At 33.3% G+C, this 72,089-nt stretch overlaps 1 protein-coding gene across 3 annotated transcripts; it reads right to left on the bottom strand.

The window, feature by feature from the left end:
* Nucleotides 1–12,927: 12,927 nt before the first annotated feature.
* On the bottom strand, nt 12,928–67,080 carry NDFIP1 (Nedd4 family interacting protein 1). 3 transcript variants are annotated; one of them, XM_051978627.1, is made up of 9 exons: nt 66,721–67,080; nt 42,068–42,155; nt 39,559–39,687; nt 38,409–38,539; nt 27,567–27,654; nt 26,009–26,133; nt 24,458–24,524; nt 22,641–22,746; nt 12,928–13,947 (listed from the first exon to the last, which is right to left on the bottom strand). In XM_051978627.1, the coding sequence occupies exons 1-8, from the start codon at nt 66,763–66,765 to the stop codon at nt 22,643–22,645; spliced, it is 777 nt and encodes a 258-aa protein (XP_051834587.1). In that variant the 5' UTR covers nt 66,766–67,080; the 3' UTR covers nt 12,928–13,947; nt 22,641–22,642. The 3 variants fall into 3 exon arrangements, with proteins under 3 accessions (XP_051834587.1, XP_051834588.1, XP_051834589.1); XM_051978628.1 differs by lacking the exon at nt 66,721–67,080 and adding an exon at nt 66,061–66,177; XM_051978629.1 differs by lacking the exon at nt 39,559–39,687 and having other exon boundaries at nt 66,721–67,076.
* Nucleotides 67,081–72,089: the final 5,009 nt, after the last annotated feature.

Below are 72,089 nucleotides of genomic sequence, written 5' to 3'. Positions count from 1 at the left end.
TTAGAAAGATTTTTAGGAAGGAGACCAGACCTGAAGAGATTATTTGTTTCTCCAATACCCCAGACAACAGAATTGCAGCAAAAGTGAATAAAAACAGATAGCAACAGAAGGACAACAAAGAGCAGAAAAGGACTTGTCTCTAGATGTACTTGAGATGAATGCAGAAATCTGGTAGAGGTACTAGTGAAGAGGCAGACAGAGAGAATTATTATTATTATTTTTTTTTTTTTGGTATCACTACATTACAACATGAGATAGTATGTGAAAGGTGGGAAGGGGGGAGGGGGCAAGAAAATAAAAAAGAATGATGTTCTGGGGTCAAATCAAGGAATAGCAATGAGAAGAAGATAACCTCTGTGGTCCCAGAAAGAGAAAAGCTTATAGGTAAGTAGATGAGAAGGAAGATGGAAAGACTGAAAAATAGAAGGAAGGAGATGTTATTATGGAGGTGGGAGGAAGTTACAAAGATGAATGCTCCTATAGGTGAATGGATGAAGTTTTCTCAGTGTTGAGACTAGGCCTAAATCACATGATCCCTATTCCCAGTCTTGTGCCCTGGGTTGCAAGGACTCACCTGGTTTCTAAAGATCAAACCCTCAAGAAGTCACACTCACAAGAAGTGATGTGACCCACAGGAAGCAGACAAATTGGTCAATGAAAAGGCTTGGGTTTTCCCATTTAGCCAGATGTTCTGCCTCCTGCTGGCCAGCTTCCATGAGCGCATGGCAGGAGTTGGGATGGCTCCCAGGTGTGACTGAACCTCTCCCTACAGGGACTAAATAAATATTTTCTTTTTGTACCTGAAGATATCTCTGATTAATTAATTTGGGAAAAGGGGTCTATCTAGCACCCATCCCACACAGGCAAAGGTGGATGAAAGCTTGAAAAGTCTAGTTGCCTTAGGAGAAGGGAATCTTGGAAGCCATGAGAGTAACTTTCATTTAGAAAATAAGAATACATTGACACAGGAATGAGATTGTTGTAGGAAAAAAAATAAAATGATTAACAAGAGGATATAGTTAAGGGAGGGGTGGCCTATGATGGTTGTGTCCTTTCTAACACCTGCAATACCTGGCATTTTTCTGAAAATGAGGCAAATGGAAAAGCAAAATCCTTGGGATAAGCCCTAGTAAGCAGTGGCAGAAAGTACTTAAAGGGCAGAGGCTAGAATAGAAACCATTAGCTAATCTGATTGAAAAAAGACAACAGAATCAAATCAATAAGATAACCATTATAAATCAATAAAATAGCAAAGCTGAAATTATAGCAAAACCAAAATAAAAAATACAAAGAATAAATAGAAGATATTATGCAGTTATATGCTAACAAAACTGAGGACATAAAAGAAACAGGAATAACTTCAAAAACATCAAATAACCAAACTATGAGAAGCCCAGATTGGTGGTTGTCCTGCATTCTCAAAGAAGAAACAAAATGACATCATTATGCTGGAGTCAAGGAACAGTGGTTCAGACTGTGGCTAATCAAACCAAAATGAGCTTGGAAAGCTCTACCACAGGTCAGACACAATAGCCTATATGGTCATTTGGAGAGATGTCTCTAAATTTGCACATTTCATGTTTCCTTTGAGCTACTACAATCTTGCTTTGCTCACAGAGCACAGCACTTTCTTTAACGTGAATATATCATGCTAGGTAGTTCAGATTCCAAAATTCTTCAGAAGGACCTTGAGTGTCTTTGTATCACTTCTTCTGACCTCCATGTGAGAACTTGTCTTGTATGAGTTCTCCACAAAATAGTCATTTAGGTAAATGTACACGTGATCAGACCATCAGAGTTGTACTCTCTAAGTAGAGTTCGAATGCTTGGCTATTCAACGTGAACCAAAACCTCAGTGTCCAATGTTTTATCTTGCCAAGTGATCTTCAGTCTTCCTAAAACGATTCAAATGCAAGCGATTCAGTTTTCTGGCGTGGTGTTGGTTTCCCCAGGCATACAACCATGAGACCAACGCAATAGTTCTGTAGAGCATCAGGTTTGTTAGCAGTCTAATACCTCTTCACTTCTACACTTTCCTTTGAGATTTCCCAAACACTCAACTAGCTTTGCTAATATACTTATCAACTTATCATATGGAAAGTATATGCCAAGGAAGTGAACTTACCCAGAGCATTCAAAATCTCTCCATTTACCAATGGTTCCAGGCTGACACTTGAAGAACATGTGTTTTCTTGGTGTTAATTGTTATGCAAAAATTAGCACAAGGGACAAAGAATCAATCTATATTCTAACATGTCTCAGCCCCAGGGGCTGCATTGAGTGTAGAATCATCTGCAAACAAAAAGCCATGCACCAATTCTTCCTCCACTTTAGTCTTGACTTGTAGCCTTTTCAAGTTAGGAATTTACCATCAGTGTGTTACCTGATGTTGATGTCATTTTCAACCTTATTGAAGATGTCTAACTGCTGAAAACAACATGCTAAAAAGCTTGGAGCAATACATAATCCTACTTTACTCCACTAGTGACTGGGAAAGCTCAAGAACATTACATTATCCAGAACCCTTGCAAGTATGCCGTCACGAAACTGACATACAATACTGATGAACTTCTCAGGGAAAACAAATTCTGCCATGATTTTCCACAAGTCCTCAAGACTGACAGTATCAAAGGCCCTTGGTCAGATTGATGAACATTGTGTATAAAAGTCTGTTCTCCTCCTGGCATTTCAGAAGACTAGATAAGAGATCTTTAAAAACCCAATTTCAGGAAGGGAAATAGATCTAACTTTAAAGAAACTATCAAAGGGGGAACTCCTGGACCTGATGGAGTCAGGAGAGAATTCCATCAAACCTGAAAGAACAGTTAGTATACACACTTCACAAATTATTCTCAAAAACTGAGAAAGAACCTTCCCAGAATTCTTTTATGGGACAAACATAGTTCAAGATCAAAATGAGGGCAAGATAAATTTTTTTTTAAGACTATAGATCAATATCCTTAAAGAACATTAAACCAAAAATTTTAAACATCTTATCTAACAGATTACAGCAATTTTTTCAAGAAATTATTCATTATGATTAAGTAGGTTTTATTCCAGGGATATAAGATGTTTCAACATTAGGGAGGAAAAAAATCAGCATAATCAAAACATCCAAAACCACATGATCATCTCAACAGACGCAGAAAAAAGCTTTGACAAAGTACAACACTTATTAATATTAAAATCCCTACAAAGTATAGACATACTCAGATCTGTTTTTTAATGTCATGAAAAGCATTTATCTAAAACCAATAGCAAGCATCATATACAATAGGGATACACTAGGATCTTTTCCAGTAAATATGGGAGTCAAGCACAGCTATCCATTCTCCCTGCTCTTATTTTACATAATTCTGGAAATGCTAGCAATAGTAATAAAACAAGAGAAAATAAGGAAAGGAATAAAGGTAAGTAAACAGGAGATGAAATTATCCTTTTGTTGATGATATGATTTACTTGGAAAATCCTAGGGAGTCAGCAAAAACATTGAGACAATTAATGGATTCAGCAGGCTACAAAATAAATCTTCAAACATCAATAGGATCTCTATATAATAATAACAAAACATAAGAAGCAATAAAAGAAAGGAATATCACATTGCAAATAACTACAAAATGCATAAAATATCTGGAAACTAGCCTCTCCAAAGTACAGAAAAGACTTGTATAGATTAAATTACAGAGTGCTCCTTAAAGAATTAAAAAAAACCTAAATAGAGGAATATTTGGAGCTTACGACTAAGCCATGTCAATATAATAAAAATGAGAGTACTAGCAAAAAAAAAAAAAAAAAGGGAGGGGAGGGGATGCTTTACAGAACTTGAAAAAAAAAAAGTTCATTTGGAAAAACACTTTAGAATATCAATGGAAATGATGAAAAAAAGTAAAGATGAAGGGGAAAATAGACCTTCCAGATTCAAACTATATAAAGAAACAGTTACCAAAGCTAACTGTTATTGGTTAAAGAATACAGAGACAAAGAAATGGAATAGACTAAACAAAGGAGATTCAAAACAATAAAATTCAAAAACCCAGAATTTAATAAAATAGAAAACAAAATTTACTTAAAGAAAAACTTCCTGATAAAAATTGATAGGAAAACTGGAAAGTAATATGGCAGAAATTAGATTCCAACCAACATCTTATACCATACTCCACAATACATTCTAAAATACAGCATTAATATTAAAAGTAATACTATTAAAAAAAACTAGAAGAGGAACAGATCATGTGTTTCTCACAGCTGAGACATTCCTTAAACAAATAATAGAGGCAATTATGAAAGATAAAATGGATAAATTTTATAATTTCATACTGAAAAGCTTTAGCAGAGACAGCATTAATGCATCTAGTATAAGAATGAGTGGCAAGGGGAAAAAACTTTTTATCAAATTCCTCTGACATGTTTGGTATCCAAGATGATAGATAGATAGATAGGTAGATAGAAGATAAATACATTATGTATATATACCTATGTGTTATATAGTGTATATATACACATACATTATATGTATATGTGTATATATGTGTGTGTGTATATGAATATATACATATACATACTAATAGCTATTCCCCAAAATATAGTCAAAGGATATGAACAGTTCTCAAAAGAGAAACTAAAATGCAACCACATGAAAAAAATGCTTCAAATTACTAACAAGTGAAATGCAAATCAAAATAACTCATGTTTTACCTCATAAAAATAACCAAAAATGGCAATGGTCATTATTGGAGGCGTAAGAAGATAAGTATCCTAATGCATTGCTGGTGGTGATGTGAAATTATGCAATCATTTTGAAAAGCAATTTGGAATTTTTCCAACTTAATATCTTATTTTTTTTTCAATTACATGCAAAAATAGTTTCCAACATTTCATTTTTGTAAGATTTTGAGTTCCAAATTTTTCTCCCTGTTTTCTCCCTTTTCCCCTGCCCAAGAGAGCAAGCAATCCAATATAGGCTATATATGTATAATCATGTTAAACATATTTCCATTAGTCATGTTGTGAAAAGAGAATCAGAATAAAAAGATAAAACCACAAGAAAGAAAAAACAAAAAAATGAAAATAGTGTGCTTCACTCCGCATTCAGACACCATAGTTCTTTCTCTGAATGTGGATGGCATTTTCCATACATGTCTTTTTTTTCATACATGTCTTTCAAAATTATCTTGGAACACTATTGCTAAGATCTAAATCTATCATAGTTGATCATTACACAATGTTGCTGTTATCATGTACAATGTTCTCCTGGTTCTGCTCACTTCACTCAGAATCAGTTCATATAAGTCTTTCAAAATTTTTCTGAAATCTGCCTGCTCATCATTTCATATAGCACAATAGTATTCCATTACATTCATATACCACAACTTGTTCAACCATTTCCCAATTAATGAGCATTCCCTAAATTTCAATTCTTTACCACAAAAATGGTTGCTATAAATATTTGTGTGTGTGTGCATGTGTGTGTGTGTGTGTGTGTCCTTTTCCCCTTTTTATGATTTCTTTGTGATACAAACCTAGTAGTGGTAATGCTGAATGAAAGGATATGCAGTTTGGGCATAGTTCCAAGCAATTTGGAATTCTGCAAAGAAAGTGTGTCCATACATTTTGAACCAGAGATTCCCTTAAACTTCAAGGAAATCATCAATAAAAAAAAAGTTCTTAAATGCCTAAATATTTATAGTAACACTTTTTGATATCTAAAAATTATAAACAAAGTAGATGTCCATCAACTGGGGCATGACTACACAAACTGTTGCACATAAATGTAATGGAATATTACTGTGCTGGAAAAAACAATCTATTAAATGACCAAATAAGACAAAGAGATATAAGAAGACACTCCCAACCTACTACTTCATGTAGACTGGGGGGAGGGGGGGGAGAGTGTCCATATTAGGCATTGTAGATGTTTTTAGGCTTTCTCAATGTATTAGTTGTGTTGATTGTTTTTTTCTTTCTTTTTGTAAAAAAAAAAATTTGTCATATAAGATGGTTTTTAGGGAAAGATACATGGGATACTATGGTGATGGAAGAAACAGAAAACATCAACAAAAATTATTTTTAAAATTATAATTGGGAAATGTTTGACAAAATAACTTTTTTAAAAATGGGTGTAGTTTGTAGTGGTTTCCCACCTAGGGATCCTTATATATGGTTCATTGTCCCTCTTCCACTTTTAATTGAGTTTGATTGTTGCTGTTTAGTCATTTCAGTTGGGTCTGACGCTTTGTAATACCATTTGGGATTTTCTTGGCAGACACTAGAGTGGTTTGCCATTTCCTTCTCAGTTAATTTTATGGATGAGGAAACTGAGGCAAACAGGATTAAATGACTTGCCTAGAGTTAGTTAATATGTGTCTGAGGTGTATTTGAACTCAGGTCTTCCTGACTCCACATCCAACACTACCTAATTGCCTCAACTTTGATTCCACTGGTATAATGTGCAGTGCCCTACACTTGGAAGGCAGCAGAGATTTTCATTCAAATCCTATTTCACTTAATAGTTGTGGGACAAAAGGCAAATTGCATAACCTTTAAGCACCTGATAACTCATCCTCACATGACATAAAAGCAAAGCCCGTTACCATTCTAGTAAGTTTTCTCTAGATTTTCTCCATTTTATTGTCTTTTTTTGAACTTTAGCACACAGGTCTGAAGAGAATACTCCAGATATGATCTGACCATGGCCAAGTAAAAAAGAACTATTACCTCCCTATTTTCAGAAATAATGCCTCTTATAATCCAACCCCCAAACACTTATTAGACTTTTGTGTTGCCAAAAAACACTGCCTCCCATTACATTTACAATTCACTAAAATAATCTTTTTTTTTTTTTTGAAATTGATCATGTCTCTCTCATTCTTACCTGTAAGGCTGATTTGACCCCAAAATGACTTTACATTTATTGTCTTTGTCTTCTTGGATTCATCCCAGGGCTCTCATTTGCTGGGAAACTTTTTGGATGCTGTCATTTAGTTTATAAGCTATTTTTTCTAGCTTTGTGACATCTGCAAATTTGATGACATGCCTTCATATCAATGATAAAAATATTAAAAAGCATAGATCCTTTGAGCACTCCTCTTTAGACTTCCTGTCAACATGACATTGAAACATTAAGGACTATTTTTGTGAGTGTAGCCATTTGACCAGTTCCAAATCTAATTTTTATAATCCAGTCCATATTTCCCCTCATCTTTTCTATAAGAATAGGATGACAGTTTTTTTATCAGATGCTAAAAACCTAGACCTATTAATTTAGGTCTGAAAAAAGAAAGTAAGTTTGACTTAGCATGCTCTTTTCCTGCTGAAGCCATACTTGCTCATTATAGTCACAATTTCCTTGTATAGATGATCAATAACAATCTTTTTAAACAATCTAGTCTAGAATTTCCCCAGGAATCAACATCGTTTTTACTGGCCTATAGTTTAGACATATACTCACACGCACACGTATAGTTTGTAAACTATTATATATGTATATATGTATATAGTATACACACATACAAACCTTTCTGCTTTATAAAAAATTCTGACATTTGTCCTTTTTCCCAGCTTTGCCATACCTGTCCCATTCTCTAGGATCTTTCAAATATTGTTAAATAATTAGAAATTTTATATAACACTTAAAGGTTTACAAAGTGATGTAGCTATCTATACATATATAGATATGGATATAGATAAATATCATTTGACCCTTACAACTTTGTAAAGTAGGTTCTATTATGACATCCACTTTATAGATTAAAAAAAAAATTGAGGCTGAGAGAGGTTAGGTGACATCCAATATTACACAAGTGAATGTGTCCGAGTCTGGATCCAGGTCTTCCTGACTCCAGGTCCAATGTTCTACCTACTGCACCCCCTAGCTGCCAAATTTTTACATTTAGCTATCACATCTGCCATCTTTCAGGACTGAGGAATAACGAGATCACTTTGTGGGATGAGGGAGTAAGGCAAGTTCCGTGTTTTTTTTTTTTTTTTTTTTTTGGGGGGGGGGAAGGCTTCCTCGGGGTAGCACTCTTTATGTTAAATGTCTTCAAGTGTTGGTGATGAAGTCTTTATCTTTATCTACTTTCCATTTTTCTTTGTTTAGATGTCTGGAGCTATTAGAAATGTCTACTGCTTTCTTAATTTTGTTTCATTTCAAATGTTAATGTTTAGCTTTACTCTAATCAGTTAATGATCTAACTCAATTAGACAGCCAATTCTAAAATGAGTCCCACATCGTTAAAGAAACATTTCCCCTCTGCTAAGACAGTTTTATGTTTTGTGTGAAGCTTAGTGCTGCTCACAATGTTTGGCACCATCCAACACTTTTCTTAAAATTAATCATGTGATATAGGTGGAATGCTTTGAAATCTATAAACCTTTGGCTTTGTCCATTTTAAACCGTATTTTCCACATATTTTTTGGTCATCCTCTTTATGCTCATCTTTATACTAAAATCAACAGGAACCATAAGTTGCTTGGTGTGGAGCAGGGGTTCTCGATGTTTTGTGTCACAGACCCCTTTGCCTGTCAGATGAAAGCTATAGACTTTCCAGAATTATTTTCAAATGCATAAAATACATAGGAATACACAGGAATGTTGAGGAAACAAATTATATTGAAATACTTACAAAAGGATGTTTGGACAAAAGGTTAAAAATACCTAGCTTGAGGAATATCAAAATTCTTCACAGAATATATCTATTTTTTCATCTGTTGCAACACATGTTGGCAGATAAGCAGCAACTTTCTTTAAGGGGGTCCCCTCGTTTGTATTAATCCAACTTTGAGTTTGTACAGGAAAGCAAGATGACCAAATGCCCTATAAAATATTTCTTGTCCTTAGATGTACAAGGAAACTAAGTTCCCTGCTTGTGAGCCATTGTCCTGATCACTTGTAATTTGTCTTTGGTTTCATTATAGAATGTATATAGATGTAGTTCAGTTTCTCATAACATGTCATTAAAAAAGAAGTTGTTGCATTTAGACTTAACAATTAAATTTATGTTTGCAGACAGTCTTTTAACTATGTTAATTCTAGCTGCCTCCTTTTTTGCCATTTTACTAAATCTCACTGTGGAAGCAGAAGTGGCACACAGGACCAAGTACCATTTTGTATTTTAATTTGCATCATTAATTACCATGGGCAAATAATTCATTATCCAGTGACCAACTTTACTGGTAATGAGAAGCCATTAAATGTTTATAAAAGAGAAAAGAAGTTTAAGGGTATTTAAAAATGATAGATTGACTATTTCAATCAACTCACCCAGCTTGACTTAAATTAGACTGATCCTGAGACCCCCTAGGATCTTAGACAATTTTCTATATAGTAGGGCACATCTTCACAATTACCTGAGAGGTGTGGAAAATACAAGCATATAAAGCCTTGCCTACAATGAGTTATCTCCCATGTTAACAGTACTAAGACTCCTTGTGTTGAGACAAGACTAAAAGGAATAGTCACTCCTAGACAAGTGAGGCTGTAGATATCCTTTTGAGGCTGACATACTTATTATGTTGATTCCTTCAAACACCATGCGGCTCATTCACTCAAGAAAATGGCCTAGATAAGAAATAGACTAATTGATCAATGGAATAGGTTAGGTTCATAGGACAAAATAATCAATGACTATAGCAATCTAGTATTTGACAAATCCAAAGACCTCAGCTTTTGGGATAAGAATTCGCTACTTGACAAAAACTGCTGGGAAAACTGGAAATTAGTATGGCAGAAACTAGGCACTGACCCACACTTAACACCATACACCAAGATAAGATCAAAATGGGTTCATGATTTAGGCATAAAGAATGAGATTATAAATAAATTAGAAGAACATAGTTTACCACTCAGACTTGTGGAGGAGTAAGGAATTTGTGTCCAAAGAACTAGAGATCATCATTCATCACAAAATAGAAAATTTTGATTATATCAAATTAAAAGTTGTACAAACAAAACTAATGCAGACAAGATTAGAAGAGAAGCCTCCTCTAATTAGTTTTGTTTTTACAACTAAGAAACTGTTTGTACAACTAAATAAACTGGGAAAACATTTTTACAGTTAGATTCTGATAAAGGTCTCATTTCCAAAATAAATAAGAGAATTGACTCTAATTTATAAGAAATCAAGCCATTCTCCAATTGATAAATGGTCAAAGGATATGAACAGACAATTTTTGGATAATGAAGTTAAAACTATTCTACTCATATGAAAAAATGCTCCACATCATTATTGATCAGAAAAATGCAAATTAAGACAACTGAGATATCATTACACAACTCTCAGACTTGTTGGTGGAATTGTAAACAGATCCAACCATTCTGGAGAGCAATTTGGAACTATGCTCAAAAAGTGATCAAACTGTGCATACCCTTAGATCCAGCAGTGCTACTACCGGGCTTATACCCCAAAGAGATCTTAAAGAAGGGAAAGGGATCCGTATGTGCCAAAATGTTTGTGGCAGCCCTTTTTGTAGTGGCTAGAAACTGGAACCTGAATGGATGCCCATCAATTGGAAAATGGCTGAGTAAATTGTGGTATATGAATGTTATGGAATATTATTGTTCTGTAAGAAAGGATGAATACAGAGAGGTTTGGAGAGACTTACATGAACTGATGCTGAGTGAAATGAGCAAGACCAGGAGAGCATTATATACTTCAACAACAATACTATATGAAGGTCAATTCTGATGGAAGTGGCTCTCTCCAACAATGAGAAGATCCAAATCAGTTCCAATTGATCAGTAATGAACATAACCAGCTACACCCAGCGAAAGAACACTGGGAAATGAGTGTGAATCACAACATAGCATTTGCACTCTTTCTGTCATTGTTTGCTTGCTTTTTGTTTTTCTTCCCAGGTTATTTTTACCTTCTTTATAAATCCGATTTTTCTTGTGCAACAAGATAACTGTATAAATATGTATACATATATTTGATTTAACATATTTTACTATGTTTAACATATATTGGATTGCTTGCCATCTAGGGGAGGAGGTGGGGAGAAGGGGGAGATTGGACAAGATTTTGCAAGAGTTAATGTTGAAAAATTATCCTTACATGTTTTGAAAAGAAAAAGCTTTAATTAAAAAAAAAAAAAAGGAAAAAAAAGATGGATATTTGCTCTTCTGGGAAATTTGGAGTTAGCCTCCAAATCACATTGCTTTAACAAATGTCATCAATATTCTTTTGTTTTGTTTTTTCAGAAACAAAATCATATATAAAAATTAGTAGTCACAAGTAGATTTGCAAATATATTTTTTATATTTACCCACATGAACCATAATAGAACTTTTCTTAGAAATATTTTAAGTTAAAATGATTACTGATATTATTCAAGGCCAGTACAGCAAGTGATTTGTCATTCTGTACTAATTCTTGAAGAATGCCAGGTCTGGGCCATGAAGGTCAAGGGAAAAGTCAGTTTTAAACACATGAGTTGATGTAGGGTTTTTCTGTATCCCTTTTAGGATCCATTTCTGCTGTAACTCACACCAAATCTTCAATACCCTGGACAAGTGTATCTTTTCTGTTGTACTTGAATATGACTGTCCTGAAACCAGCCAAGTTTTGACTTTTGATTTTTTTCTCTTTTCATATAGCCTTGGATTATACTTATATATAACTATTAAATGTATAAAACAATAAGGCACACAGAATCAGATAATATGAGAACCAAGAATAATCCTTTCTGATTTACTCAGGGACAGCCACATATTGAAAAACAAAAGAAAAGCAAACAAAATTTTAAGTATTAGCATATTTATCACCTAAATCCTTAAATATCTGACTTTTTCATTTATGGTGAGCTTTTAAATTCTTAAAACCTTCTTTTCCCCTCCATGATTTGGTGTTCCCTTTCCTAGTTCCTGTCACAAAAGATGATCATAGAGCATAGTACTTTGCAAAACAGTATGAAGCTAATTCTATATGATAATTACATATGAGATACAAAAACCTTCTGAAGTTGTGATGAATAGTAGACTGTTACTTTACTCCAATAGTCCCACCTGCTTTTGAAAGACCAAAAGCACAAATTTACTATCTATGAACCCAAACAAATTAACTGCTAATGATTTGGTTTCCCCTTTAAGGAAAAAAAAAGAGGCTATCTTACCTAAAAAGGAAACTAAAAATTGCAAAATAATTATCTGAATCCATATGTAATAGGTGAAATGTGGTACATCTCTCTCTCTCTTTGACACACACACACACACACAGAGTTTCTCTCTCTTTATCTTTTTCTTTCTCTCTAAACTATTTAGGAAGAAAGGAATGGTTGAAACTACCATCTAGAACTAAACACTTTTAAAGACCATCCAACTGTGGGCTTCTATTTGATAGTCTTATTGCTCAACAAATGAATAGAAATTAGGAATGTAAAATAATTCAATTCTCTGAATACACAAGATCAAATAAAATATAAGTACCTAGAGAATAAACACAGAGGAATCTTCTACTATGTTTGAGTTTATATGATTTAGCATTCTGTTTTGTCCTATAAGATACATTAAACAGTTCTCCCTTTTATGTATATGCATATATTTATTCTAATTACTATGACTTAAAGAGATTTCTGAAAATCTATTTAGGAATTTCATGAATACCTGACATGAAAACAACTGTTTATCTACATAATCTAATGTAGAATAAGGGAAAAAATGCTTAAAGGGTTGTTCATAAAATCTCCTTTCAAAACAAAACTTCTGAAAAGAAATACTATACACAATCAGTAAGTTGGTTAAGAAAGTTAAATGATGGTCCTTTAAATCATGAATAAAACTAAGTATCATGATGTTTCTGCAAAATTTGTAATGTTTCCTGAAATATATTAGATGTTTTAGCAAAGTATTAGAAACCAGGTACCTCAGCAATCATCGACTACGTACCAAAAGTTTATATTCTAAATTAAACACTAGTCTACAGAAAAAAATTGCTACATAAGTAACATTTATTAATGTTCTGCTGTATTTACAGTTTTAACATAGCAAAACTCAAATTTGAATTACCACTCGGCAGAAAGCACATCAGTTCTACACTTACATTGCATCATAATTTCTGCTAACACATTATAAAAGCAAGTAATACAGTTTATTAGGGATCATCTCAAAAGTCCCAAAGCCAAAACTCTTTTTTTCCAATCTTCTAGTCTCTATTTTCAGAGACAATGAAGTAAAATAAAAGGAACCTGTTTTATGAGAGATGTAAAGAATTATACTTATTAATTTTGTAATCTTTGTCCTTGATATTATAACAATACTATATGTAGTGAAAGTGTTTACGAAATCCCAAAAGTACTGAGTACAAAAGAAAAGAGTACTGTAAAATTTAGATTATAGACTAATACTTGTATTACTTTGCAAAAAAGAAAACTCATTCCTGACTAAACCTTAAGTTAATTTTGTACTACAATTTTGTTTCCAGGTGTACACAAAACACAATTTAAGATTTATAGATTTATTTTTAACAGTGTATACGTATCATGTGCAGAAATGTAATCTTAACAGTTTTCTAAACTTCTGAGAATTATCCCTTCAAAATGGCCAGCATTATACATATCTTACACTGAAATATTTAATTCCAAATTCACTTTAAGATGGAGAATTAAATAAAGCAATACTGCCCCCTACTGACTATAGGGACATAGCTCATGCTATATTTTAAATGACTACAAACAATATAAGGCATTATTAGTACATCACAGACTTGATTGCAATAGCTTTTTCAAACATTAACCACTAATGATTCAATGATTACAGAATTATGCGTTAACTATTAAAATTTTACACCTAGAAACAAATAAAGAGAAATGATCTTCAACAGTACTTTATTTATTTTTTAAAGCAGGTGATTATTTCTTCTGTGTTTTGAGTCTTGATTCACTTCCTGCAGATGTCCTGTTGCTTCTTGAGAGAGAATTCATAAATGCAGGAAGGCATTTGCCAGAAAACATCTGTCAGAAAAGGATATTGAATATTGAAACTATAGTTAGATTGTTATTTTAGCCAAGAGAAGGATGTAGTACACAAAAGAATGCAGGATGTTTATAGACATACAAAATGTACCTTAACATTGTTATAGGATTATTATACACTGATGTCAACAGTTAAATATTTTTTATTAAATTAGATAATTTCAAATTTTAATAGTCTCCAGAAGTGAGATTTGTAGAAAGACATGCATGCTTTCTCTAAGGCTTTTTTCCTAAAGTTTGTGACAGGAAGTACTATGTAGCCAAGAGTGCCAAACTTAAAAATCTAGAGAAACACAGGTTTAATTCAAGAGCTAATTATTTACAGCAAGTCACTTAAACTTTCTAAGCCTCAGTTGTCTCATTTGTAAAATAAGAATAATTGTTAAGCTACCTATTTTACAGTGTAGTTATGAAAATCAGATGAGATGATGTAATAAAACAGTTCTAAAGTGGTAATATCAGATATTTATCATGTTGTTATTCTCACCTTTTCTATGAAGTTCAGAAAGAAATCTATTATTACTATTGTTACTACGGATTGCTCCTGTCTTCACAATGTCACATACAAGAGGATCACAAAAAAACCCATTAATCTATCCCACATTTGCATCCAATAAAAAAATGAACATCCTTGGAACTTTTTAAGCAGAAACTATATAAACCTTTGGTAGTTGTCCTAATAGGGATTCCCTTTTGTCTACGAGGTGTACCAGACTGCTACTGAAGTTCCTTTCGATTCACAAATTATAATGACTCTAAATATTTTAGTATATTTCTGGAAATTACACTTAGTTTTTTTAATCTCACATATACAACTTAGGGAATATCATGACCTTTCTGGCCCAATTCTGCACTAGCATAAATCTGTGGTTCTCAAGGTTTTATTTTTCTTGGTTGTTTTTTTGGCCTCAAGACAAAATTCTATACTTTGTCATAAGGAATCCTGGCACAGTGGGAGAAAGTCAGGAGACTTAAGAATGCAAATACCAAATTAAGTTTTATACAACTGGCATACCTAGTGAAACATCTCTAAAGAAATAAGTTATCAAATGAACAAATAAAGTCTAAGTGAATTCCAGATACTTGGGAAGAGGCTAGACATAGAATAGCATATATATGTGTGTGTGTGTGTGTGTGTGTGTGTGTGTGTGTGTGTGTATAACTGTGCCAACTATCACCACCACACAGGACATTGGTATAGGACTATTTTTTCTTTGTTCAGACCACTCTCAAAGTTACTAAAAATTATCTTATACTCCTTTTCTACATGTATTATACAGCATTGTAACATATAACCTACAAAATCATCTTAAGATTATTTTATAAATGGGGCAAAAATGCCAGGAAAAATTAAATCTCTCCCTTCCCTCCACTTACTGGTCTTTAAAGACAAGAGCTGCAGGCAGCATGGTGTATGAAAAGAATGCTGCATTTGGAGTCAAATGACCAGAGTTAAATGTTTAGCTCTGCCTCACTCTAGTTGTATGACATTAGGCAAATCACTCATTCTCTCCCCCAGACTCCATCTGTAAGGTTAGAAGAGATGATCTCTAAGGTTTCCCTTTTCCCATTCTAAATGAAGTGAATCATAAAAGGCTAACTTTAGTTAAGATGAAGACATTTAAGCACAACAGAAAAGAAACTGTATGGTTTTTAGGAAAATTAATAAGTACAAAAAACATGCAGACAGAAAAATGATAAGTAGTGTAAATGTAGACTGCCAAAAAAATTTTTTTATTCCTATTGCTGTTTAAAATAAATTAATATTTATTAATTTGCATTACAATATATAAACTATAAGTACTACTTTGTCACAACATTAATGTTCACTAAAGTATGTGATATAGTCCAGATAACAATATTAGTCTTTTACTCAAAGGTTCATAGTAGTAATTCAGCTTAGGTAACTTAGCTTATTTATATTATTATTATTATATTATAATATCTTAAAGTCAGGATAGGCACACAGTAAACATCAAAGAAAATTGAGAGAGCTTGTCAAAGAGTGACTTCAACTAATATTCTGTAAGATCAGCCTTTTGTGTCATTAATTTCCTCTCTAGGACTTCTGTCTCATTGAAGAAAAACTTTATTGTGTTGGCTAATATAAAAGAGTTGATTGAGTGTTACCTTGAGAAATAAGCATGTAGCTTTTAATACATAAGGCTGACTTTACAGAATATTAATATCATATTAAATCTGTAGATCAGAAAGATCATTGTGGAATGAAAGGATTTCTAAAACTTTGATATACAGGCCATAAGACGACATATATGGTTAGATTTCTTAACTTTCAGTAGAAAAAAATAATTTTTGAGGCACTGTGTTAAATTTAATATTTTCAGCAAAGCTTAAATAGAAATTTCTAACTTTTCTGTTTTAAAGTTACATGTCATTCAAACCTAAAATAAAGGGGAAAAAAGACAAAAGCATATATTCATGCTTAGAATAGGAAAAGGGAGGAAAGTGTTCATGCCTTCATTTTAGCGAGCAATGGAACAAAGCCATGATTCTGTTCATCAAGAGGCATCTGGCCAATTCCTAGCAGTTATTTTTCTAACCATGATATATTCTGATTCATTATATTCATTATACTCAGGGACCATAAACATAAGTAACAAACCATCTCTCTTAGTATATGATGTAATTAAATCAATGGTTTTAAACAGATTGATTGTATGTTTCATATACACATACAGTCTCAAAAGCATTAAAAAAGCTTTAATTATATTAATTATATTTCACAAAATTACATAGGGACTTTTGAAATCCATGTGAACAGATATTAGTAAATTAGTCCTGTGTCAAGGGGACTTACACTTTTCAAAGTAAATCCCAGTGCTACTTTGGACCTATTATCATACTACACTGATTTCACTAAAGAATGAGATATTTTGTATAAAAATATTTCTAATTGAAGATCATCCCCTTTAAATTCCAACACTAATTGTTTTATATGGAAATATTTCTAAAAATCATAACACTTTTTTTTGCCTTCTTAAGTAGAGTATACTGAACATATTTTAACTTTGTTTTAATTAGTCATCATTATGAACAATACCTACAGGGATTATTTACTCTGTTACATAGCCTCAGATTGCTCTACCTAAGTTCTTGTGTCTTTTTTTTTTTTTAATATTGAGGTGGCAGAAAGAATAATGGATTTGGAATCAGAGTCTGTGTTCAAATCCCCCAACTAATCAAACTGTGCATACTCTTTGATCCAGCAGTGTTTCTACTGGGCTTATACCCCAAAGAGATACTAAAGAAGGGAAAGGGACCTGTATGTGCCAAAATGTTTGTGGCAGCCCTGTTTGTAGTGGCTAGAAGCTGGAAAATGAATAGATGCCCATCAATTGGAGAATGGTTGAGTAAATTGTAGTATATGAATGTTATGGAATATTATTGTTCTGTAAGGAATGACCAGCAGGATGAATACAGAGAGGACTGGCGAGACTTACATGAACTGATGCTAAGTGAAATGAACAGAACCAGGAGATCATTATATACCTCAATAACGATACTGTTTGAGGATATATTCCGATGGAAGTGGATCTCTTCAATAAAGAGAGCTAATTCAATTTCAATTGCTCAAGGATGGACAGAAGCAGCTCCACCCAAAGAGAGAACACTGGGAAATGAATATAAACTGCTTGCATTTTTGTTTTTCTTCCGAGTTATTTCTACCTTCTGAATCCAATTCTCCCTGTGCAACAAGAGAACTGTTTGGTTCTGCACACATATATTGTATCTAGGATATACTGTAACCTATTTAACATGTAAAGGACTGCTTGCCATCTGGGGAAGGGGAAAAATCGGAACAGAAGTGAATGCAAGGGATAATGCTGTAAAAAATTACTCTGGCATGGGTTCTGTCAATAAAAAGTTAAAAAAAAAAATCCCCAACTGTCTGACACTTGAGAAGTCACTTGACCTCTCTGGGTGTGTTTCCTCATGTCAAATTAGGGGACTGGACCAGATGGTCTAAAGTTGACTTTCCAACTCAATTCTATAACCCTGGGATTTTACCATCCCTTTTCTTGATTTGCTGAGCTAAAAAATCAATAACAAGTTTGTTAAGAGTAATAATTAAGTGAAGGTCTTCCCTAATAGTGCACCTGATGAACTTTATTGCAGAATCTTTGTGACATCAATTTTAGTAGCTTTTTCAGGTTACTTCTTAGTCTCAATTATGTTCCTGAAAATTTAAAGTTGGCAAATTATGTAATATTTATAGAAAACTTAAGAGTAATCAGCTAAATCCTAGTCCATGAGTAGGATCCATGCTCTTAAGATTGCCAGTGACATCCATGTGAGAATTAACTAGCCAAAGCTACAAAGCATAATACTGGACCTCCTTTATTCAATTAATCAACAAGCATTCACTATATACCTATTTTGTATCAAACAAAGCTTATTCTTTTGCTCTAGAAAAATTATTTTAATAAACAATATCTACCTTTGTTTTCTTTTCAAGAATGTATTTTCTGCTACAAATAAAGTAAATATAAGAAATAGGAAGGCTTTCCTAGGGAATTTTCTATAACAATTATGTCTTCATAGTCACAGTTAATTAAGAATTACAGAAAATAAAAAATCCTGCTAGTTTAACATTTGTTGATTATAAAAAAAATTTGATTCAATGGAACAAAATATAGTTCAGAAAGAAAAGGAAATCACTACCTACCTAACAAAATGTCCCTTTATGGAGTTATATGATAAATGTAAATTAAGAGATAACCTTGCTCAATGAGACTATAAGAATGAACATGAAGCAAGAATTTAAAAAGACATGTGTTTGCTCTGAATCACATATACAAATAGAATATCCCCACAGATTATAAAATTCTCTAGTTATTCCTATTGAAAATGGCATTGTGCTTAGTGTATACTTCAGAACCCTTAAATACTACAAAATCTCATTCAAAAAGCTCCAAAAACCTTCAAAGTGATTGTTCTAGCAATCTAACACAATAAAAACCAAGTGATGAAGGCATATACTGCTCAGATTTTAACACTTAGATAGATAGCGTTCTACTGGGTTGGTCCATAAGGACAAGCACTGCTGGAAGAGGCTGGGATAGGTCCAGATCTTAATAGATGAGGCAGGATATCACATTTTGGGAAAAACATACAATTGGTTCAATGATCCCAAGTTGTTCCCTGACAACATCACACACAGCAATATTAATATATTCTGTGACTACACATCATGGGACACCACAATCTCAAAGAATCTCAAGAAATCCAAAAAAACAATGGAATACTTTATAGTTGATGTAAACAGAATGAAATCATTTCCAGTGATAAGATATATGTGACAGCACAAATGCATCCTTAAAGAAGTGAATTATCCAAAGAGTAAGTAGGTTGGTCATGTGTAGAGAGAGACAGGAAAAAGATATTCCAAGTACAGCACTCGTGTGTACAAATATTAAAACAATCAGATGAAAGCCTACAATACCTTGGCTAGATCTCTTTAGAGGATATATGAGAAGATATGTTCAATAATAATATAGATTACAAGGCACAGATGGATTGTAATATACCATGGATAAGACCATTAATCCACTGAAAAACTCCCAATATATTTAGGATGCAATTTTAAACATGTACACTATTACCTATTCCTTACATGAGTAAAGAAAAATCAATTCTGTGGCATGACACAGCTGTTCAGGCTTCTAAGACTTAGAAATAGAATTCTAAAGGTTACTTTAGTTCTTATCATTCAAATTTTGTTATCTCTAAATATTCCAGGAAGTACAGAATTACATTTACTAAAAGATTATTTGGTGTGGTTGTCACTTTTGCAAAAAGAAACAATTAAATGCAACATTTTACCCCTCAATGGAAGCCTCTCCTACAATTCTGGGGAAATTGCTAGGAATGTAATTTTTTCTTAAAAAATACTTTGGACTACTGCTGATTATAAAATTTAAATAGTAAATCCATCTTAAAGAACCTTATTTTCCAAAGACTTTCTCTATTTCAAATCATAACCACATAGTACGATAAATTTAGAAATTAAACATCTCCACTGAAAAACCTCATCAAGAATTTCATAAAAAGTTACTAATTAACAAAAATAGAATTTAAAGAAAGATCTCATCAAAGCCAGTCTTCGTGAAGAAAAAGAGAATGAAGCCAACACAAATTTCCCTATTACCTGGAAACCCACAATATGCAATTTGTTTTAACTAAGCAGATGGAGGAATATAATTATCTGGTAACTGTTGAAAAAAGACTAAATGTTTCTTCTAACTAAAGAATCAAGAGAAAAAAAAGATTGGCTCAGCCTATTTAAACAAACAGAATAAAGCTTTTATCAAGCACCTGATCAGACATTCTTTTGAGAAGTTAAGTCTTTCAGTAATGCTCTAAGTTCTAAGTAGAGGATAAAAAGAACAAAAGTAAACAGTTCAAAACTAGCTTTAAAGCTAATTTTAGGCACTACCATTACAGCAGGTTTACAGAATCTATGGAAGGGAAAAAAAATATTTTTTTGGAACTTTTTACAGCATTATCCCTTGCATTCACTTCTGTTCCGATTTTTCCCCTTCCTCCCTCCACTCCCTCCCCCAGATGACAAGCAGTCCTTTACATGCTGAATAGGTTACAGTATATCCTAGATACAATATATGTGTGCAGAACCAAACAGTTTTCTTGTTGCACAGGGAGAATTGAATTCAGAAGGTATAAATAACCCGGGAAGAAAAACAAAAATGCAAGCAGTTTATATTCATTTCCCAGTGTTCTTTCTTTGGGTGTAGCTGCTTCTGTCCAACCCTGATCAATTGAAACCGAATTAAGGTCGCTTTATCGAAGAGATCCACTTCCATCAGAATACATCCCCAAACAGTATCATTATTGAGGTATATAATGATCTCCTGGTTCTGCTCATTTCACTTAGCATCAGTTCATGTAAGTCTCGCCAGTCCTCTCTGTATTCATCCTGCTGGTCATTCCTTACAATAATATTCCATAACATTAATATACCACAATTTACTCAACCATTCTCCAATTGATGGGCATCCTTTCATTTTCCAGCTTCTAGCCACTACAAACAGGGCTGCCACAAACATTTTGGCACATACAGGTCCCTTTCCCTTCTTTAGTATTTCTTTGGGGTATAAGCCCAGTAGAAACACTGCTGGATCAAAGGGTATGCACAGTTTGATAACTTTTTGAGCATAGTTCCAAACTGCTCTCCAGAATGGCTGGATGTGTTCACAATTCCACCAACAATGTATCAGTGTCCCTGTTTCCCCACATCCCCTCGGGAAAAAATATTTTCATATTATTTTGGGTCCCAAATACATTAAGAGATATTTATGTAATTTCTAGGATGTTATAGACTCTCCTTCACACCCTCAAGGAACAGCCCAAGGGTTTAAAAAAGGGTTAAAAGCCCAAAAGGCTAAGAATTTAGATTTGAAAGAACTCTAAAATACTATCCTTTAAAAAACTGAGTAAAATATTGTTACTAATAAATTTGCTTCCAAGCTTTAAAGTAACAATGAAGAGGAAAAACTGTAAAGTTGCATTACTGGTTTCAAGTCCTAAATCAGTGTTTTACTAATAGCCATTTGTGTTTCTGAAGCTTGACTAAATTAAATTCAATGGAAACACTCAATTTTTTAGAAATGTAACAAAGAACTAGTAAGTTTTCTTATAGTAAGTTAAATTATTTAACAGTCCATGAACATTTTCTAGCAATAAAAGCCTTTCCTCAAAAAGATAGCTTTAACTATAATATGAACTCTAGCTTCTTTGTGTGATATTTCATAAAAAGTAAATGCAGAGAATATTCCCTTATCATATAGGTATCTGAAAACACACACACACACACACACACACACACACACACACCTCTCCCTTTGTTACAATCATGCATTCAATTAAAATAAAATGATAAATTCTTAACAAGTTAAGCACAAGAATTTTTTTCTCCCCTGCGTGACCAAGTGGTTCATGGTCTAAATGTAATAAATTTTAAAAAATCTATTTCTGGTTAGTAAAAAAACCAGAGGGAAAAAAGGTTTTAGCTCAACAGACACTGGGAACTATATACATACATACAATTACACACAGACACACACACAAAAAAACAAGTAGAGAGGATGTTCAATCTATATAGGAGCAAACTAAGAACACTGAAGACTGGTTTAGGGTCCAAGAAAAATGAAAACTGGACAGAAACTAGGTTATAACATAGGAGATAGAGGAATTCTATCTTAAAGGATTTCAGTAAGACATCCTTTATGTTGGACCATCTACGTTCTGTGTGTTCTTAATAGTCTACTGTATATATTTTTTACTCTCATTACAAACAGTAAAGATATTTTTATGGCAATGTAGAGAAATGGCCTAATAATGTATTAAAACCATGAGGAATTACAATAAAAAGGTAAATATGAGATAATTAGTATGGAAATAAATCTACATTCCCCAAAGTCATAATTGCAACAAAAATATCCCAACTCCTGGGTAGTTACAAAGGGAGAGTGCCTACTGCATTTCACCAGAAAAATCTTAAAATATAAGTTTTAAGAGACAAGTGCTAAAATCACTTCAGATATTTCATTTAGATGTAGCTCAAAAAACTAAACAGAAATTCATAATAAAAATACATGTACTAGGAACTTGACTTAGAAATAAAACTTTAATACCTTTAGTAAATAAAGAGAACTCTGGTCCTGGGGAGGGTTGAAAAAGTATCTGGCATCTTCCGAACCTTTGCATAATTGATAAATCCTCTGAGGAACAGAAGAAAGCCTAAAAATATTTGAAAAAAAAAGTTTCATCACAATTGCAAAAAACTTAAGCTTACAGGAAAATAAAGCCAAATATAATTTCAAAAATTAATATACAAATCCAAATTCCCAAATTCCAAATACATTTTGTGATGGCCACCTGAAATGCCCCCCTGAAAGGAGAGATTAACTATATCTTTGCTGAAAGAAATCAAAATAGAGAAATTAATATTTCCAAAATTGTTTTCACAGGTAATTCCTATTAATTAATAAGACCAAAGGAGCTTGGAGATAAACTTCATAGGTATTTTTTAATATATACCCAACAAATACAGAAATATCATTTAAATAGACTAACTGGGGTCATAAAGAAAAAAAAAAAAAAAACCAGAATTGGTATTGTTATTTATATCTGAATACTCAGTTGAAGACTCATAAAAGTATCTTCCTATACTTTGAAAAATATCCTGAGTTAATATTCTGAGAGTAAAGATGAGGGAAAACAAATTTACAGGTTTTTATGAATTACATTTCCCATTTCCCACAGCATTTTTCTGCTGACCAGTCATGTCATTTCAGGTCTTTCTTAACTATGGCATATTAATACTCTCCACTAGATGGCAGGATTCTTTTATCTACAAAGCAGTTTTAAACCCATTTTCTCACCATCTTTTTACAAAAAGGGTAAAGAGTGAATAAAATCACCACAGGACAGAGACTTGGGGTCCTTGTTTTGTTTGTTTTTTTTTTTCCTCACAAACTTAGACATACACATACAGACCTATAAAATAAAGAAATCAAAAGATTGTCAATCCTAACTAACCCTCCCCTTCTCCCCCCAAAGTGGTTCAAAGCCTTCTTATTTGGTAAAAGATTTCTGGGCAATTTACGTGAATATGTAAATGGAAAAAAAAAAAGAGTTTGTTTTCAGAAAAGCTGCTTCCAGGAAGCCTCTTCAAAAAATGTAACTGTCAAAGGCAAACAAAGCAACTGCTATTTTTGGAAATGCTGTTTGCTGCTCCAACACTAACCCTTAAGTAATATCACACCATCCTCCATTAATATTTCCACAAACTCCAGTGCCCTTCTATTTGTAAGAATTATTTACAAACATTATACCATGGGAGACTTTTTTCCCTAGTAAATTATATTGCAAAAGTATTTAATATTATTGAGCTGGTAAAAGCAAGGCATGGCTCCACTAAACACAAGATCAGGTATAGCACCAGTCAAATACATCATCGCCACTGCTACTAGGGATGGCAAGGAAATATATGCCAAATATTTTGGGAGTGAAGGCAGTAGACTTCCAAGTACAATATTTATTCAAAAAACATGGAATTACTTGGTAACTGACATAATTTGCTTTGTGAAAAATAATCATGATTTTTATTTTTACAAACTCTTTTTTTCCTTAATCCAGGTTATCTTGGTTGTAAATGATATATATAGGCAACTCAGATGGCATAGTGAGGAAAGTGTTAGACTTATAGTCAGAAAGAGCCGAGTTCAAATCCAGCCTCAGATAGTTACCAGCTAAGTGACCTTAGACTCTAGGAAAGGCAGTTAATCCCTTTCAATTTCTGGTATTTCAATATCTGGCATTTATTATTGTGCTTTTTTTTTTTTTAACATATTAATATATAACAAATGTTTGCTAAAAAATAATGTAATTCTGAAAATATTATGAAGAATTGTTTTTTTTTTTCCATTTGTATTTTACAAATACTTACCTAATATAAGGAAAACCCACCAGAGCCAATACTGACCATCAAAGTAGCCAGGGAAATAAGTGGAAAACTAAAAAATAAAAATGTAAAATAATTTTCAGGTGTGTTACATACACTATAATAGAATTTCATACTTTATCTAAATGAAAACTAGTGAAGGATTTCAGTGGAAAGTGAATTTTGGGGGCAGCATATTCAATTTATATGTAGCAGTAGTTTTCAATTTTACCAACACTTCGGATCCATGAACTAAGCCAATAAATGTAATTGCTTGATAATGATTATGCAATCTTGCTTTATGGAAAATAATCATGTAATGGGATGGTTTCTATTTTTACAGACTCCTCTGTATATAACTTTTATAGGGTATTGTTTTCAAATAATATATACACGTTATAATTTATAATGTCCTAAAAATGAAAATTTCTTTCTAGAAAATACCTTTTTAAAAATTCTTCCATTCAGGAATTTATCTAAGAATTTATATGATGACAAATCAAATGGTTGATTCAATCACTTCAGTTTGCTACACAAATTCATCAAAAATGCTCATTTGATCATTTTAATAATTGGCTAACTATTCCCCTCTTCAGTTTCCAATAGCTGTACTGGGATCATGCAGATATAACACTGCCCAAAGCAGTTTAGGAAAAGTAAGTTTTTATATTCTAAATACAATAATCTTTGGGTATATTTTAATGTTGTTTAAAAAGAATTTTTTTAAAAGACTATCTGGATAAATGTGTGAAGCTAGAAGTGTAAAATAAGAAAAGTACATAAATCAAAGAACAAAAAAAGTTTTTAATCTACTTTTATATAACAATTTTACAGAATGGGAATGTTTACAAGTAGGAACTTCTGGATATGTTTTCTACTTTTCAGAGCGAAATTAAGACGATTTGGGAATTTTTAAAAGCTATAACAATTCCATGAAGATGCACTAATGAATTCAAAATACAATCAACATAATATTTTCACTTATGAAAATTATGCAATTATGAAATTTGAAAATAGAGGAATTTTAAAAGCTTAATCTACAATTCTTACTCTAGAAGCGGCATCATCCTGAGATAGTGAAAAACCCTGATACAAATCTACTTGGTCACATACTTGTTATCACAATAATACAAAGACAAACAAAATACCCTGACAGAATCAATGGGAGTATCTAGATCTGATAACATGCTAATATATCAATCAGTTCAGTTTTCATAGCAAAAGCTATTAATTCCAGAAATAAACAAACAGAGTTCACATTATAAACTTAATAAAATATACATGCCTAAGAATTACTAGGAAGGACCTTTCTGGAATATTAAAGCATTCTCCAGATCATAACTTGAGAATATTTGTATGGCTATGTGTAAAAAGTACTGATCAAATAATTCAAAAGAAACTGATTTTAATTTAATTATACAAAGAAAAGGTAGCAGACAAAACGAAAAAGTATATTCAAAATTTTTTAAGAGAAAAAAATAAAGATTAAGGCTAAGAAAAAAACATTCATTTTTTTTCTACTTCTTCCCCAATAACTCTTTATTCTATACAACTTACCCTGACAATCAAGATCCACTTAATTAAAGATAGGCCAAACCCTGAAATGGCCCCATATCTTCCTGCAGCTGATGTGGTCAGACAGAAAGACAGGAAAAATCCAATCCAGTTAAAGAGGAATGCCACTGGAAAAAGAGAAAATATAAAAATATACAATTACCCAGATGCAAGATGAAGCTGTTTGTAAACTTTTTTATTTCAACAATGTTCTCAAGGACAGGAAAGGCTCTCCTTCCCCCTAATCCTTCATGCCAAAATCTCCAAAAAACTCAGCCTAATCAAAAACCTTTTGTGTCCCTAGAACTTCTAAAAGAAAATGCAAACTCGATCTGGCTTTCTAGGATCCACACCACAAAATAACTCCAACCTATATTTTCAGCCTTATTTCATATTACTCCCTTTTATATATCTATATTCCAGTCAAACTACAATGGTAATTATTCCCCCAAAATCAACCTGCCATCTCCCACTTTCCTGTATTTTCACAAGCTGTTTCCTTCCTGTTCTCTTCAAATTTTAGGAATCCTTTTCATTCTTTGAGACAGAGCTTAAATACCACATGCTTAATGTAGTCTTTTCTCATTTGTCCCATTCATAAACGTTTTCTCCTTTCTCAAATGTTCTTTATTCACGAAGACTGGATTTCTCCTTCACTTTCATCACTCCCTACCTTGTTTTACTGTACAGATAGATCTATGTACAAGTCGTATCAGTTACTCTATCCTTTGTTCTCTTTTCCAGTCCTCCCACAAACCCATCCTTAAAAAGTACTCCTAAAGAGGAAGGACTATTTTACTTTTGCTTCTGTATTCCCAAAGCCAAATATACTTTTTTTAAATGCTTGGAGAATTGAAGTGAAAAATCTTTTTTGCTAAATATGTACACCTATACTTCTTTCTGGTCTAAATTTTTAGTTTTTTTTCTTTTCTATTCACTTCATGCAAATATTTTTAACTGTGATTAAATTAGGGCATCAAATAATTTGCTGAGTTTTTAAAGTATTCAAGCTCTTCATATTTTTTTTAATTATAAGAGTGTTTACCTTCCCCAAACCTCTAGTTTTCCATGACATGAAGCAACACTGCTAATAAAATCCTTCACTATTAAATATAGTGAATAAAAAGGATTGTCACTCTCCTAGTATATGCAGAGGTAAAAAAGGAAAGGAAGGAGAGGAAAAGGAAGGGAGAGAGGGGAATAAAGGAAAGAAGGAAAGGGAGAGGCAGATGAGGTAGGGAAGGGAGAAGTAGAAGGAAGGAGAGAAGGAGGGAGAGAAAGCTAAGCACAAGGAATCAGAACAAGGTCAACTCTGGTCTCTTAGTCAAAAAAAGACCGCTCAACAGGTCAGGAAGGGATAAGAAGAGTAATGAAGTATAATTGGAGTAAAACTAAAGCAACCCCATAAAGACCTTAATTATAGTTTTCATAAATATGCATAAGGAGAGAAGAGGAAATGAGAGAATACTAAAATATAAAAATGATAATGCCTCAGACTATTTGTTTCCTCTCTCTGGGATAAACACAATAAAATGGTTTTCTAATCACTATATATACTTACTGAAAAAAGTTAACATGAATATCCCATCATTTCCTATCCTCAGCTGGTCAGCATCATCAAAATCATCCCTTGCTACAAAATCATCATCCTAATATGAAAAAAGAAAGGAGAATAAAAATTCATACTCAGTGCTTCTTAGAGAAAATAAAAACAGATATAAAAAAATCAGTGTTAACATAAGAAATTCTCATTTCATCTTGAATTAAGAACGGTTTATACATTTTTTTTAAAAAGTATAATCCATAAAAAATTTAAACATGAGCACTTGACTATAACATTTCTTGTATATGGAATGCTTTAAATTTAACAAAACATCTTCTTCACAACTATTTTGTGAGGTATGTATTGTTATCATCCCCTTGTTATAGATGATGGAACTAAGATTCAGAGATGTTAAATAGTAAGGGTTAGAGCCACGATTTTAATTCATAAATTCTTGGCCACTACACCATATTGCCATATAACTGCTTTTAAATGAACAAATTAATATTGTCTCCCCCAAAAAAATTTGAAAAAAAAAAGTTTTAGTATGTTTATACTTTGTTATGTAAGTAAAAATGAATTTGGTTACTCTGAACATAAATACCAGCAATCTGAACACTGACATATATAAAGAACAGAAAAAGATAATTTTACATGAATTTACAATTTCCATTATACATGGCTTGTTTTTGCATAACTGTTATAGTTTTTGCATAACTAATATTATAGTTTTCATATAAATTATTCTTAGAATGTAAATCAACACATACTATGTTCACCTTTTTTCCTATGTTTTTGTTTTTTTCTTTCATTTTTTTTTGGTTCTGATTTTTCTCCCAAAATGATTCATAAGGAAATATGTTAAAAAAAAAAAAAAAAAGTACATGTATAACCAAAAAAACCCAAACTAGGAGGAAAATTTTTTTTCACATAAATTGTTGTCCTAATTCTGTTTATTTCATTTCTGAAAATTTAATTTAATTTTCAGTTCAAAATTCTTTCCCTTCCCCTGAACTCCACCCACTGAAAAGGCAAGAGAAATAATATACAATACAATTATGTATAGTTGTGAGAAGGAAATTCCTCCATTTAAAAAAAATTCAATATTATTTTATTTCATCCCTTTATTTTTTTATGGCACAGTAATATTCCATTATATTTAAACATAATTTGTTCTCTGCCACAAATCAAAAAATGTCTATTTCTAAAAAATGAGTTCTTTCTTTGTTTTATTAAGATAAATGCCAAGTATTAGTTGGTAATGCTGGGTCAAAAGCTTTGCAAAGTTTACTAATTTGGGAGGAATAGTTCCAAATTTCTTTCTACAATGGCTATGTTTGGTTCACATATCCTTCAAAAATGTCTTAGGCTGGATTACACATCCAAAAACTGTCCTTTTCCTTTTTTAGTCATCTGATGGCTGTAAAGTAAAACCTCACAGTTATTTTAATATGCATTTCTCTTATTATTCATGATTAAAAACATTTTTATATGGTTATTAGAAGTTTTTCTTCTTTGAGGAGTTAGCCTGCTCATATCTTCTGACACTTATCTGCTTAGGCTCATCTATGGAAACTATCCTATCATTTGCAAAGTGATAATTTCATTTTTTCTTTATCTATTTTTATCCCCTCAATTTTGTTTTCTTTTCTATTATAGACATAGCTAAGTGGCACAGTGGATAGACTGCAGCATATGGAGTCAGAAGACCTGAGTGCACATCCAGCCTCAGACATTTCACTAGCTGTACAACCTTGGGCAAGTTACTTAACATGTTTGCCTTTATTTTCTCACTTGTAAAATGGGGATAATAACAATATCACCTTCACAGGATTTTGGGGAAAATCAAATGAGATAGCTTCAAAATACTCAGCCAAATGTGTAGCATATAGTGTACACTATATAAATGTTAGCTATAAACTTTTATTATAAACATTTCTAGAACTGTATTAAATAGTAATAACTACATAATCTCTGATTTTACTAGAAAAGCTAGATCTTGGGTTTGAATAGTTATCATATTAATTAAGAATTTAGTTATGCTTATGCTTTTCAATATTTTAAAAGAAATGATTGTTGTACACTGTCAAATACTGTAAAAAGAAAAGACAGTGTAGTATAACAAAGCTGACCTTAAAGCCAAGAACAGAGTTCAAGTCTTATCTCTAACATAAACTTGCTATATGATACCAGACAAATTATTTACCTCTCAGTACTCTTGATAACAACTGTAATTTTTTCTTTGCTCCACCAATTTTAGAATTAAATTATTTGGTTTTCATTTGAATTTGAATATTTTCTTCAAAGATCTTTTATTGATCATATGTTTTATTGCATTGTGGTCAATAAAGTTTTGGGGTTTTTTGCTTTTCTATATTTGCTTTTTTATATCTTGACACATTATCTGGGTTCATACATAGCTGAATAATTTGTATATTTCTATTGCCAATCAGTAATCCACAGAGATCTATTAATTCAATCTTTTAAAGATTTTATTCAGGTCCTTAATTCTTTCCAGTTTATCTTTTTGTTATATTTATTTAAGTCTGATGGGAATATACTGATATCTCCAAATAATATAGCTGTGCTATCTCTTCTTATAACTCAATTTATTTTTCCTCTAGTTATTTAGATGTTGTAACATTCAATACTTAAGTATTTCATTATTTATATAATCCCTCTTGCTTATCTTTTTTAACTGTCTATTTCTATCCTTCACCTGAAGCAAAATAAATGATCATCTTAACTCTATATTAATGAATCTTTATTTCAAGGGTATTTTTTATAAACAACGTGTTATCATCTTCTTTCTAATTCATTCGTTTCTTTCAATTTCAATTATGACTGTTAATTGTTTATTTTCCTCCTTACAGAGCTCTTTACAAGTTAAAGAGAGTAGTCAGAAAGGAATGTGATTAACACTAATGCTCATTAATCACAATGTCTGATTCCATTCTACTGTCCCTGCTCTCTTCTCACCCAAACCCCAAGTCACTGGTTCTTACACTTACTTTCCTATCAATATTCCCTTTACAATTGATCCAATCTCTAAAATTGAAATGTACTTTGCTTCCCCCTCCAACAGTCCTCACCTTCATCTTTTCCTATTAAGTTTAATGTCATCTTTACCAGTCTGATGAGTATGAGGTAAAAACCAGCTCCCTGAGTGTGGGGGGTTGTTTGTGTGTGAGCTTCCTTCATCTGTTTATCTCATTCAAATGAGACTGAGTGAAAATCAAAGAAGGCCCTTTATTCCATATTTCCAAAATCATCTCCTAGTGCACCCCAAGGAAGAAAAGTGGTTGTCCCTTCCTTATAACTTCTCTCATGTATTCCTTCTTCCTTCACTTCTCTCCTTTCTTAAGATCATCAAAACAGAACAAAACTACTCCCAAACCTTCTGTATGTCTGAGGATTCTAAAGGGAGACTTGTCTCTTCTCCTTGAATGTAAGCCTTTAAATGCTACTTTGCCCCTTCCAAAAGTTCAAATGAATTTATATTTCCAGGTTTTAATGTTTCTACTTAGTTCTGGTTTTTGTTTTACAATCAAGAATGCTCAAAAATTCTCCATTTCATTCAAGTCCATTTTCTCCATATAAAATTAAGCTCAATCTTACAAATTAGGTAAATTATTCCTGACTGTTTTCCTACCTCAGATCTCTTCCCATTCTAGTTCATCTTCCCCCACCAGGCTATCAAAATATTTTTCCTAAAGCATAACTCTTTTTTTTTTAATTTTTATTTAATAATTACTTTATATTGACACTCGTTTCTGTTCCAATTTTTTTTTCCCTCCCTCCCTCCACCCCCTCCCCTAGATGGCAAGCAGTCCTTTATATGTTGGATATATTGCAGTATATCCTAGATACAATATATGTTTGCAGAACCGAACAGTTCTCTTGTTGCATAGGGAGAATTGGATTCAGAAGGTATAAATAACCCGGGAAGAAAAACAAAAATGCAGATAGTTCACATTCGTTTCCCAGTGTTCTTTCTTTGGGTGTAGCTGCTTCTGTCCGTCATTTATCAATTGAAACTCAGGTCTCTTTGTCAAAGAAATCCACTTCCATCAAAATATGTCCTCATACAATATCGTTGTCGAAGTGTATAATGATCTCCTGGTTCTGCTCATTTCACTTAGCATCAGTTCATGTAAGTCTCGCCAGTCCTCTCTGTATTCATCCTGCTGGTCATTTCTTACAGAACAATAATATTCCATAACATTCATATACCACAATTTACCCAGCCATTCTCCAATTGATGGGCATCCATTCATTTTCCAGTTTCTAGCCACTACAAACAGGGCTGCTACAAACATTTTGGCACATACAGGTCCCTTTCCCTTCTCCTAAAGCATAACTCTGACCATGTCACTCAATATATAATAAGTCCAATGGCTCCCTATTATATCCTTTTTTGGCTTTTAATGATCTTTTTAACCCTGTGCCCCTTCTTTCATTAAATGGAATAGACTGGAAAATGAGGGGATGCCCATCTATTGAAAAATGACTAAACAAGTTTTGGCTTATAATTGTTAAAGAACACTACTGTTCTTTAAGAAATGATGAACAGGATGCTTTCAAAAAAACCTAAAAGACTTACATGAATTGGTGTAAAGTGAAATGGGCTGAACCGGGAGAACATTGTACACAGAAACAGCAATATTGCAATGACTGTGAATGACTTAGCTATTCCTGGCAACATAATGATCTAAGACAATTCCAAAAATGTAATCCACCTCCAGAGAAAGAACTTATGGAGCTGAATGCAGTTGAAGCATATTTTTAAATAACTTTATCTATTTTTATTGTTTTTTTTTACCTAATCTGTTTTCTTTTACTACATGACTAATAATGAAATATATTTTATATGACTGCACATGTATATAACATATTTTTTTAATGAAGGAAAAAGGGAAGGAGAGAACTTTTTGAAAAGAACATCAAATTATTTTTATATATAACTGGGGGGAAAAAAAGAGTTAAAAAAAAAGAAAAAACCACAATATTAGAAAGCATAGGACTAAAAAGAGCTTTCCTTTAAAAAAAAATTAATAACATAAACTTGAGCCACACTAAGAGAAGTACAGTGTCTAGGTCTACCGAGGTGAGAGTTCCTTCTACACCCTACTTTGGTCAAATCACATTACAAGTACTGTGTTCAGCTCAGGGATCCACATTTTAGGAAAAACACTGAAAAGCTGGAGAAAGATCAGAGGTTGACTAGAATAATGAAGGTCCTCAAGTTCAAGCCTACATGAAGATTAGCTGAAAGAATTAGATATTTAGCCTGGAGAGGATTCAGGAGAGAACATGATGGCTATCTTTAGGAGCTATCATATGGAAAAGAGATTATTATTTAGACTTATCCTGCTTGGACTCAAAAATAGAACTAGGACTGATAGGAGTTACAAAGGGATAGATTTAGTCTTGTTATGAGAAAAATCTTTCTAACAATTAGAACTATGCAAAAATAGAATTAGTTGCCTTGACTGAATGATAACTTACTGGATGTGCTGTAAAGGGATTTTGTTCAGGTATAAATTATACTAGAGGAACTCCAAGGTACTATCTAATCCAAAATAACTTATCTTCTTATTCACAAATCACATCTTTCCCATTCTTCAAAACATGGAATATTTTTAAAGAGAGGTTTATCTTGATACAACTAATGCCATCTCCTTTAACACATTTTTCTTACTAAGAACAGCTTCCATTTAAGAACGAACTCATTTGCAGAGTAAACTCAAAAGAAAAGAATTATTTAGGAATATTTAAAAGCATAAGGATGGTTAATTCTAACTTCAGATAAGAATAAATAAGCCTTTATCCATCTAATTGCTTTATTTTTTGACTAATTTTTCAAAAATTTTCAAATATACTTCCTTTCCTTGTAATAAATTTCTAAAATGGTTTCCTTCTCTCTTTTCTGATATAACTCTAAAAATCATTGTTACATTTTGACAGATTCGATCCCACTGATTTACTCAAAAACTTGGTTGGATTAGAGAATGAAATCCATAACTATTTAATCTAATATACAAGGTCTGTCTCCTCCTTTCACTCATAAGTCTGGGGCTAACGACATTTTCAATTTTATTTTCCTTAGTAAAACTGTTTCTGAGTCAATGTATTCCTAAACCCATGTTTTTACTCATATCTTTCTCCCCCATATACATTTTTCAATTACCCTCTATCTTTACCCATTAAAATTCTACCCTCCTAATTTCACCTTTCATAACACTTTCTTTCTCCTGTTACCCTATTGATAACTGCTATCTTCCTTGATTCCTGTGGCATTTTGACTTATGTTTATGTGACAGACACATAATGTATTATCTAGCATTATAATTTTTGTATGTATTTCTCTAACTTATAAACTCCAAGATAGCACCTTCTAGTTCTTCTTTTCCTTCATAGTTTCTGGTATATTGCATATAAATCATTCTTATTAAATGAATTAGTATTTTGAATAAACCTTAAGGAACTGATCCATTTAATAAAGAGCTCACCCTCTGTGCACATATCATAAAAATGACAGACATTAATACATAACTTTAAAATTTGCAAAGTACTTTATATAATTATGTCATTTGATCCTAAGAATAATATTGTACATGCAGAAAACACTACAAATATTATCTGCTGCATTTTACAGATAAAAAAAATTAGGCTTAGATGTTAATTTGCCTGTAGTAGGCTATACAAGCAGCACTGTGACTAGTAGGCAATACAAGCAGCACTGAAGCCAAATCTCTCCTGATTCAATCCACTAAACCCTGTTGCTTCTCTAAACTAGCTTTAATATACATATATATATATAAATTTGTTGGTTTTTTTTTTTTTTTTGACCTTGGATGAGATCTGGAAGACTAACAGCATGTTTCCTTCATCTTTCTAAATTTCCTTTATATCCAACAGGCCCTTATTAAATCCTATTGATAATAATGATAAATGCATACTACAATACTATTGGGGGATTATCTGGCTTGAAATTAAGCAAGACTATAAATGCCAAAAATGTCAATATGAATGAGTAAAAGGAGATTTTTTTTCCCCCACAAATGAAATCACAAACCTACCACACATACCATCTTAGCACACAGATGCATGCTCAGAACAAGAAAAAATTTTATATTCAAAGTCCTATGTTTATTTCCCCCTGCTAGATACAATTACAAATTATGCCCAGTGTCCTGAATTTCTTGTTCAAACAATGTTATGATAACTGAGTAATGTGTATCAAGGAAATACAGAAGGTAGTGCAGAAAAGAAAGGATAATATTAGAGACAAAGCTACTGTTCAATGAAATGGGTGAAGTTAATGTCCTTCTCAGAGACACCTTCACCTTTATAGGTACTAAGAGTGATCTGGACCTTTTAATATTTCATTGAACCATTCATGCTGTTGATGATCCAGTTTTTCATCTTGTAGAGAAAGTCCTATCATGAATCCCCAAACTCAGAGTCTTTAAAGTGGACCTATTTAAAGATGTTATCTCAGCCTTTCAACTCATTCTATTCCAGCCCACAAAGTTCAGATTAGGCATCAGCTAGTCCTACTTTACACAAGTACCGAACAGCTTGAGGTAAAAACTCTTTGGCTGTTCTAGTCATCTCATTATCGTTTACCTATGGAGAATATAGAATAAAATAATTTGTTCCTCCCTGACTTAGTTCCTGTCAGAAATATAAATATCATGGAGAAGAAACCAACAAGTCATGTCCTGAAAAAAGCAGCTTTTGAAAAATTAACACAATTGGATCTTTATTCAAAGCTATCTTGTTCCTTATTAATGAGACAAGATATTCAGACCTTTCAGATCTGACACAGTTTGGAATGTAGAAAGTATGATATTGACTGCAAACATCAGATGGTGCTAAGAAGTAGATAATAACTGTTCAGTACTTTCAATTGTCTCTGACTCTTCATGACCCCGTTTTGGGGTTTTCTTGGCAAAGAAACTACAGTTTGCTATTTCCTTCTCCTGTTCATTTTATAGATGAGGAACCTCTGAGGCAAAGAGAGCTAAGTGACTTGTCCAGGTCATATAGCTAATAAGTATATGAATCTGGATTTAAATTTATGAGAAACAGTTTTCCTGATTCTAACTAAGCTCAGTATTATTCTATCTATTTCCACACCAACTTACCTCCTTCAGGTTATAGACATTGTAGCAAAAAGGAAGATAACTACCAGCCTACCTAAACAACAAGTAGTAGAAAGCTAGTGCCTTTGCTCTCTGTCCTTCCCTCCCTTTTTCTTTTTCTCTCCCATTCAGTTGTGCTGAGTTAGATACTTCTCTAAAGTTCATATGAATATAAATACTTATTAAATCTGTATTTTTTCCATTAACAAAGTTATCCATTAATTTAGCAGGGTGAAGACTTATAGAGATGTCAAGTGTTGCATAAAATTCTTTCCCAAAAATAATAGCCTTAACTATTCATAGAATTTTAGAACTTGAGAGTTAGGGGCAGCTAGATGGTACAGTGGATAGAGTGCTGGCTCTGAAGTCAGGAGGACCTGAGTTCAAATCTGGTCTCTGAAACTTAACACTTCCTAGCTGTGTGACCCTGGGCAAGTCACTTTACTCCAACTACTTCAGCCAAAAAAAAAAAAAAAAATTGAGAGTTGAAGGAAACTCAATGGCTGCCGAATCCAACCCATATAATAAAGGAATCTCCACTGTAATTACCCACCACCAAGAAGTTATTCAGTCTTTGCTTAAAGACATCCAAGAAAGGGACATTACTTTAACAGCCCATTCCATTTTTAAATAGTTCTAATCTTTAACAAGTTTTTACTGACATCAAACTTAAATCTGTCTTTTTACACCTTTCACACTTTGCAGGACCATCATTGATCCTGGTTTGGACCACTGAAGCCAAAGGAAATAAATCTAATACCCGTGCCACATGACAATTCTTCAAATATATGAAGACAATGATCATTTCTGTCTGTCCTCTCTTCCTCTGCAACTTTCAGTCTTTTCTTTTCTAGGCTAAATATTCAGTTTCTTCAACAGATCCCCATATGACAGAGTCAAGGCCCTTTATCCCTGTGTGCCTTCTTCTAGAATGCTCTATAAGCTATCAATGTCCTTCTTAAAATGTGGTATTCAAAACTAAAACACAATACTTCAAGTAAGCTTTAATGAAAGCAAAATACTGTGGGATTATCACCTCTTCATTCCTGGAAATTATGCCCTTTTTGATGCAATCTTAACTTCCAATAATTTTTTTTGGCTGCCACATAACATTTTACTCATATTGAGCTTGTAATCTATTAAAATCTTCAATTGTTTTTTTTTTTTTAACTGCTTTATAATCATGCTTCTTCTTATCTTAAACTTCTAAGGTTGATATATATATGGGGGAGGGGGGTTACCCCAGAACAAGACTTTATCAATCCCTCATAAATTTCTCTTACTAGGCCCAATGTCCTTATTCATCAAAATTCTTTTGGTTTCTGACTCTGTTACCTATATTTGGTACCATCTGAAAATTTACCCAATTAAATAAAACAAATTTTGTTTAATGACAAAAATGTTAAACAGTATAAGACCAAAAAGAATCCCTGGTGTCCTCCACAGGAAACATGTTACCCCAGTGATACTGAACAGCTATACTTTAGCTACAGTCATCCAATCAGTTCTGACTCCATCTTATTGTATTATTAGACATTTTAAACATATTTAGATATCTAAATTAGATATTTTTCCAAAATGTCTAATTTCTAAAATAGATCTAAAATTAGATGAGAAAAAGGAAGAGGAGGAAGACGATAGCAATAATGATGAAGATGATGACAATGACAACAACTTTTAATTCGTTTAGCTTTCCTTAGTGGCTTTGGCTCATTCTGAGATTGAGCATCTCTGACACCATTTATTTATTAATTTATTTGTTTGTTTGTTTGTTTGTCTGTTCATTTATTTATTTGCTGAGGCAACTGGGGTTAAGTGACTTGCCTAGGGTCACACAGCTAGGAAGCGTTAAGTGTCTGACACTATTTTTACAAGACTGTGTCACATTTTAATATTCATTCTGTTACCTGGGCTTCTATCTACTATATTCATTTTTTTCATACACAGCATTCTTGTACGTGTGTGTGTGTGTGTGTGTGTATTTTAAATCTAGATTAGTTGGCAAGTATCCTGCATGCTAAGATAAGTCTCTTCAAACACATCCCATTTTTCTTCATCATTGAAACTGTTTACCTTTGAATCTTCCAAACTTCATCACTGAGCATCTTTCACATCCTTCCCGGGCTTAGTACTCCTGAATAATTTTCTATATCAGATTCTATCTTTCTTTTGCATACTTTGAAATATATTATCTCAAAATCAAAAGTGCATGTCAAACTATGCTCAGGTTTTCTTTCCTTTTCTATCACAAAGTAGAGGATGGACTAATCATCCTCCAAAGATTTCTATCATTTCTAGACCTTCATCATTTCTTCCCTCATGATGGAATTTCTATCCAAAAACGAATTTTCCTATGTTGATTCTTCCATTTTTTTCTTTACTTCATCATTAATAACAAGAGATGAAAGTTTATTTTTAAAAGAATATAATCTTTCTTTCTTTTTTTTTTTTTTTGGCTGAGGCAATTAGGGTTAAGTGACTTGCCCAGGGTCACACAGCTAGGAAGTGTCGAAGTATCTGAGACCAGATTTGAACTCAGGTCCTCCTGAATTCAGGGCTGGTGTTCTATCCACTGCGCCATCTAGCTGCCCCAAGAATATAATCTTTCAAAATCACTCGTATTTCCAGTAATCACTTTGCTCATATCTAATAACTAACTAAACAAATATAAGTTCCACATAACAGTTATTATGTCATGTCCAATACTTACTCTCCCAGGAACCAAGGGGATGGTAGCTTCAGCCTTGGTCCTTTCTGCTTCATCGTAAGTAGGCAATGTGGTAGCCACATTGTAAGAAGGGGGCTTGGGAAATCCAGATTCATCTTTGTAGTCAAAATATGCTGTAGAGAAAGGTTTAAAAAAAAATCACATTCATAGAAGGAGCTTAAAATAACTTATTTATTGCTTATGCCATGCATTCTTTCAATGGGTATGATTTTTAAATGATTTCTATGTAGATTATCAAAAATAAATTTTGAATCTAAGACCTTCTTTGCCCTGTCATGTTTTTAGGGCAGCTCCTTCTATTGTCAATTCTTGTATATTTTCAAAAGGCAAGCTAGTTTTAAAACTGATTTAAAGAAAAAGATATTCAATAAGCTAACCTGATGCATAAAAGTAATACCACATACCAAAGAAAAAAAGAAAATGTTTTAGAAGATTATGGTTTCCCTTCCATTACAATTAAGAAATAATAATTTTCACTATTAATTAGATAAATGCAAATTAAGACAACTCTGAGGTACTACTTCACACCTCTCAGATTGGCTAAGATGACAGGAAAAGATAATGATAAATGTTGAAGGGGATGTGGGAAACCTGGGACACTAATGCATTGTTGGTGGAGTTGGGAAATGATCCAACCATTCTGGAGAACAATTTGGAACTATGCCCAAAGGGCTATCAAACGGTGCATACCCTTTGATCCAGCAATGTCTCTACTGGGTCTCTATCCCAAAGAGATCACAAAAGAGGGGAAAGAACCCACATGTACAAAAATTTTTGTAGTGGTAAGGAACTAGAAATCGAGTGGATGCCCATCAGTTAGGGAATGGCTGAATAAGTTATGGTATATGAATGTAATGGAATATTATTGTTCTACAAGAAATGATGAGCAGGCTGATTTCAGAAAATCCTGGAAAGACTTACATGAACTGATGTTGAGTGAAGTGAGCAGAACCAAGAGAACACTGTACACAGTAACAACATGATTATGTGATGATCAACTGTGATGGATTTGGCTCTTTTCAACAATGAGGTGATTCAAGGCAATTCCAAAAGACTTGGGATGGAAAGTGCCATCTGCATCCAGAAAGAGAACTATGGAGACTGAATGTGGAGCAAAGCATAGTATTTTCACCTTTTTGTTGTTGTTGTTGTTTGTTTGCTTGTTTTTTTTTCTTTCTCGTGGTTTTTTCCCTTTTGATCTGATTTATTTTGCGCAGCACAACGAATATGGAAATATGTTTAGAAGAGGATTGTTTGCTGTCTTGGGGGAAGGAGGGAAAAAAATTTGGAACACAAGGTTTTGCAAAGGTGAATGCTGAAAACTATCTTTGCATGTATTTGGAAAAATAAAATACTATTAAAAGAGAAATAATTGATCTTTTAAATAAATGGTAACATTCATATCATAATAAAGTTCTTACTTTTAGGTATATGCATTTTGCACATTATTATGAAGAGTCATTATTGGATAAAAGATTTAGAGATAAAGAGACTTCTAAAATCATCTAATTCAACTCTCTCATTTACAGACAATGAAATTAAGGCACGTAAGAGGTTTAAGAAGCTTAACCAAGGTCACACAGGCAGTAAATGACAGAACCCTGATTTGAAGGTACATCTTTGGACTCCAAATCCAACACCATTTGCATGGAAATTAGTACTGTCATCATCACAGAGATAAGGAAACAAATTAATATGACTTAAGAACCAAAAGACCTGAACTCAAATCTCACCTTTATTACTACTAAGAACCCATAAAAGCCATTTAAGTTTTGTAGGCTTAAGTTTTATTATCTGAAAAAGGAAGTATCTGGAATAAATGATCTCTGAGGTCCCTAAAGGATCTAATTCTATGAACTTATATTACAAGCTGACAGGTCTAATACAATGGAAGAACTATATATATAAAAAAGTTGATAACTAGGATCCAGAATTCAGGTATAACACCAATTACCTTTCTTTTCTCTTTTTAAAATGAGAAACTTCATGATCACTGCCCCTTATTGTCAAAGGCTCAAAGAAAAAACATTTTAAAAAAAATTTTTTAAATATCTCCCCACATTCATGTTTCATTAAATTCCTACAATATCCTGTGGGAACTAAAAATGGCCTACAATTCAACAAGATTATATTTTCCTATTTTTAAAATTTCTTCTCATGTTTATTGAAGTTAGAAAAGCTATACAGTTTCAAGACCTATGCAGCTTGGCGCTTACATTATTTACTGATATTTAAAAAACAATGTGTATGTTTTTCTATATACTATTATTCTTTTCTACTCAAAACATAATTCATAAGAAGATATGCTTAAAACAAACTTATAATTTATATTTCTAAATTAATCTAAATTATCCTATTTCTATAGATAGTGCTATGAGTTTGTTTAAAATATACAACTTAAGATGTTTTAAATATAATGTTTAAATAGCTACTCCAAGATGCAACTAGATGGCGCAGTGGAGAGAGTACCGGCCCTGAAGTCAGGAGGACCTGAATCCATATCTAGCCTCAAACACTTAATACTTACTAGCTGTGTGACCCTGGGCAAGTCATTTAACCTCAATTGCCTAAGTTCCCCCCTCCCTCTAAAAAAGCTATGCCAAGCTCAATGAAATTTAGCTACAGGTTTTCCCTACAAAAAGCCATACAACTACCTAAAAGAAAATGCCAAATCAATAACCAAATATTGCTTGATGTCTTAATGATGAACTAAGATTCTGAGATCTGAAAAAGAAAGGAGTTATAGAAATAAAGAGCCATTAGAAAATCTGCTTCCAATTCCAAAAGACATGGAATCCATTTTTAACACACCTAAATAATACTTAATACTATCTTATTCAATAATAATTCAATAATACTGCATACTACCTTAAACTCTATTGCACGTTAACACAACAATATTTATCAGATACAATTGGCACTGCTCAAAATTCAAAAATACAGTCACTGTTTAACTAGCCAACCAACTCAAAGTCTGTCTACTAGAGGCCAAAGAATTCAAAAAGCAAAATAATATGAGACTATAAAAAGTCCTTCATACTTCAAAAGTGATTGAGGTTACCACTGTATTACAGCAGAAGCCATTAACTTACATTCAAAACAAAGACTCTAACTTATCAAGAAAAGGTTAAAATATGTTCACTCTATATTTTGGAAAATTTTCCTGCCAAAATAGTTAAATTTTTAATGTTGGTACTCTTGCTGATATTTAAAGGACTAAATTTTAACCTACTCAGAAACATATTGGCCATAACAAATGATCTTCCAAAGACTCTCTAGATAAAGATTCTTACTCTTTAAAATAAGAATCCAGTTGTTTATTAACCAATTGAAAATTTTTCCGAGTACTCCTTGAAGTTACAGACCAAAGGGAAAAAAAAACCATAGCCCTCTAGCCCTCTGGACCTCTGGTTCATTTTCAAATAGCCTCAGTTTTGCTCTGCCTCTCCTAAACAAATAGAAATTTAATGAGGCTAACCCCAAAAGCACTATTCAAACATTTTTGCTTTCCCCTAATTCCAGATCAGTTTAAAAAAAAAAAAAAAAAAAGATAACAAGGCAATCGTTTGTGATGATATATTAGAAAAAGAAATTTCCCTGGGAATAAAAAGAGTGAGGCAGTTCAGTCCTTTTCCACTTACTTGCACTCTCTGCAGAGATGCTGCTGTATGGGGGAGGAGCATCACTAACAACTCGCTCAGGCTCTCCAGATTCTTCCTCATTCTGCAACTGAAAACAAATTTTATTTTAACAAATTCACAATAATTCAAAGTTTTCTGATATAGTTAATGAAAATAAAACAATATGCAAACCATTCTGCTTGGCTATTTCCCAACTCAAGTTCATCAGATCAATTTTTCATATTTAAAATATTCAACATTTTAATGATCCCAAATAGCTTACGCATTCTACTAGATTTGACCAATGATTTAACCTCATAGCAGACACCTGACAATGAGACTAAATTGTTCAAAATGCTCAATTATTTTCATTTTTGTTTTGTTCAGACCTATGATTTCACTAGGAAATTCTGGTGAGGAAGTCCCTTCTACCAATGCAAATCTTCTACTATTCTGCATTAACAGTCTGGATAAATTATCTAGGTTACTAGGAAGTCAGATGCCTTATCCAAAGCATATGGGGGACTACAGAACACTAGGCTGCCTCAGTTTCCTCATCTATAAAATGAAAATAATAACACATACTTCCCTGTGAGACAAAAGTATCCATATCTTGCGAGAATCTAATGAGATAATCACTGTAAAGCATCTTACACAATACCTAGTCCATAGCAAACACTATATAAATGTTATTGTTGTTATTATCATTAATGGAACCCAGATGTTCCTGATCTGGAGCCCAATCAAACCCAAGTACCCAATACAATACACTGTCCCTACAACTTTTTAGCATATATTTCAAAGTGCAATCACGTTGTTCAACTGTTGATGGATAAGAGTAGTGACAACTTAGAATAAGAAAAATTAGTTTTTAACTTTTCCAACGTAATAGGCTGCACTGCGCATTCAGTTTTCCTTTTCTCCAACAGTACTGATTTATAAATTGGCTGGTGTTAAGAATGTAAGGCCCTGGAATATATTTAACTATGTAAAAGTAAAATGATTTTTAAGAATCAAATATTTAATCCCATCTTTACTATCATTTTGGAAGATTCACACCTATGATTTCAATCAAAGTTGGGAGTTCCCCTTTGAATGAACTCCCTTGATGAACACATCAGCCACTGTTCTGCAAACTTTGAAAATTATCTGGAGCTTTCTAAGTTAAATGACTTGTCCAAGGTCATATACCACTACATGTCAGAGATTAGACTTGAATCCCTAATTTATAGATCTTTTTATCATTATACTAACACGCTTGATCCAGTAAGAAGTAGAGAACTAGTCTTTAGAAGTGATATATATTTTACATTCTACCTCTGTTACAGAAAAACACCATAACCTAAAGCTTAGATATAATTAAGAAAAACTAAATATATGTTTTGAAAATAAAAGGCTTTAATTAAAAAAAACCTATCTGTTAAAAAACTATTTCAAATTTTCATTTCCTATTCCCTCTATGTGATCATTTAAAACAAGGTGCAAGTTAGCAAATGTGCTAACTAGTATTATTCAATTTTTAATTTCAAATTCTTGCATACAAGCCTAATTTTCAAAATAAAGTCAAACCATATAATTATCCAAACACAAACATTTTAATGAATTTAATATTTATTAAGTGCTTGCTTTGTGCAAAGCACTGGGGAAACAGAGGAAAAAATAAGATGGTCCCTGATCTCCAGGAGCTCATTCTATCTAAGGGGACATATAGTACATGTACAAGGTTTCAACTGCAGGTGAGATGATGAGATGGAAAAGTCCCATGATCCTTAGGGCACAGTGGCAAAGTAGATAGTAATGCTTGTTCTTTAATGTTCATTTCTATTGTAAAATCTCTGAGATTGAACCATTTGAGAGTGCCAAGGATTTTGGGTAGCAAGAACCTTCTTTTGTAGGTCAGCAGTAGCTCAGGCTGTAGCACATACAAATGCTAGGATGTATATCCACAGGAGTTATTTTTCAGCATGAAAGCTAAGGATTCAATTAGGGGCTTGCCTGATCTCTGACAGAGGGCTGGCAAGAGATGAAGAAAGCTTCTCCCTTCTCCTCAAGAGCCAATTCCCTCATGATAAGGGCTAGACTATAATCAGGACCAGTTATTAAGGAGTTATTGCCACTTCCAAAGATCCCATCTCTAACATTAAATTTGAATCAAGATAAAGTCTGAATTAATTAATTTTAACCAAAAATCAATTTTATAAAACTGTTAAGAATATCTATATATAAAAAAATAACTCCATAAAATACAAAGATTCAAATCTTTACATAAAAATGCAAATATTTACCTTAATTAGATCCTGTAGTGAGAACATGCTGAGTGCCCATAGTTCTGACAAACATTTCAAGCTCTAGGTGAATTAAGTCTCAGGAAGGCAAAAAGGGGATATAGTCCAATGTTCCATATACTTTTCCTTTCCCATTCTTGTAAAATCTTTCAAGGGGAAAGGTACCATCCCAAACTCCATTGTTTTGCAATAAAGCAATATAGATAATTTTTTAAAACATTTTTAATAATATTGCCTTACTATGCAGAACTTGAATACCTTAAAAGATTTGTGATTTTATCCACTTGGGTACAACTTCTCCTGGTTCTTAAGAGAGGAGGTCATCTCTGAGGTCTCTTCCAGTTCTAAATCCTAGAATATTATTGCTTTCTTGATGGGGCAATGTCTAACAATGAATCCTTAATTAAGTTCAAATAGTTGCTTCTAAACTTCATTATTTTTATCTATTGAAGATGGTGAAAGAAAACATTAGTGACTTTGCATAATATAGCTGCATAATAATTCTCCTTGAAATTGTATTCCACAAAATACAAAAAATTTTACATTCAATGCCACTAATTACAGGAGACAAAAGTTTCCTAATAATCTTTAAAACAGAAATATATGATCATCTCAACTGAACAATTGAGATTTCTAATAAATATTTCCACCTCCTCAAAAAACTTCTTATCTTCTTTTTGAAAATATAATATAATGCTCATTTCGATAGGAAGTACAACAATCTCACTATAGTGATATTAGTATCTCCATTTTATCCAAATTCAACAAATATTTATTAAATATACTATGTACAAGGTACAATACTAAGTTTAGGAAGATAAAAGATAAATTTGACCACAGATTTTGTCTCAAAGAGTTCTGTCTATAAAGGGAGTGAAAAGGTGGAAGAATGTAGGATTAAGTGTAAGGATAAAAAGTTCTGAAAAATAAAGGGAAATAAAACTGTTCTCTTTTAGTGTATTCAAGTTCCACATAAGTTTATCTAATCAAGCACCATAGTCACAGCTCAAAAACTTAATACTTAAAACTTAGCACTGTGGTATTATATATTATTCAGCAATATATATCTAATTAGTATTTTCCTTTACAGAGTGCAAATATAGTAGTTTCATTGTCCTGAATGGTAAATAAAAAGAACTTATTAAAAAACTTTATAGATCCTTTTCCATCTTATATTTCTTCTAGTTTCATTCTTAAACATCTTGTCTCAGGAGGACAGTTGTTTCAACAAATTTCTTTAAAATAGTTTTTCTCTCTACTGCTTCCCTCTATTTATTATGAAATATTATGTAGACATAAATTTTTAATTACCCATATCCTTAAGATTTTACAAATAATTTTATAGATAAAGATTCTATCAATTGGCTATCAATTCACTATCCACAGATCATGGGATCATAGCTTGGAAGATAGAAAGGACCCTAAAAAAGCATCAAGCTTAAATCTTGATACTTTACAGATAAGGAATCTAAGGCTCAGGGAAGTTAAATACCCAGAATACATAGCATGCATATTCACACAGAATTTAAACTATGTTTTCTTGATTCCAAGTCCAGGATTCTTTAGTCACACCTCACTCACACTGCCATTCTATTCAACTCTTGAGTAAAAATGATGAAATTATTCTTCCAATAAATTGCTTTGGCTTATTTTTCTAAGAGTGATTTAGCTTAGATTAAGTTGGATACATGTTTTTATCTAATCATCCTTAGGTATTCATGGCACACATATATAAGGCAACTTTGCAGTGAATGACTCAAAAAGATTTTCTCTGCTAATCCTACTGCTTCATATTGGTGGCAATGCATTTGTGTTGTATTATATTACATTTTCTCAATAGTATTTTATTTTTCCAAATACAAGTAAAGACAGTTTTCAATATTCATTTTTGTAAGAATTAGTACTAGATTTTAACATGTAAGCTAATATGTATGAAGCATGATAATTTGCTATTGCATGCATACACAAACACATACACATGAGAATTTTAAAGTAGATTTGGGCAGACTAACAAGCAAAGACCCAACATGAAATATTGCTGCTTTGTAGCTATAAAATGTGACTCAATGTAAGTTCTACAAGAGTTTAAAATATGATTTATTTGGGGTTTTTTTGGACACTTTTACAAGATGCTGAATGTGAAATGTTACTATCTCAACTGTACAGATTTAGTAACAAAGAAATGGAAAAACCATCTGAAATGAAACAGGTAACAACCATTTTTTTTCTTTGACTTTGATATGTTAGTATCACAGTTAACAATTTCTGCTGGAAAATTATTTGAATAACTTATTTAGTTCATATTTTTTAAGTTAAATTTCATTTTCAACTAATCTAAGTTAGCATCATCCCTTCTTCTAAAATAATTGCTTTATTACTTTGACAAACACTAACAAAATGAACATTTCTATATACCAAAAGAAAAAAGCCAAAAATAACTTTTAAATTACATCTCTATTCCATATTGCTTGTATTTTTTTAACATAATGAATTCAGTAATTAGTTTCAAAGCTATGTCTTTTCACCCTCTGAACTTCCTTCTGTTTTTTTGCATTCTAAAAAACTGCTTCAACACCTCTTTCTTTTCTCCTTCTTTTGGTTATCATTAATCTCTTTTGTAACAAATAAGCATAGTTAGGGGAAAAAAGTATAGTCAAGAAAAACTAAGTCTTATATTGGTCAAATACAAAAATGTATTTCTTTTTTAAAATCTTTAGTCCATTACTATGTCAGGAGATGGAGAGCATGCTGTATCATTAGTCTTTCAGAGTCATGACTGATCACCACTTTGACCCAATTTTTTTTAATACATTGAATACTGTATTAACACAATACTGTATAAACTCTTCTACATTGCTCGCTATTCTACATTGGTTCATATATATCTTCCCAAGATTATAAATTATCCCTTTTGTTATTTCTTTGATACAATAATATTCTACCCATTACATTCACACACCATAATTCACCTATTTGCCATCTGCCATCCCTTGTTTCTTCCAGTCCTGTGCTACACTAGCAAGGGCTACTAATAAGAAAGGCAACATTAAGAACACTAGATCTATTGTATGTAAGTTATTTAGAAATAAGACTTTATTTACAAATAAAACCCAAACATTATGTGTCAAATAAAATGAAACTTGGATTTACAAAGCCCTTTCTCATTTCTCTCCCTTTTGAAATCTAAAATAATTGGAGTCATGTACGTTAGTTGTAAATTAAAGTGATAACCTGTAATTTTTGCTAGGTAGAAAACATTTCTGATTGCTTTTGAAAAAAATTTTGTGACATAAAAATATTTAACTTCAGAGGAGGATTTTGATGCTCATAGTAATTTAAAATTTTTAGAGATATAAGATAGTTTTGCTTGAATAATCTACTCCTTTGTTTAAAGTGTGATTAAATTTTCAGAACATAAGAAGATTAAGTTTTATTATCTGATACAAGAAATATAACTGGAGGTATATTAAATACAATGATTTAAAAGTCATCAAATTTTTAAGTTTTTAAAAGTAGAAAAATTAAATCAATAAAGTTTAGTCCTGAATTCAACAGTTCTTCAAAACCAAAGATTTTGTGAAGCAGAAAAGTTACCGGATTTGAAAAAAATTTTTCTTTGAAGTATTATATAAATGTTATTATTACTATTATTATCAATTCAATAATCTTCACCATGCTTCCTCCTTTCCTGAATTTTCTCACATTTATGTGAGAAATAATATACAATGCCACTCTATCACCCATTATAGCTATCCTGTTCCATCTGAGCAAAATATACTCTTTCAGAGTACTATTTCAGTAAGTCCCCTCCCATTCAGTTTAGTTTCAGAGAAGTAGTACTTCGAAAGCTAATTTACCTTGCATGTTATTCTTGTAAATAAGAAAACAGACATTTGAGGTCTTGAGTTTTATTTTTTGTTTCTTTTTTGAATTTTGTATTCATCAGGTTCAGCATGTCAAGAACAGAGCTTTAATTAACCTACATGAGATTTTGTCTCTTGTAAATTAAAGTCAATTCTCTACTGATATTCTTTCTCTATTCTATCTAGCTTGGTAGAGATATATAGATACCATGAAATAATACCTGTCCCTCTAAAGTCTTCAACTTCTTGCCCAAAACTTCATAATCTTTAGGGATGTTTTCTAAATTACTACTCCATCTCCAAAATTACTAAAAGATTACCTTTCAACTTTTTACTTTTTTAATATAATAGTAAAATATATTTATATTTACATATTTATTAATTATGACAAACTTTCCCCCTATTGTTCAACTTAAATATACACAAATTTTCCCAATGGGCCTATACACTTCATTTCCAAGAGATCACATATTCTTAATTGGTCAATTTTTCTGAAAAGCAGAATATGTAGCAAAATCATCTTTAATTTCTTTAAAAACAAGCATTGAAACCTCATTCTACAACATTGGAGATAAGGCAGTCAATGTTCCATTATCTTAGCAATGAATTTAAATTAAATGACATTAATCTCATTACTTGCTGAAACAACAATTTGTGGGCTTACTGGGCAACACATAAAATGTTACATTCTACATAACCTGTAATTGTAAACAAAAAAATGACTAATAATCTACTCACAATTGCAGCAGCTTTACCCACTTCACTGTTGCTTCCACTAGTTTTAAACAAGTATTCTGTGTGTGGGGAGGAAGAGGCTTTTTCAAAGCAACTAAAACAATCATCTTTTAACATTTCTTCTTCAAACTCTTTTACTCCTTAGATAGACAAAGTGGTGTTGTGGAAAGTTTTAAATGTGGAATCAAATGATCTTGATTAAAGTTCTTTTTCACTACTTTGTTATCCCTCCACAAAAATCCCATTCCATAGTTTCTTTTTTTCTTTTCCCTGAGGCATTTGGGGTTAAATGACTTGCCCAGAGTCACACAGCTAGGAAGTGTTAAGTAAATCTGAGGCCACATTTGAACTCTGGTCCTCCTGACTTCAGGGCTGTTATTCTAGCCACTGTGCCACCTAGCTGCCCCCGTTCCATATTTTCATCATGATATATAGCATTCATTCAAAAATTGTCAAAGGCTATACTGATTGGGCCCTGAATTCTACCAAAGAAAGTATATTTCTTGGTTGGAATCCAATTCACTCAATCTATTCTGCTATGAGACTATAAGTTATAAAGTAAAATGATTTTCAAGGACTCAAAATTACAAGTGACTTTATTGTAAAAGATTTTGTTAACCAAGAAATGTATGACTTTTAAAAGGAGGCAGATTAGTTACTTTTCAAAAATAAACCATAACAAAGTCTGTATGGTACACTAGTTCCTCTTAATTTTAAAAGACTTAAAGGAAGACTTTCAGCCTGTTAGGTAGATCCTTTATATGAAGGAATTACAAGATGACATAGATAAGTGTTACACAGAATGAAAAATCATATATGGATTAATCACAATATATACTATTGGAAAGAATAATTTATGAGATCAACCCCATTGTAATACTGTACACCTCAATACTTTATCCAAGTAATTAACCAAACTTTTAAAAAGTAGGATTGAGGAAAGGAACAACAACCTACCAAAAAGAAGGGTTGTTCTTCAAGAATGGATAATATTAAATAGATTAAAAATTTGGGAAATTCTGATAGAAACCATGAACAGAATTGACCAAGGTAAACTTAATTCTAATAATTACAATTAAGATCTCATTAGAATTCCTAGAAAGTCTGAACTTCCAAAACTAATTAAATTGTTACTCTTGAAATTTTAATTTCCAGACATATACTTCACCTGCTAAATGAAAAGCAAATAATTATTAAAAATTGTAGATGATTTTACATTAAAAACCCCCTAAGTCAACAGAACCTACTAATCTGAACAAAAAGAATATTTGTAGCTGTCTTCACAATAACACACACACAGTCTAAATGTACAAAATCTAAAAGTCAAGGAAAACAATTTTGAAAGGAAAGGGAAAAAAAAGTTATTGGGTCTTTTTAGTTGGACAGGTGAGACAAAAAGACCTAAAAAATAAGCCATATTTTTACAAACTTAACAATCTAGAGTTACTTTCTCTATTTATTTTAGTACATAGAAATATTAAATTATATTTAAAACAATTTTAATAAGCTAATTTCTACTAAGTGCAAATGAAACAAACTTTTCTTTGCATTAGCAGAAAGATGCTCTGAATTCATCACCAAAATCTAAGTGTTCATTAAAGAAATAATGAGGGTTTTTGTGGTAGGAAAAATGAATCATCATTTTTCACATAGACTAGCAATGCCATGATGATAGTAGGCCAATATTTTCCACCTGAAATGGCATGTGATATCCTTTTTCCTCTTTAATTTCCTTTCAGAAAAAGGAAAATGTGGGTTTTTAGAAGATACAGTTCAGAAAAAAATCTTTAAAAGATTTTTTAAAAGAACAAATTTTAACTTCCAATGAAAAATATACATACTAAAATATGTAAACAAGAAAAGAAAAACAAAAAATTCAATAGACTGTAAATTATTTGTAAACTTTTTAGCAAGTTATAAAAAGTTCATAGTCTCCATTTTATGAGTGCTTTAATTTTACTTATATATTACTCTTATTGTCATTATAAAAAGTAAAAAATTGTAAAATAAAACCTGAATAAAAATGGAAAGGACAAAATTCACATTCTTCACTAATACAACCTTTCAATTATGTCATATTCTACACTACAGGGATTCTTAAATTTTTTCTACTTGTGGTCCCCTTTTCACCCAAGAAATTTTTATGCGACTCCAGGTATATAGGTATGAAAAACAGATGTACAAATCAAACATTTACTGATAATAAATCACAATTTTGTAACCCCACCCCTGTTACTCAACCCCATACAAGATGTAACCCACAATTTAAGAAGTTTTGCGCTAAGAGACATCTATGTTCAAGAATTACTTCCTAATTTGCAAAACTGTAAGGGCAAAATATTTTTTTGTTTTCCTTTTTTAAAAAAGGTATGCTATCTAAAATAGTGTATTCCCTTAAGAAGAATATTTGTAAAGTGGGGGAAAAAAATCTAGTAAAGACCTGTAATTTCATCAAAAACAGTATAGTATACTGGAAAGTATCCAGTCTCAGTCATTTATTAGTTATATGAACAAGTTCTTAATCTCACTAAGCCTCAATTACCTCATCTATAAAATGAAGATGTTGGACTTAACCCCAAAATGTCCCTTCTAGGGGACATTTGTCCTTCTAGGTCTAAATTTATGATTCTATGTCCTTCATATGACAGATAATGTATTAGGTGATGGGGAAACCATGAGAAAAATGAAACAGCCTCAAGAAAGCTTACCCTAAGGAGGGAAGGGGAAGGCAAAGATGAAATGGAAGGACACCAACCCCTGTCCCTTACTTCTGAGATGGTGAGAATATTATCTTTGTTTGAATTCTGTCTGTAGTGAAAACTATGTTACCAGCTTTTCCCTCCCTAACACAGGTGGTATTTTTTGTTTCCAAATGCAGGCACACATGGCCCCCAGATGTGCCATCTTAAATCTTATCTATAACCAGAAACTTTGATTACTTCACAAACATAAAACTTAAAGAAATATTGTCTCCTTGTTAACCTTTGCCTCCTGTCTGGGAATGGAATTTTTAGTGTGATAAATGTTTTAGAGCATTCCTGTGGTTTTCTTCTATAAATATGGGTTCCCCAAAACTGCTCAGGGCTGACTCCCCTGTTATGGTGGGGCTCAGTCGCTGGCCAGCTAGCAATAAATGCTCTTAAATTTACATTATTTTGGCTGTCCTGTATTTTCATTTTTGGGGGCATTTCAAAGGGAAGATGACATTTACATTAATAAATATGTAGAGAATAAATATAAAGTAAAAGTTTTTTGTTTGTTTTTGGGGAGGGATTAAAAAAAAAAAGCTTCAGATAATAGGTAGGACTTAAGCAAAGTTTTGAAAAAACAAAGGATTCTAAAAAAAGGTGAGTTAGGTATGCATTACAGGTATAGAAGGCAGCCAAACTGCAGTCAGAAGTAGAGAGAGAGAGGATATGTGTGAGGAACAATAAGAAGTTGAGTTTGGCTCAATTGTGGGAAAGGTAAAAATAATATATAATGAGGCTAAAGGGGAGGGTAAAGGCAGATTAGGAGTCCTCAACTGCCAAACAGAGGAATTACTGAATACAGGAGTGACAAAAGTCAGAGCTACAAATCCAATTATGTAGGATGGAGAGGAAAGAGACTTGAGATGGGGAGCAACGAGGTTACCACAGAAGAACATTACAGTGAAAAGAACAATCTGAGGATCTGGATTTCTATGTCATCCATAGGCTTCTGGCCAAGTCCCAACCTCTACCGGCTTCAGTTTGGGTAAATGAGATAGCCTTTCAAGTCCCTCTAGCTCTGAACCTGAGACATCTGCTAAATGGAGCACTTCATAATCCTTTCAACTGCTACTAACTTCTTCAAAGATGGCCTTTCCATCTATTTTGTATATGTCTTAGATGTACTGACTTAAATATGTTGTTCTATGCCCAAAGGGCTATAAAACTGTGCATACACTGTCCCAGCATTGCTACTAATGGGTTTGTGTCCCAAAGAAATCAAAAGAGGACCGACTCCCATGTACAAAAATGTTTGTAGCAGATCTTTTTGTGGTGGCAAGAAACTAGAAATTGAATGGATGCCCATCAACTGGGGAATGGTTGAGTAAGTTATGGTATATGAATGTAATAGAATATAATTGTTCTATAAGAAATGATCAGCAAAATGATTTAAGAAAAGTCTGCAAAGACTTATATGAACTGATGATGTGTGAAGTGAACAGAATCAAGAGAACATTGTACAAGTAACAACATGATCATGTGACAGTCAACTGAGATGGATTTGACTCTTTTCAACAATGAGGTTATTCAAGGCAATTCCAAAAAAAAAAAAACTATGGAGCTAATGAAGATTGAAGTATGTTTTTTTTTTCCCCTCTCTTGTGGTTTTTCCCCTTTTTTTTTCCTTCTGATTTTCCTTTCCAAACATGATTCATATGGAAATACACTAAAAATGAATGTACACATATAACCTACATCAGACTGCTCCGAGGCATGAAGAGGAGGGAGGTAAGAAAAGAAGTGAGGGAAAAAAAAAATTGGAACACAAAACCTTACAAAAACGAAAGGTGCAAACTATCTTTATATGTAATTGGAGAAATAAAATACTATTAAAACAAAATCTAAATAAAAAATGTATTGTTTCTTCTTCTGTAAGGTCCTTAAGAGCAAAGCCTTGTTTGGTTTTTTCCCTCTCTATACAAGGATAGTATTTGACACAAGGTAAGTCAGTAATAAATTCTTGACTGGTTATGATCCTGAAATCCAGACAGGACATAATACCTTCTCTAGGGGAACATAACTAGAATATGTCTGAGGCAGCAGTTGAACCCTGATTTTTCTGCCTTTAAGCCCAACTGCCTTTATTCATCACTTTGCAAAGTTGCCTCCCAGTTTAAAGGAGAACACAAAGTTAAATTATTGAACATAAAGAGGTTTTTAAGTATGGAATTATTTCCTTCACTCATTTATAGTTTACCTTCAGATTTCATTTTTTCACAAATTTTTCAGCAACTTAATAAAGGGCTATTTTAAAAATTCTATGCATTTCACAATAAAATAAATAACGTCATGGGAAAATGTTTAAATTTTTTAAATTAAATAAAATTATTAAACATTTTTCTGAACTATATTCCACATTTGAAATATTTCCAAGGAAATGATAATAAAAATAGTCTAAAGAACATCCTTTTAAATTAGAACTGAAATAAAAACATCCCAAATGAAAATATGAATTTCAGGAGAAATTTAAAACACAATTTTCTAATTCTTTCCTATTAGCAAAACATTAAACATATATATGTCCAAAGTAAAATTTTAAAATATTCCCAAAACTAATGTTAATATCACCTATTAGCATCATCACAGAAGAGTCAGGAAAAAAAAATACCTAATCCAAAAGACAAGTACTTTTCATTCACTCTTATTCCTACAAATAAAAGCTTCTGGATGTGAAAAAACAATCACTCAACATCTGAGGCATTCCAAAAACAGTTCCAAAGAATGCTAAAATAAATTGGAGATTTTTTTTTTTTCCCATGCCAGGCCCCTCCAAATTACTGGTTATAACATCAGGAACAAAGCAAAGGACCTAAGTAATAACTAGAATACATTTTGCTGGAAGAATATTTCCATATTTATCTTAGCATACAGAAAATTTTTCTTTTAAATCCTCTTTTCTAACCTTTCCCTTCTCTTTTACACCTCACTTTCCAATCCAATCCAACCATTATTAAACACTACATTCAAGGTATTATACTGGGATCTAAAGAACACAAGTAGACAGAAGAGCTAGAAACTAAACCTGTAATTTCATTACAGGTACTCCTAACTCCCAAGTAGTGAAACCCTTGCTACCAATGTAGACTTAATAGAGAACTGACTAGATTCTTGAGAAATTAAGTGACTTATCCAGAGTCATATGTGTCAGAAGCAACAAATGAGCCCAATCTTTCTTTGGTTTAAGGACAATTAACTCTTCATTCAGTATATTATTATATTGTCTCATTTTTGCCAAAGATAAAAACAAAATACTTCCTGCACGCAAGGATTTACATTTTATTTAAGCTTCTAGTCTAGTTTACATGTAAAAAGTTAAGTATACCCAGGATAATTTTAAGGGACAGAAACCAGTTATATTTAGCAGGATCAAGAAAGCCTTCCTACACATACAGGTTAGTCATATGAGCTGAATGGAAGAGTCTAAGCTGTTAAATTAAGGGAATATAGTTCAGGCATGGGGGACAGTCTGTCTATACAAAGGTAAAATTGTGACAGAATGCCAACTTCAAGGGGTCACAAGATCCGTTTAGGCGAAAATCAATTGTGAAAGTTTTTTTTTTTTTTCCAATTTATTTTTTAAAATACAGATTACTTTATGAATCATGATGGGAGAGGGGAATCAGAACAAGTGAAAAATTTTAAATGCCAAGCTGAGGAGTCTATATTTTAATCCAGAGAAAATGTAATCAGAACTAATTTAAAATATGTACAAGTATATAAAACATGAGAATGTATCTAAATATATACAAATAATGTAAATTATCACAGATTTTCTTTTGTTATACATTTAGAGAAGGCAAAATGTTAAACCTTAAAAAATCATAACACTAAAATTTATTTAAAATATGTTTCTTCTAAGCTTTCTAAAAATTAGAGATGGCTTCATTTTTTTGGTTTGTCTTTAGCCAGCCATTTTGGTTAGAACTGAATTCTATCAACCTTACTGAAATTCATGAGACTCAATGTTCAAAAAACCATTAGTAATGTTAATTCATTTACCTAAGTCAAGGCTAATGATGCAAAAAAAAAAAAATCTCTCAGCTAATGATCCCCTATATATTAGCATAATCAAGTAGAAATTTTAAGTATATTTTAACTATACCGTGAAAATTCCCTGTCAGCCACACAAAGATAACATTTTGCTGAAGAGTCCCTTGTTGCTGACGCATAAGATTCAATATGACTGCAGATAACTCTCTTCAAATCATAGGACCATGTTCGGTTACCATAGAAACTGGGTGAATTTTCTAAAAAAAATCTCAGGAAGTCAAATACAGGGCCAAGAATGTATAAAAATCAATGATTTAGCAATCCTCCCTTTTGCAAAAATGAGAAACTTTTAAAAATACTTTCCAAGTTGTTAATTGCTTTAACTATTAATGAATATTCCTGTTTATGAGTTATTATATTGCTTTGAAACCAAATAACTTTTTTTTACAAGACTAACCAAGATGTAAAACCATAATATTCTTATATCACTCTTCCCCAAATGTACCACTCTCATGGCTACATAATTGCTTTTAAAATAAAGTTTTATAAAATATACTGAATAGACCTTCTCTGTTATTTTGTTTATTTTTAAAATAAGGACACAAAGGCCCACATAGATTAACTAACTTGTGAGTTTTCTCATTTTCTATTTGATATCCAGAAAAGTTACTTAAGTACTTCACGTTTCAGCTGTAAAAATAAGATATTCCTTATCTCAGTTATTGTGAGGATCAAATGAGAGAGTATATGTATTTGATAAATCATAAAATGTTTTATAAATGTCAGCAGGCTATTACTCTCAGAATCACAAAATTTCAGACCTAGAAGGGATAGTCTAGACTATCTAGCCAATCTATACCTAAAGCAGAAATCTAGCTAGTCATCTGGAAAACGTTTGTTTTCCAGAAATATTGAGATACTTAATATTGATATTTTCCTCATTTAAATTTGTAATGAGAATTCAAATACAAACAACCCTCAGAGTAAGCTTCCCTCCAAAATAGCCCTCCCAAGAATTAGGACTATATATTTTCCCCCAAATACAGAACTTTGGGAAGGAGGGAGAAGATCTTAGATCATAAAATAATAGCTATTATTTATATGGATGTCTATTATTTCAGATAACTGTCCTAAGTACTTTTTAAATGTTGTCTTGTGATCCTCCCAACAACCCTGGGAAGCAGATGCAATTATTATTCTCATTTTACAATTAAGGAATCAAAAGCAGAGAAACAAGTGACTTTTTACATGAGATCACATAGCTACAAAGTGCCAGCAGAGATAAAATAGTAGTAGTAGGGTACTATGAACACAGAATGTCAGCTCTGAAAGGAACCTCAGAACATAGTTCATTTCAATACAATTAGAAGAATTTTATTTGCTGAATTTCCTCAAATATTTTTATCTAGAGTATAATCATAGTTCCAAAATGCATCCAAACATTTAAGTTAAATATAAAATCAAATAAGTAGGGAAAGACTGGATATGCGACTGACTTCATTAGTTTGGTATCTTCTGAAAACTCCCTTCTCCTATTAAGGTCAGCATCTTCTCTGCTATTTAATCTAAGAGTCTTATAAGTACTAGGAGGGTAGGTAATTTGCCCAAGATCACACACCCAGTATATCATAATCAGGATTCTTTTTTCTTTTTCTTTTTCTTCTTTTTTTTTTTTTGGGGGGGGGAGGAGGCAGAGAGAGATAAACAACTTGTCCAGGGTCACTGGGCAATAAATGTCAAGTGTTCTGAGGTCATATTTTATTATTTTTTTTGGCGAGATAATTGAGGTTAAATGACTTGCCCAGGGTCACAGAGCTAGGAAGTGTTAAGTGTCTGAGACAAGATTTGAACTCAAGTCCTCCTGACTTCAGGACTGGTGCTCTATCCACTGCGCCACCTAGCTGTCCCATGAGGTTGTATTTTGAACTCTAGGGTTGGTGTTCCATCCACTGCACCACCTTGCTGCCCTCAGAAGAATTTGAATTGCTGGTTTTAAAAAATATCTCTTGACCTCACTATTCCACAATTTCAAGTTTTTTCTAATATATCTTAATTATTTTTCTTGATTAAATATGATATTGGTTGACTATTTTCTTTTAAGCTTACATTTATATTAACTACTGACTTAATATTATGCCAAAAAAGACAGCAGGGCCAAAAAAAAAAAAAAATGTGTCATATTGCCTGAGGGACTGATAAATATTGCACAAGGGGAAGGAATTGTTTTAACCAATAAGTAAATATTTTACTAAAAATGTCCTTGAACCTAGTCAGCATTTTTAGTTAATATTTGAAACTTGTAACTACCTATATTGCTTAGAAAAATAAGGTCACCCTAAGTATAACAGGAAGAGGTACTGAATGATATCTGACTGAAGTGGAAAAGCACCTCAAATGGGACCGTGAGAAACATAATCTTGAATCTTTGTAGTTGGGAAGTTTATTACTACTTCTTCACTCCCTAATGCAGATGGTATTTTTAACAACACAGATGTACTGTCCTGAGAGTCCTGAGACCTTGACAACCTGATAAGAAATGCTGCCTGCTGCTGCCTGAGAATGACCCCCTTAGAGTGATAATTTTTTTTGCCTCCTGTTTAGAATAGAAATTCCTTTATTACGACAAATGTATCAAGAAACATTTTGATGTCTCTCTCTTCTTTTTATAAATATATGACCCTGAGGCCACTCATTATTGCCCTTCCAGTGTTGGGGTTGGGGTTCAGTAGCTAGCTAGCAATAAACGCTCTTAAAACTTCATTATTTTGACTGCCCTTTTCTTTCGCCTGGGCACTTCACGACAATAACTGCCTTTATAAAGCCAATAGCAGAGTAAAAAATAGAGCTAACAGATCCAATGATATTTTTAATGTGGATGGTCTTCCAAATTGGATAATTCCTCCAAGGAATTATGTGATTAATTCCTCTAAGGGACTATGTGGGTAACTCTTGTTGTTAACTGGTTCAACAATTCCAGTAAACAATTTGGAAGTATCCCCAAAAGGCTATAAATTTGGAATTATGCCCAAAGAGTTATAAAATTGCATTCCCTTTGACCAAGCAATACCACCTCTAGGTCTACAACAGAAAAAGATTGTGTACCTATATGTACACAAAAATATTTGTAGCAGTTCTCATTTTAGTGGCAAAGAAGTTAATATTGAAGGGACAACCATCAGTTGGAGAAATGGCTGAATAAATTGAGGCCTATGATTGTAATGGAATACTATTGTGCTGTAAGAAATGACTAGCCAGATGCTTTCAGAAAAACTTGATAAAACAATGAACTGATGCAAAGTGAAGTGAGAACATTGTATACAGTAATAACAAATTGCTGGAACTGAGAAAGACTCAGCTACACTGATCAACCATGATCTAATAATTCGAAATGATCTATGATGAAAAATACCATCCACCACCATAGAGAGAACTGATAAATTGATAAATCAAAGTGAAACTTTGGTTCATTTTCTGTTTCTTGCTTTTCACTTATTTTTTTGGGCAACATGGCTAATTATGGAAATGTTATACCTGACTTAAAATATAATATTTGTATGTCACTTGTCTTTTCAATGAGAAAGAGAGGTGTTGAAGGGGGAAAATTCATAACAAAAAGAATTTTCAAATGAATGCAATGTTAAAAATAAATAATTTTAGGCATGATTGAGAAATGTTTAACAAAATAAAAAACACAACAAAGATTATATTAATTTGTGGTTTTCTAAGCCAATATGCAGACTACAGAGATCATTTCTATAAGTTTGGACACCATTAGGATGAAGGATAGATTTTAGTAGGGAGAAACTTGAGGCTAGGAGATCAATTAGAAACCTATTATAATAATTCTAGTGAAAGATAATTAAAGATTAAAAAAGAATAGCTATATGAGCAGAGAAGAAAATATATCCCAGAGATATTGGAGAAAGAAATGACAAGATTTAGCAACTGACTTAATATATAAAGTAAATGACATTGAGGACTTGAAAATGATATTGAGGTTACAAGCTTAAGAAACTGGAAAGATTGGTGGTACTTTTAAAAGTTAATAAGAAGCGTATGGTAGTGGCTCAATTTGTTAGTTTATCCATACCTACTTCCTAACTCTCCCTATTTAACTATCAAATCTCCTTTTCTTCCTTTAGATGATTTATTAAAATGTTATCTCTTTTAGACAATTCTTCATGAATAATATGTTGCAATCTATTCATTTCTATCATGCACCACTCCGTTGTCCTTTGGTAACCCACATTTTAATTCTTCAGGGACACTATTTCATGACTCAGACCAGCACTGTATCATTACCAAAGGAATACTACTGTTTAAAAAAGGACCTTTTAAAAAGAGAAATAGGAGATCATTAAAAAACACTATGAAATTTCCCAAATTCAATGCAGTCTTTTCTCCTTTCTTAAATCCAATTCTGGGATGAGTTTACTGTTCATCTGAAATGTCTGTGCTAAACTATATATACTAATGGATAAGTTCCTATGAGGATCAATTTTTTTCATTCAAATGCATATGATCATCTGGACAACTAACATACTTTATCCTCTTGGATTTTTCCTATGGAATAGTTATTTTCTATTCTTTAGAAAGATTATGTATGTCACTTAAGAGATTCTAATGTTCCAGGGCTTAAAGTAATCAAAATAATATCATCCAACCATATATCTAAAGGATTTCATCACTTCTACAGGGAAATCTGCTTTCATTTCAATTATATCCTGATTCAATCCTCTGTGATAGGAGGATTTTTGGTAGGGATATGTATATAAGTTTTATGTCTTTCTTGATACTAATAATCATTGCATTTTCAAACTGTTGTTTCATTGTGCAAATAATTTTATAAGTTACAATCTTTTATGAATTTAAGCTATGCATAATAAGAATATAGTAATACATTCTATTTTGTGCTAAGCTAAATACAAAATTGAAAAGTTGAAAAATATAAACATCCTGACAAACTGCTATTCACTAAATGTTTTGTCTATTGGAATAAAATTATTTTAAAGGAACTTACTAAACCATTAATCTGTTAACAATTTGAAAAGAACAGCTATCAAAATTACTATCATCTTCTTCCCAAAATGTTGTATAGCTCGGGTCAAGGATAAAATAAAGAGAAAGAGTCAATCAAGTAAACTGAAACCAATCTTTTAAAGAGCCAAATATAAAAGCATAACTTATAGGGGAGCTATATATAAATTCAGGACTTTTTTTTAAAGAAGAGTAACAAAGAAATTTTTGAGACAAGTTTTATTTTTTCCCCTAATTAGATAAGATGACTAAGAAAAATATAGAATTCAGAAATGCAAAACTACTTTTGAGGGTTGCCCTTATTTTTTTTCCTGTGCTTATTACCTCAGTTTAAAGCATGATTTTAAAATAATAAGTCTAAGATTCTGGCTTTGAATACTATATCAACCAGTTGGTTTTTGCTTGATACCTTGTCTACAATTAAAATCTTATCAATCAGTTCTCCTCTAAACACAGAAGAGTAAGATAAGAAAGGGAGAATGAACCAACCTATATCCATCACTAATTGTGGAAAAAAATTCAGTAAATACCTTAGTAACAGCCTAGAAGTAGGGTCATTTTCTTATACAAAGGAGTTAATAAACTATTATTTGTGGATAAACAAAACCCAAAACTCAACAGAAAGCTAATTGCTTCCAAGACACATGATATGACTGCAATGATTCACAATGTGTTTAAAAAAAAAAAAAGGCTTAAAATCTAACATTCAGTTAGGAAATAATTCTAACCACAACCAGTTTTTCTTCTGCAAAGATTTGCTTAGGTATTCTCTTTTATATTCATAGGAGGCTTCCCTAAGCCAAAATAAGATCCTAATATACCAAGCAAATGAACAGTTTTAATTCAAATGGTAAAAATCTAATATGTGCAAGGCATTATATTTTTATATAATATTCAAGAAAACAGTACAGCATATAATTTTAAAACATAATTACTAATAAAACATGAAAATATCCTTTAATCTGACATAACAGATTTGTAAAATTCCATCCTGTAACATCTCCTGTGTCTAACTGGTCCAATAACCTAATCATCATACTGGTAGTTATTATGAAAAAGGTGAATATATTCTTTCCTTAGTTCACACACAATAATTCATTCATAAGCTAGAGAGAAATGCCACACAAAATTTTAAAATAAGGAATCTATACACCAGATGGCCTGTACCCCATCCTAATCAAACCATACTGATCCTATTTTGAGATGAATGTGTTCTTTCCTTAGTTGTCATATGAGTTCAATCATAAACTAGAAAAACCTACCAGAAAAAAATAAAAAATAAATATTTGTTAAATTGTTTAATTCAATAGTCTCCATACAAGCAATTTTAGGGGGCCAAATCTGTAACCCTAACTCTAAATGACATTATTATAGGTGAATACCCTAAATTTAACTCAACAAATATTTAAGTACTTGAAATTCAAAAATACTTCAATTTCCTATTTCTCTCAAGAGTACCACCACCTACCACCTTGGCAATATTATCAACGCTTACTCTATTTCACTCCATAAACCCACATTTGCCAAATCTTGTCATCTCTACAATTTTTCTCACATACATCTCCTTTCTCTTTACTTACGAAGAAGGTTACCACCCCAATTCATATCTTCATGTCCTGCTAGCTAGACTTCTATACAACAACTTTCCAGTCTCGAAATCTATCCCCTACAATTCTGTCAAAATTATTTTCCTCAAATCAATGCTTATGTAATCTTCTCAAATACCAAAGGTTTCCTACTGCCTCTAGAATAAAATACAAGGTCCTCTGCTTGGCACCTAAAGCCTTTCACAAACTCGTTCCAACCAACTCCTCCAGTCCTTATTATACATTATTCCCTTCCATATACTGTACTGTACAATCTAGCCTTCTTGCACTCATTTACAGCTTGACACCCTAAGCCTAACTATCCCATTCCTGAAAAGGATTCCCTCTTTCTATTGTTTCCTTCAAAATTCAAGTATTATTATTGTACATGTCTTTACGAATTTTGTGTAGGACAAAGTCCATGATGATGATGATGATGATGATGATGATCATTTTTGCTAAGCTTCTGTCTTCCTACTTTATGCTTCAATTAAAAAGGATAACATGAGGATCAATAAACAAGCTTTTCTCTGTTGTTACATATTTCAAGAAACCCTGAGATGCTCCAATACAAAAATTTTATAAGTCCCTGTCTTCCAGGAGCTTACAATCTAATAGGGATGATAAAACATATAGAAATAAGTATGATACAAGGTATCTGGTTCAGACAAAGTAATAGATTAGAAAGATAACTTGAAGAGAGCAGGAAAAGAGGGTTCATGGGAATTAAAGCTTGATGGAAATAGTGGCTCCTGACTTGGCCAGTGAAGGATAAAGATTCTGCATAAGCAAAAATGTAAGAAGGACTATGTTACAGGCAGGTCAAGATCAAGGAACAGACAATAGTCCAGTCTGACAACAGCAAGTAACAGATAGTCCTGAAAAGATAAATTAAGAGTCAAATTTTGGAGGGCCTTAAATGCTTACCTAAAAGTTAGTCTTTTCTCCATCTGCAGGCAACAGAGAACAAAACTTTTTGAAGAGAACTTGTTAGAACAATCTGGTAAGACTAGGGTTATAGTTAGACATTTATTAGGAAGAATCTTTTGGAACCCCATTTGATGAAGGGACTGAAAAATGAAAATACAAGATGCAAGAAAACATTTAAGATATTACTACACGAATTTAAGCAAAAAGTAAGGAGGGCCTCAACTAGGATGGTAGCAATTTGAGGAGAAAAAATGAGGTGGCTGCAAGGTAAGCTACCAAAGTAGAGGTAACAATGGCTGTAAACTGAGATTTCAAGCATAGTATCCACAGAAACAGAGAAATTAGAATATTGGAAGGGAGAGGGAGAGATGAAGATTTAAGTTTTGGATGAGGTCCCAGTAGATCAACAATAAAAGATCAAGAAATGAAAGACACCAGACTAAAGCTCAAGGTTGACATCTGGCTCAAAAAGCTGTCAACTCTGTTAGGAGGACATAAGTCAAACCTAAATAACTAAAAATTATGCAGTCTATTTTTATCATATAAAATAATAAACGTTGATCTTACACTTATAATGTTTCAAAACTTACAAAATACTTTACAAATTTTTTTCATCTGACCTTCATGAAATAATCAGGTGAGACAAGTAGATATTAAATATTATTTTAAGATCTTAAGTTCCAAAGCAATTTATGTATACACATGTATACACACAAATACATCTAATATCTGATTTGATATACCAAAAATATTATTCTCATTTTGCAGATGAGAAAATTGAGGTTCACACAGGTTGTGACTGGTCCAGGATTACATAAGGGAAAACAGCCCAAGAGTTTCAGGGAACAATAGAACCCATCCCTTCTTACTCTCATAACTCCTAAAAAAAAATTGTCCAGGGAAGCAACTCTTGTCCAACTTGACAACTACCAGATTAAATTCTGCAGCCCCTGTTTCTTTACTCCTGAAGTCCAAGAAAATGAAATTCGGACTATTAAAGTCTTTGGCATTATTGAATGGTTCAACATCATAAAAGATGATTTACTCGTGAAAATGACAGTCAAGAAATCGAACCTGTCTTGCCTAAGGATCCAATTTACCCCTCCAATACGTATTGTCTCCCACCAAAACAGAGATAGTCTTACTTTTCCTTTTGCTTTTAGGCACAGTGCTTTGCATATAATAAGCTCTCAAATACTTTTTCATTCATTCTCTTAGCTAGTGCCAGAGATAGGTTTTGAATTCAGATCTCCACCTAGTTCTTCTGCACCATTACATAATTTATACTGTATTTAAAGCCAAGGAAGTCAATTCAAAACTCTTTATAAACTTTATTAGTCTTCAAATGTGGACAAACTACTTAAATAAGGGAAAATGACCACAGAATCAGCAATAGAAATCAGGTATCTCAGCTCTAGTGCCAAATTTCTAAAAATTATTGCAAGTAGCATGATATAGTAATTACATTTTTCCTAGTAAATTATTTTTAAAAGATATTGATATCCTAATTTCAATATATGTTAACAGATTCAAATGAATACCTCCTAAAATATACACATATTCTACTACTCAATTATGTACATTCCACAACCAACTATCCATTCCTTCAATAAACATTTATGAAGAACCATTACGAGATAGACATCGGGGATACAAAGGAAAAAAAATAAACAAGACGCTTACAGCCAGATGTTAAATTTACATGATCTCCCCCTTAGTCTTTAACAAAGATCTGGAGAGGCAAAACACTATTCAAATATATTAGTGGACACATCCACTCTCTTTTCTACTATTTCATCAGAGGAATAGATAAAATTTAATCAACTATATCAAATTTAAAGGGAATGCCAATTTTCTAATTGATGCAAATAACATGCTAATATGTAAAATTGACCTAATCCTGACAAATCACAGGTACTGAAATGCTGCACTCAGCTGTATGCAGTATAATATGCCTGCAGTTTTCCCAAATGTTAACATGCCAATAGCCCCTGAGAAGATCAAGATGGTAAGTAAAAGAAAAATATGCAGCTCTTTTAAAAATCCATAGTTAACATTTAAATAACCAGTAAGAACAAATCTTTGGGAAATTTAAAATTAATGAACATCCTAGTAACAGTTTTATGACATAGATCATTATTAACTTTGTATTAATGGAGACACCCAAGCACAGAACATAGGAAAGACTTGCCCAAGGTCACATAAAGTCTATTCCAGACTTCAGATTAGGCCTTAGGTCTTTTAATCCAGTCAAGTGATTTATACTAGGCTGTAGTGCCACAACAGCCTACCTAATTACACAACAAGCTACCTAAATTCCTAAATAAAGTCATCTTAATAGCCTGAGAATTGAGATGGAGGAAATGACAAGATACAGACGAAGAAAATAAAAACAAAGACTGGGTTATATAAGGTTCAGACTTCTTGTTTTAATCTTTTTGTGGTTTTTATTTATTCTGTGAAACAGAAAATATCTAACATGCTGATTTTATAGGGAATCCTTAGCATTATTATTTAAATTAATACTAAGAATCCTTTAACATGACTAGACTGCAGGCATTTTCGATTGTAATTAAGCATCCACAGTTAGAATCTACGTGTATTATGACAATTAAAAGAGATGCTGAGCTATATCACTGAACCTTAGGGAGCTTCCCTACGTTTCCAGAAAAATAAGGTTCAGAAGCATTTTTTAAAAACACCCTTCTTCCTGCAGGTTCAATTTCTAAACCGCTGTTAGATAATGATCCAACCATCAACTATTCATTTCCTCCCATGTTTAAGAGAAAGTTGTGTTTTCTTTCATCATCATTTTCAAGTGCTTAAAAAAATACAAACCTTCCATGTACACGTCGCCATTTCTGAGGACACATGCAACAAAAGATGGCCTTTAAAAAATTACAGGCCGTCTTTCTGGTTTTCTGTCTCTGTCTGTCTCCCTCTTTTTCTCGGTCTCTCTCTCAAATTGCCTTAAAGCAAAGGGAGAGAAGGATGGCAAAAAACAGCCAGCTTTGAGGTGTGAGTAATCCCATCTCACACAGCAGGGAGCGCTGGGCGCAGGCACGGATTTCAATCCATCTCTCAATTCTCTTTTCAAGTAAATTTCTATCCCCTCCCCCTCATTAAAAAAAAAAAAATTTGACAATCTGACATCAGGGAAAAACATATAAAGGGGGGAGGGAGGGAGAAGCAAACAAGAAGGACAGTCTTCTCACAGGACCCCCATCCAGACCAAGGGACCTGCCCGCCCCTGGGGGAGCTCGTGTCCGTCTGGACCCCCGGGGAGGGCTGGGGAGGGACAGGAGAGGGGGCGTCGCATCTATCTGGGGCTGGGAGCGCCCGGGGCCAGGCCCAGTTCGGTCCAGGGCGTCCCGCGCCGGGCCTACAGGGCCCCGGCGTCGCGTTCTAGGCCCTGCCGGAGAGGAGATCGGGGCCCAAGGGGCGGCAGGGCGGGGCGGAGCTCCGGGCGGGAGGGGTGCGGGCTGGGCCGTTGCTCACCTGCTGATATCTGCTGCCGCTGCTGGGCTCGGCCGCCGCCGCCATGGCGCAGCCGGGAGGGCGGAGGGGCCGCTGCGGGGACGGTGGCTGGGCCGCGGCGGCGGGGCTGCTCTCGGGGAGTCCCGGGGCGGGGGAGGGGAGGTCTGAAAAGGGGGCAATGGAGAAAGCGAGGATCGATGGCTGGCCCCTTCAGGAAGCACTCGGAGGCCGCAGCTTCCTTCGGGTTCTGTGCGGGCTGCTCTCCTAGGGCCTGACAGAGCAGCTGTCGAAGCACAGCCGAGGTCTCTCCGAGAAGAGGCGGAGACCAAGACGAGCAGACGAAGCCTCGGCGCAGCGCCGCGCTCCCCTCCCCCTCCCGCCACTTCCCCTCCCCTCCCCTTCCCTCCCGGCACTGTTTTCTAGGCGCGGGCGCGAGCCCTCCTCCTAGCTTCCCCTCCCTTCTCCTCCTCCCTCCGCTCCCTCTCCTTTAATCTGTTTCCCTTGCTCCCCTCTACCCCTTCTAACCTCTGCTCCCTCTCCTCTCTGTTCCCTCTTCTCTCTCTTCCTTCTCCCCCTGCTCTCTCTCCTTCCCCTTCCGTCTTCCCCCTCCTCCAGCCTTCCTTCGCCTCCTCCTGATCCCCCTCCTCTTTCTCCCCTCGTTTTCGTCTCTCTCCTCCCCCTCCTCCTCCCAGCTCTCTCCCTTTCCTCCTTCTGTTCCTCCTCCTTTTTCTGTTTTTCCTCCTCCTCTCCTCTTCCCTTCCCCTCCTCCTTCCACCCTTCTTCCACCATATCTCTGCGAGGATGGAGGGTAATTCTCAGCCTCTTATTCTCCCCACCTTTCTCTCCTCTCCCTGTCCCTCCTCTCCATGTTGAAAGTGCCACTCTTAGCTTCTTATCTTTGTCAGGCCTTTTCTCAGCCCTAACTCTATTTCCCCAGTCTCAGATGCTCCATTCTTGATTTCCTGACTCCCACCATTATCATCACCTATGGGGATCGCTGGGGCTTGAAGAAGTTCCTATCCCTGAATGGTTGACAAGGAAAAAGAAGGGAGATGTAGTTATTTTCTCTAGAATTCAGCAAGAGATCTCATAGATCACTTCTTAGCCATCACAAATGAATCCTATTATCATTAGCTATCCCTAGAAATACGATTTTTTTCTTTTAAGATTGCTTCCCTTTTAAGCCTGCACGATCATCTCTCTTCCAATTTGGAAAGGATTATCCTATTATAATCAAAGGAGTTGTTTTGTTTTGTTTTAAACGTTCTCCTTTTTTATGTCCATCAACTGGGTGCTTTGTTACCTTAAAAGAGAAGTATAAAATACAGCCCTTGCCTGCAAAAGGAGCTTATAAACCAGATAGGAGACAAGATCTCCAAATACTAGGCAGAAGACCCCGCCTCTATCTATACACAGGTATGCATGTGGATATATAAATTATATATATGTATGTATATACATGTGGATATAATATGTATATGTGTTCACATTGTATATGCATTACATAGTGTTGAGTGGAAAGGAACTTTTTAGGGAGCAGCTTTGTGAAGAATAATATCTCTAGGCTTGAATATTAGCCACTTACAAACATGACTCAGCAAGTTACAACCTTTCTGAACCTAAATTTCTTTGTCTGGAAAATATGAATTCTTTCTCAACCTGGCTCATGTAGCTCTATAAATTAAAGTTTTAAAATATGAGCCATTATGGAATTTTCTTAACCAGACCAGTGATTTCATCTATCCTATCTGCTGTTTGATAAAAACCTCAAGTCAGAGATCAGGCCCTAGAGGACTGATGTAATCCTTTGGGCTTTAGAACTTTAATAGGGGTTTTGAGGTTCTATGTACTGGGTCCACAACTATCCCATCCAGCCCAAGAGACTTTGCCTTCTATCCTGCTGCATCTCCCATACCCTCCTCCAACTACCAGTTTGGAAACTAATCGTTATCAAATCAATACTGTCATTACTCCTAGATAATTGTTTATCATCCCTGACTTCCCAAACCAAAGCACACTACCCTATCTACTCCATTTGTCCTCTCACTTCCCCCATTAGAATGGAAGCTCCTAGAGGTCAGGGACCACTTCAGTTTTGTATTTGTACTATTGTCACTTAGCACAGTGTGTGGCCCAAGAGTGCTGAATAAATACTTTTCACTCATTCAGTGGTACAAGGATCCACTAACTGAGGAACTTCTTCTACCAATGCTGATCATCCCCTGTTTTGTAAGATTAGAAAATTATCTGAGGCATTGAAAAGTCAAAAGACTTGACCAGGAAATGGGGAGAAGGGGAATTTAAGCCTAGATTTCTCTTATTCCAAGAGCAGCTCCTCTTTCATTAACCACTGTGCCTATATTATCAAATACCCAATGGTAAATTGTCCCTTGTGCCCTATAGTGGAAAGAGCATTGAATTTGGAATCAGAAACCTGAGCTTGAACTCGGAATCTGCTCTTCATAATGCACATGACTTTGAGCAAGTTTTTTAATCTTTATGGGACTCTATATGGTCTGTCAAATGAGGGTATTGGACTAGGTGTTTTCTAAAGTTTCTTCACCTCTAAATCCTATGATCCTCTAAAGTACATTAGGAATTCAAAGAAGGAATTAATCATTAGAGGATTCAGAGCAAGTTTTATGATAATTTGGAAGCAGAGGGAAACTAGAATTAGGCAAGATATGCACAAAGTGGGATCAATCAATATTTATTAGTGGCAGGTATTAGTATCAAATATTGGTACCAGGGGCATCTAGATGGCATAGTGGATAGAACACAGGCCCTGAATTCAGGAGAACCTGAGTTCAAAATTGGCCTTAGACACAACATTGTGTCACTGTGTGACCCTAGGAAAGTCACTTAATTCTAATTGCCCCCAAAAAATTAATACCAGACACTCAGCTAAATGCTTGGGATACAAAAGGAGGCAAAAGGCAATCTCCGCCTTTAAAATTTTTGTTAAACTACTGCAGAGGACAACATGTAAACAAATAAATGCAAAGCAAGCTATATACAGGATAAATTAAAATAATTAAGAAAGAAAAGGTACTAGACTTAAGGTTTACTGTAGAAGGCAGAATTTTAGTTGCTTCTTAAAGGAAGCCAAGGAGATCAATAGTGCAGGTTAACAAGTGTTCCTTGCATGGAGGAAGGTAAGAGAGATAGAGTATCTTGTTTGTTGAACACCCAAGAGGCAAATGTCACTGAAGAGAAAAATATATGCAGAGAAATATAAAAAGACTGGAAAGGTAGGAGGGGACTAGGTTAATGAAGGGCTTTGAATCAAATAGAGCATTTTGTACATGATCCTAGAGGCAATAGGGAGTCATGGGAGTTTACTGAGTAGCAGCGCAGCATGATAGGACTTGGGCTTTAGGAAGATCAGCTGAATGGAGGGTGAACTGGAATGGAAAGAGACTTGAGTCAGGCAGAACAACCAGTAGACTTCTGCAATAATCTAGGAATGAGGTCATGAGGGCCTTCATGATAGTAGTGGCAGTGGCAGTGGAGAGAAAGGAGCTAATTTGAAAGATGTTGCAAAGTTGACATCACCAGGCCTTGGTAACAGCTTGGATATAGTGGAGTTAGAAGTCTGGATACAGAAGTCTAGGATCACTCCTAGATAGTGAGCCTGAAGGACTGGGAGGATGTGTTGTCCTCTGCAGTAATAGGACGGATTAGGGGGGAAGATAATTTTTGTAGAAAGTAGTGTGTGTGGAGGGAGAGTCTCTCAATATCTTTGTTTTGAAGGCTTGATGTTATATTTCAAAACTTGTTAGTAAGTCTCACTAAGTAATCCTTTGTAAAAACTAATTGATGTTAATTGCTTAAAAGATGTTATCTGGTTACATGATAGTAAGGGGAGCAAATACCTGGGGCTCATAAAGGAATAATATTATAAAACTTCAACTCTTCAAGCTTATATTTTGAATCCCCTCATTGGAGACTCAACCTGCTTACCAAGTATGAATTAACAGAATTTTCCTAGAGCCTGGGCTTCATATATTAAAGGTTTTCTTGATGAAAGTTTCAAAAGCGGAGAGAGAGGTTTTAACAAACTATCATTCTACAAATGACATCTTTATAGTCATATTATTGACTTAAAGGCATAGTGAATACAGGATGATATTGTGCTTATTTGTTGACCATGCAAAAGCATTTGATTCTGTAGAGCAAAATGCTTCTTTAAGGCTCTCTTCCAACAATGTGACTCCCATGAACATACAAAGATAACTTTTCTCTAGACTCTTATAAAGAGACCATAAAAGCAGAGGACATAAGTTTGTCATACATGTTGGCAGTCTGTGAAAGCATTTGCTAAATGGAAAAGGGATAGCTTGTAGACCTGGAGAAGTCTCCAAATTATTTTATATATGGATCCTATTATACTGATTGCATTAAGCCTGATATCATTGCAGAGGCCCCTAAATGAAAGTTATAATCACTCAAAAGAGTTATTCCTTACTATCCACACAGTAAAAACTAAGTGGAGAAATAATGCCTATTGGCTATAATATTCAATTAAATGTGCAAATTCTAGAACTACCCAAATGAAAAATCAACTAATACCAGAATTGAATAATAGGAGAAGAGTAAACTGAATTACTCCTTGGAAATTGCATAGCACTTATAATGAGCCAAGATTTTCCCTGAAACAGAACTACTTTTTTAACACTAAATATCAACACAATGAAATAACATAACTATAAGTCACAGAATATCCTGTTCCTGAAGAACAAAGTTTCAAATCACCCAGAGATTAATGGAATAACTCACAGTAAGTTGTAACACATTTTGAATGAAAAACTGGGCAAGAGAAGAAACATAAAGAATGTTAGCAGAAAAAGACCAAAAAAAAAAAAGTGGACCAGTTATGTAGTGAGAGAAAAATGACCAAGGAATAGGAAGCGCATTCCACTGGAAGCCATCTACTATGAAGAGATCTAGAGGAAGCCCACCCCACTTGTTTCCCTGCACTATTGATCTCCTTGGCTTCCTTTAAGAAGCCCAACTAAAATTCTGCCTTCTACAGTAAACCTTAAGTCTAGTACCTTTTCCCTCTTAATTATTTTTTTATCTATCCTATATATAGCTTGCTTTGCATCTATTTGGTTACATGTTGTCCTCTGCAGTGTAGGTATCAGTAGATATGGACAATTAAAAAGACATAAGCTTTTAAAAATGGAGTTTCCATGATGAGATCAGAAACCTAAATACTTTTAATTCTTGAAAATTTTTATTTTTTCTATTTGTTCTAGTGGGGGGGGGGTTGTAATTGTTTTTCTTTTGTAATTGTCCAACTTGTAATTTTATCATTTTGGACAACTTTGGGATATGAAAACTCCCTCCACTAATGCAGATCAGGAAATTCCTATGTAATTTATAAT

The sequence above is a fragment of the Antechinus flavipes genome, chromosome 2 (genome assembly GCF_016432865.1).
Source record: "Antechinus flavipes isolate AdamAnt ecotype Samford, QLD, Australia chromosome 2, AdamAnt_v2, whole genome shotgun sequence".
NCBI classification, from domain to species: domain Eukaryota; kingdom Metazoa; phylum Chordata; class Mammalia; order Dasyuromorphia; family Dasyuridae; genus Antechinus; species Antechinus flavipes.
The sequence above is the reverse complement of the archived record's forward strand: the minus strand, read 5'-3'. Positions and strand labels throughout refer to the sequence as shown.

Coding starts and splice junctions, on each gene's coding strand:
- NDFIP1 (XM_051978627.1), bottom strand. CDS start 66,765: ATGGCGGCGGCGGCCGAGCCCAGCAGCGGCAGCAGATATCAGCAG. Junction 42,156..66,720: donor GCGGCAGCAGATATCAGCAG/GTGAGCAACGGC, acceptor ATTTGTTTTCAG/TTGCAGAATGAGGAAGAATC. Junction 27,655..38,408: donor TCCCCTTGGTTCCTGGGAGA/GTAAGTATTGGA, acceptor TTTTCATATTAG/GATGATGATTTTGTAGCAAG.